This window comes from Glandiceps talaboti, chromosome 10 (genome assembly GCF_964340395.1).
Source record: "Glandiceps talaboti chromosome 10, keGlaTala1.1, whole genome shotgun sequence".
Classification (NCBI taxonomy): domain Eukaryota; kingdom Metazoa; phylum Hemichordata; class Enteropneusta; family Spengelidae; genus Glandiceps; species Glandiceps talaboti.
Window position 1 is genome coordinate 14,794,190 of NC_135558.1, and position 72,089 is coordinate 14,866,278.

At 36.9% G+C, this 72,089-nt stretch overlaps 5 protein-coding genes across 5 annotated transcripts in view; 3 read left to right on the forward strand and 2 right to left on the reverse strand.

The window, feature by feature from the left end:
- The first annotated feature begins 12,402 nt into the window (after positions 1 to 12,402).
- On the forward strand, positions 12,403 to 12,996 carry LOC144440630 (uncharacterized). The gene has a single exon (XM_078130016.1). The coding sequence runs from the start codon at positions 12,403 to 12,405 to the stop codon at positions 12,994 to 12,996; it is 594 nt and encodes a 197-aa protein (XP_077986142.1).
- A 3,007-nt stretch (positions 12,997 to 16,003) lies between these two features.
- LOC144440631 (uncharacterized) lies at positions 16,004 to 23,286 on the reverse strand. Its single transcript, XM_078130017.1, has 7 exons — positions 23,077 to 23,286; positions 22,457 to 22,519; positions 21,580 to 21,780; positions 19,627 to 19,818; positions 18,922 to 19,101; positions 18,534 to 18,713; positions 16,004 to 17,612 (listed from the first exon to the last, which is right to left on the reverse strand). The coding sequence occupies exons 1-7, from the start codon at positions 23,284 to 23,286 to the stop codon at positions 16,182 to 16,184; spliced, it is 2,457 nt and encodes an 818-aa protein (XP_077986143.1). The 3' UTR covers positions 16,004 to 16,181.
- A 4,261-nt stretch (positions 23,287 to 27,547) lies between these two features.
- On the reverse strand, positions 27,548 to 49,719 carry LOC144440632 (uncharacterized). The gene is made up of 24 exons (XM_078130018.1): positions 49,577 to 49,719; positions 47,777 to 47,981; positions 46,918 to 47,114; positions 45,633 to 45,793; positions 44,512 to 44,723; positions 43,578 to 43,675; positions 42,961 to 43,051; positions 41,953 to 42,088; positions 40,911 to 41,103; positions 39,874 to 40,044; positions 38,614 to 38,666; positions 37,708 to 37,811; positions 37,248 to 37,521; positions 35,941 to 36,166; positions 35,094 to 35,247; positions 34,353 to 34,714; positions 34,101 to 34,193; positions 32,411 to 32,971; positions 31,899 to 31,950; positions 31,347 to 31,461; positions 30,160 to 30,371; positions 29,322 to 29,566; positions 28,731 to 28,908; positions 27,548 to 27,848 (listed from the first exon to the last, which is right to left on the reverse strand). Exons 1-24 carry the CDS (start codon positions 49,717 to 49,719, stop codon positions 27,552 to 27,554), a joined length of 4,533 nt encoding a protein of 1,510 aa, XP_077986144.1. The 3' UTR covers positions 27,548 to 27,551.
- Positions 49,720 to 55,969: 6,250 nt separating this feature from the next.
- Positions 55,970 to 60,222, forward strand: LOC144440633 (NXPE family member 1-like). Its single transcript, XM_078130019.1, has 5 exons — positions 55,970 to 56,002; positions 56,654 to 56,955; positions 57,406 to 57,954; positions 59,197 to 59,246; positions 59,492 to 60,222. Exons 1-5 carry the CDS (start codon positions 55,970 to 55,972, stop codon positions 60,220 to 60,222), a joined length of 1,665 nt encoding a protein of 554 aa, XP_077986145.1.
- Positions 60,223 to 66,134: 5,912 nt separating this feature from the next.
- The window catches only part of LOC144440634 (NXPE family member 4-like), a 12,025-nt gene continuing 6,070 nt past the window's right edge, over positions 66,135 to 72,089 (forward strand). Inside the window, exons 1-3 of the mRNA XM_078130020.1 lie at positions 66,135 to 66,230; positions 70,776 to 71,077; positions 71,517 to 72,065. Of these exons, the coding sequence (XP_077986146.1) occupies positions 66,135 to 66,230; positions 70,776 to 71,077; positions 71,517 to 72,065 (947 nt within the window). The remainder of the gene's footprint in view (positions 66,231 to 70,775; positions 71,078 to 71,516; positions 72,066 to 72,089) is intronic.

The window sequence follows — 72,089 nt, forward strand, 5'->3', positions numbered from 1 at the left end:
TTCAGGTCCAAGTCGGGAATTAGTCACAACTGAGAAGATATTTCGGCTTGCCAGAATCACCTACCCGAGTGCTCGTCTCTCGTGAGCTCCTCTCCTGATTCTGAATGTTTTATTCTCATCTAAAGTATACTTCGAATACAATGGAATTTACACAACGACTATACGAATAGCAAGTCACACCCTAAGATCATGCCATCATAAAAGTTATTATATACTTTTCTCTAACCAATCATGTGAATTACAGTTACATCATGTTTGCCCAGCTTCGTCATCGCCAGTCTATTTCTGACCTATGGCCTATAATGCCGAAAAGTAGAATTTATTCCCATAATTCCGAAATACGATATTTTGGATCGTAACACCACCCCCCGTTTTCCTAAAGGAGCGACCCGCGACTTGAGAACTGGAGAAACATGACGAGTGGCATAGCCAAAACTTTCTTGTAAATTTGTTTTTGTGTTTTTTTTTTATAACAACTAAGTAACACCGTTGCACAGATACAATATGTAATCGGTAATCAGGTAAAATTGTCTCAAGGAATGTTAAATACAGAGTATATAAATATATATGAGATAAATACATGTATACATAGAATAAATTACAATGTAAACCAATTATAAAATCAAATAGGCGATTAAAATAGCATAGTAACCTTGATATATATCTGGAATAAACATGAAAGTAAACATAGCACTTGATGTAATCTAATATAAATATTGATTATGGAATACAGTAATTGATAGTAATCGACAGTAGTGATCAGTCCTGTAAATATATGAAAAAAATATCAAGAGAATAAAATGTCACGAACAAAAAAATCCGAAAAGACGACAGCATAAGTCGTAAAACATGATAAAACTCCAAATGTTCGTCTCAAAACATGCATTCAATACCCGTAAAATAAAAGTAAATACACAATCAAATGAAAATAATTGTAAATCATATATGCAACGGATTGTTCTACAAAAGTACAGTAAAATATAGCATCCTGCAATTAGAATGCAAGTCAAGTCCGTAGTCAAAAATCGTAGTCAATATCCAAAAAGAAATCCAAAATTCAATGTTAGCGAAGCAAGACCTAAAATAATGACCATGAGGGAGTATCGTCTTCAGGGGAGGCCGCAACACTAGCAACACTAGCAGGGCGAATAAGGGGCGTGTCGGGGATGTCTGAATGAACATCGGCTACCACCACGCTGCTACTTGTATTCATAGCAAGCAAACTATCTTCGCAGAGCGGCTCTATAATAATTTCGCGCATATCTAAACAATCGCTATCAGCCTGTGTACCAAAGTCAGTTTGACACCCCTTAGAATTAGTCAAGAACAAAAGTTTTGCGTCTATAGGTACTTTAACTGGACAAAAACATTTCTTCCAAAATCTAAAACATTTAAAGCTACACTTATAACACAATACGACAATAAGTCCCAGTCCAACTACCGCAATAGCATTAAGTAGGATATCGCTGGTTCCGCCGCTAACAACAGTGCCGGCTTCTGTCGCCAACACGGAGCCAACTGAATCCCACGGTATATTTTGTGCACGTATAGGACTGGCACTCAGAATCGCAAGAGTTATAGAAAGCTGTCTAACCCTAAAAAATAAGTATATCACAGCTGAAATGGTTATAACGTTGAAGATGACACTAACATATCCTGGAATATCGAACCAATCAAACCAAGAATCACTTTTAACTAAGGTACTATCCACATAATTACTAAATTCATCCATGGGAGTTAAGTATATATCGGAATGGTTTCTCAATATCTGTGAAACCCTATTCAATTCCAATTTTAATCTATTATCCCTGAACAAAGACTTATTCCAACTTTCCGTGAACAACTTAATCTGAGGTAGTTGCATAGTTAGTGTGTCATTGAAAGTATAGTCAAACAGTGCCGTGTCAAATTCCTTGTTATACAACGTAGATAAAACAGGAATATTCAAAATATGTTCATAAGTAATCGTCTTATTAGGCTGGCAATTAGCATCTAGCGACTCAAAATAATAATAAGTGGACATTAAAATGTGCGAGCGACTGTTATAGGGCTTGGTGAAAACAAATATAAATCCCTTAAACTAACTAAGTGAACCCGTTCTGAAGCCGCGCGAACTATTAAGTAGAGCGTCGTTTGCCTGTAATTACAACCGGATTATCGCGTAAAGATTTAATCGCTTCATCGTTCAGATAAGATTCCGGTATCCATGAATTGTCAGAACTTGGATACCCCTCCCATTTCACTAAGTATTCCAAAATACCGTTTTTGTGCCGTCCGCGTAAAATCTTATCGATGCGATAATATGTATCGTCCCCAGCAGGCTCGTTTTCTCCTGCTAAACTATCACTGTCATAATCAATAGGTACTCGTGAAGACGGCTTATTTCGCCTACGTCGATATCTATATCGATTATCGTTCGAGTTCCGAATCGAAGCGCTTACAGAAGCCGACTCGCTACTTTGACTTTCTGCGCTCACAGAAGACGAGTCGCTATTTCGACTTTCTGTGCTCTCGGTTTCTGTTGATGGTGACGTGGGCGCCTGCGAACGGCGAGGGGGAACGAAACCACCCGAATTTTGTGGTGATTCCGTGTCCGTGTCTGTGTCTGTGTCACCGAGATCGACATCCGGGGTACTACCTTCTAAGGACGTAGGTCGGAGCGAACCCTTCTTTAGTCTGTTATGGTGTACTAATTTAGGATATAACTTTCCTGAATGAACGTAACGCAATCGATAATTGAGTGGCGGTATGAAATCAGCAATTCGATATGGACCCCTATAATATTTGTGAAACTTTCTAGCTCTCCCTGGTTTCACTGCTGGGTTATATAAATAAACTATATCCCCTATTGTGAATTCGTGTTGTACAGCTCTCTTGTCATAGTGCTCTTTCATTTTTTTCTGTGCGACTTTAATGTTGTCCATTGCCATCTTTATTGCAATATTTCGTTTTGATGCTAATTCTTTCAGATGAAAATTGATACTTGCCGATTTGCTAACCGCGGGAAGCAAGGTAACGTCTAGCGGTAGGCGTGGCTCCATTCCAAACAGAACCGAAAATGGCGAAACACCTGTAGAATGATGTGGCGCTACCCTATACGCGAACAAAACTGCCGCTAAGTATGAGTCCCAGTCATCTCCCCGGTCGGCAACAAACATGGAAAGCATTCCAAGTAACGTCGAATTAAACTTTTCGACGATACCCTGGGTTTGAGGCCTATATGCCGTTCCAAAACGCTTGGAAACGTCGAAAAAACGACAAAATTCGCGCATTATTTGCGAATTGAAACAGGGCCCCTGGTCTGATAAGATAACATTCGGAAAACCGTAATTCGTGAATATGTGCTCGAATAAGATGTTAGCAACTGTAACTGCTGTCATATTCTTAGTAGGAAACGCCCATGCAAATTTCGATAAGTATTCCGTAATAACAAGAACATAGCTATTCCCTGATTTAGTAACATGAAAAGGCCCACAGAAATCAATAGCTATCCTATCAAATAATCCTGTAACTGGAATCGGCAATAAAGGAGCGCGTATTCTATGCCCCGGCTTACGCATTTGGCAATGTACACAACTATTAACGTATTTATGAACGTCTTTAATAAGTGTATCCCAAAAGTAACGTTGTCTGATGACACCCAGCGTTTTTAGAACGCCTAGATGTCCACCAGTAACATCATCATGCAATCTCCGCAAAATCAAAAGTCGTAAATCCTTAGGTACAACAAGCTGGCGCCGTATGTCTTTATCAGATTTATTGCTATTAGGCGTCCAGAAATGATACAGAACTCTGTCAATAATCATGTAATTGGCACTTATGCTTGCTATGCGTTTAGCATGCCTATCATCAGTCGGTAAGTCACCCGATTCAAGAAAGTCAATCAGCGGTCTTAGATGATTGTCGTTTCTTTGCCTATCAGCTATTACACCTGTCCTTCTGACATCATTCATGTCATTAACACCTATTAGTTCGTCATCGGAATCTAAAGTCAAACAAGTCATGTCGTCAACGCTATTTTCATTGCTAATAGTAAACAAGGTTGGTATGTCAACTACAGGGTCATTGTCAACACTTTGCGTATTAACAACGTCACCTTTATTACTACTGGATTCCTGCACTATCTTATCAGTAGAAGGTACCTGGACACATTGTGTATTTGAGGCCGCTGGAGCCGTTTCAACAGAAGTTACATCAGAATTATGAATTCCGTCATCATAAACCCTACGTGATAATGAATCTGCATGGGGAATTTTGCAGCCCGATCTGTGCACGATGTCAAAATCGAAACCTTGAATTCTGAGTACCCATCGCGCTAAACGCCCCGAAGGTTCCGTAGTCTTAATCAAATAGGGAAGGTTAGCATGATCTGTAATAACCGTAAAATGAACAGAATGCAAATATTGCTCACACTGCGAAAGAGCGTGAATCAAAGCTAGAAATTCCCTTTCCGTAACTGTATAATTCTGTTGTGGTTTCGACAGCGCCCTGCCACCATAGCATATAGGTTTTTCCACACCCTCCTGAATTTGAGCTAACACATAACCTACACTAAAACTACTCGCGTCCGTATATAGAATAAATTCCTCATTAAACCGTGGATGCGCTAGTACAGGAGGTGAGATTAACGCCGTCTTTAGTGTATCAAATGCTATTTCACAATCACGTGACCAAACAAAGTCGACGCCTTTCCTTAATAGACCATGCAATGGATGCGCAATCTTGGCAAAATCCTTAATAAACTTTCTATAGAAATTAGCCAAACCCAGAAATGACTTTAATTCTGTAACCGATTTTGGTGTGGGGAAATTCTTGACAGCTTCCAATTTAGAAGGATCTGCCATGACCCCGTGTTCGTTGACCCGGTGACCTAGAAATTTGACCTCGCGCCTACCAAAAACGCACTTCCGTGGTCCTAACTTTAAATTGGCTTCGCGTAAACGTGTAAGAACTTCATCAATATGAATTAAATGATCTTCAAATGTTGCTGAGAATGCTAAAATATCGTCCATGTAGGCGCAGCATGAGTCGTTTAGCAAATTTATTAGAACGAACTGTATTGTGTTTTGAAAACTTGCCGAACTATTCATCATTCCCATAGGTAACACCTTGAAAGCAAACTTACCGTAATGAGAGACAAAGGAAGTCTTATGTACATCGTCAGGATTTATAGCTATTTGCCAAAATCCCGAACTAAGGTCTAGGGTCGAAAAATACTTTGGACATTTACTCCCAATTATATCTAAAGTATCTTTTATCCCAGGAAGAGGGAAAGCAATGGGTTCTGTAATAGAATTTATCATCCTATAATCTATAACCATACGAAATTCACCATTTGGTTTACGTACTAGTAAAACCGGAGAACTGTAAGGAGAAGTAGAGGGAACTACCAAACCCTGGTCTAACAACTTATCAATTTGTCGTTTAATTTCCTCACGCTTATCTGGAGAAGCTTTATATGGAGGGCGAGATACGGTCTTACTACCTGGTTTTAAATTGATTCTATGCTTAATTATATCACAATATCCCAAGGTGTTTGTGTCATCAACGAACGCATCCTTATTTTTCCATAATACCTGTTGTAACTGCAATACCTGATCTGAGGTTAAAGTAGAATCTTCAAAATCAAATGCCTTTAAAAACTCCTGTTTACTTAACCTATTTGGACGTACAACTGGCCCGTTGCGACTAACATTAGTATCAAAAGTATGGATATCAGTACCATCTGGCAAAATTCTGAAATTACCTAAACGGGTACCCCTCCTCAATTTTACAGGCGTATCCCTACAATTCACTAGTCTAACCGGAACGCGCCCATTCTGCACAGCACCTAAAACTCTCGCAGTAGCAATACCAATGTGAGCAAGCGACATTGTGTTTGTAGTATGACCTACTATACCGTTAGGGTAATTCCCACGAACACGCGCCGATATAACACACTCTGAACGAGCAGGTATAGAATATGTCTTAGACGCGCGTATAAGGGACGATGGACGTAAAGTAACTTTGCGCTTCATAAAATCAATAATAGCTCCATTTCTACGTAAGAAATCATGGCCTATAATTAAATCCTGCTTCAATTCTTTGAGGACATAGACTTGCATAGTAATCGCACGATTAGTAAAGAAAACAGGAATTCTAAGACATCCTAAAATAGGCAAAGTACGCCCATCTGGCAAAGTAACTATCTTATAACTTGATTTGAAAAGCTTACACTTTCTTAACTTACGAATATTATTTAACAAAGACTCTGAAATTATTGATACATCGGAACCTGTATCTATAAGTGCTGAAACTTTACGATCAAAAATACGCACATTAATTAAATTATCATTTACAATCATCGACTCTGGCAAATTAACACAATTGAGATTTAAAGATACTCCGTTGCGAGATTTCTCATCTGACTGCTTATACAATTTTCGTCTCGCAACGTTTACCCGTTTTTTGGAAAAGCATATCGTGCACCATTTCTATCACAAAATCTGGCCACATGGCCTATCTCCCCGCAATTGTAACACCCACGATCAGGATTTGCATAACAATTAGGACTTGAATGCCCTGGCTTATTACAAAATTTACAAATCTGCTTAGCCGTATTAACTTGTCGACCGCCATAACGTGGAGTTACTACTGGCGGTCTATTTACGTTAGAATAATTATAGCTCTGGCCTACCCGTGACCGTGGTCCAGCGTTTGCGTAGGGTTCTTGTCGTATTTGAACAGGCGCTGCTGGTACAGGGAGGGGCGTCACCGCCGCTGCTGATAGCTTCTCATGTAGAACTTCATTCTGTTTTAGCAAAGAGTCGAAGGCTTGTTGTAAAACCTCTGTAGACGTGTCGGAAGTACGACCAGTTTTCAGTACTTTGACATCATCGTCGAACCGTTCTACCACTTCTGCTGTTCGGGCGAAAGCCACGGCCTCCTGGAAATTGACCGGATCTCTGTTGACTACCGTACTACGTATAGACGGTATTAACCCCTGTAAAAATAAACTAAAAAGCTCGTTATCATTTCTGTTATAACGATAGCACATATCCCTTAAACGTGAGGCATATTTTTCGATTGTTTCTTTGTCCATTTGCTTAATTGTTCTTAGCTCTTGATCTATACGCCACTGTGGTGCTCTGTTCTGGAATCGTCCGATGAAAGCTGCACGCATGTTCTCCCAGTTGTTCGCCAGGTCGTCAGGCAAGGACGTGTACCATCTCTCTGCTTCACCAGACATAAGCAGACTAAAAATATTCAGACGTTGAATATTGTCAAACTGCTTAAGGACGACATATGCATCAAATTTACGCAACCATCTGGTTGGTATTTCATCTTCCTTCCCATAAAATTGAGGTGGTATGATATCGTTACCCACCGTCAAATTCTGCATTCTGTTGACAATGCGTTGTAGCTCTTGGTGAACCAGCCGTGCGTCTTGCCGCTGGCCTTGGTTGACCTCTGCTCCATTGTTTTCTGGCTGTGGAGCTTCTTGCTGGATATTCGGGTCTGCTTCTGCCATTACTGTAGGTGGCCGTTGACAAGGATGTAAATGTCGTTTTCTTCTCAGTCTTCTACCAGAACGTAATAACATTAAGTGGACCTGTTGGATTTTCCACCAGTGATGCGAGTCGTAGAGTTGAACGGTATAAGTATGGATAGTTCAGATGTTACACTCTAGCACTCACACTCTCATACTCTCGTACGGGATCGTTCAGGTCCAAGTCGGGAATTAGTCACAACTGAGAAGATATTTCGGCTTGCCAGAATCACCTACCCGAGTGCTCGTCTCTCGTGAGCTCCTCTCCTGATTCTGAATGTTTTATTCTCATCTAAAGTATACTTCGAATACAATGGAATTTACACAACGACTATATAAATAGCAAGTCACACCCTAAGATCATGCCATCATAAAAGTTATTATATACTTTTCTCTAACCAATCATGTGAATTACAGTTACATCATGTTTGCCCAGCTTCGTCATCGCCAGTCTATTTCTGACCTATGGCCTATAATGCCGAAAAGTAGAATTTATTCCCATAATTCCGAAATACGATATTTTGGATCGTAACATAAACATCATATATAAATTGCTGTCGAAAGTAGGTCAAGTAGGTGGTATGGGGCGTTATTAATAGTTCAATGTGGGATAAAAAAATTAAATACTTTACTTTGGGGATGGGCTTTTTTGAGTCATTTTTAGTTCTCATCCTAAAAAAACGATTTTACTTGTAATGGATCTGTTTTGTACCACTAAATACAAATATTTCTAAAAAAAAAATATCATCAAATTGAAAAATGGAAGAATCTCCGCTATAGTAGATGTATGTCACTAAAAAAAGTAAAGTGTCAACAAGACCTACACATTGTCTTTGTATTCATAACTCTACATACTGCCTTTGTATTCATAACACTACATACTACTACATATTGTCTTTGTATTCATAACACTACATACTGCTACATACCGCCTTTGTATTCATAGCAATACATACTAATGCATACTGCATTTGTATTCATAACATTACATACTACTACACACTGCCTTTGTATTCGTAACACTACATACTACTGCATACTGCATTTGTATTCATAACATTACATACTACTACATACTGCCTTTGTATTCATAACACTACATACTGCTACATACCGCCTTTGTATTCATAGCACTACATACTGCTGCATACTGCATTTGTATTCATAACACTACATACTACTACATATTGTCGTTGTATTCATAACACTACATACTGCTACATACTACATTTGTATTCATAACACTACAATGCATGCTACTGCATACTGCCTTTGTTTTCATAACGCTACATACTTACTACTATTATATTGATTTGAAATTGACTGTGCTGTCGATTTTTTTTTTCAATTTTGACAAATTTAGTTCAAAGGGGATGTGGGTGGGATCTGAGGCCTTACTAAAAGTTTTTTTTAGAGAGAGAGAGAGAGAGAGAGAGAGAGAGAGAGAGAGAGAGAGAGAGAGAGAGAGAGAGAGAGAGAGAGAGAGAGAGAGAGAGAGAGAGAGAGAGAGAGAGAGAGAGAGAGAGAGAGAGAGAGAGAGAGAGAGAGGGGGGGTTTTCAATGTTTGACGGAAGATAGAACTACTTGATTGTATGTGCCTACCCCGTGGATGTCAAAGTGGTATCAAATCATATCGTTAAGGTTAGCACTATAGCACTAGTCTACTATGTCTCAGATGACCTTGAGGCGTGGCTATGGATGGGGTCCCCAGTCTGTAAGTTACGCAGTGACGAGGCGCCCTCACACATCGGAGGAGGCCGGTGACGGCGGAACGCCACGGCATATCTTACAGTCTATGGGGGTCCGTGGCCGATTTGAAAACTGAGCCTGAATGCCACGGTCAAAAGTCAAAGTCTCAAAAGAAAGATTACATCTAATAATATATGGATATACACTTGAAAAGAGGTTCCATATACATGCATTAAAATTATTGAGCTATGCAATAAATTCAACAATAATATTGTTCACTACATATATCTAAATATTGATTTTTAACTACAGATACGGTCGCCATATATTTGTGTATCTCGCAAAACAAAGTCACGTGCATATGTATGAAATTGGATATTGCATCTCTGAGAAATAACGTATAACGGACGCATGGGTGGACGGACAGACAGACAGACAGACGGACAGACGGAAGGGGCCCATTGTAATAGTACGAAAATTTGGAGCCCCAGCATAGAAACTTGCAATGCTGTATACTCGGAACAAGTGAAAACATAACCATAATTATTGTTATTGTTGTTGTTGTTGTGGTTTTTTGTACACAACATTTGTGGATTTTCACATGAGATACTTCGAACCCAGACTCCGAACACATCCGGTTGTAAAAATAGTGGCTCCCTTAAGCTTATGATTATTAAATACCAATGTTCAGTGGGTGACCTTGTATGTACTTTTGACGTTGGAGAGATATCCATCCACGTCTATATTGGTACCATTGTCCATATATCTACTGTGTTTATACAGTCTGTTATACTATAGATGGCCAAGGAATCCGGACAGTGTGACATGGACAGTGGCGGTAAGTATTTTATCTGGGTATAGTAGGACATTTATGGAGTTGGTTTGTACATGGAGGTCCGGAATGGCGGTATATACATCAGGCGGCCTTCTCTCACATACCTCCATGGTTTCTGATATAGTAGTGATAATTAGATACGTGTAAAAAATATCCGTGGAGATACATGCCTTAGAGGTCGACGTGTCCTCCATTTTGGCGGAGCGCATACATTTCGCAGAGTACTAGTATATTTCCTTATTTGTCATGCAGGGGTTATGACTATATATGTGTTGAACTCGAAAAAGTAGTACAGTGGTTTGGGGCAGTTTTTCAGTACCCGCACTTTAAGAGTATTCTATAATATGGTACTTGTCAACAAATTACATAATTGTTATAAAAACTGAAAGTATATTTTTATATGTTTCTATCGCGATCAGGGTTAACGTTTATCCGTTTCTTCCGAGCGGTAGACATTCGTGACTGTATTATTCCAGCCGTACGAAATCACGTACAATGTACATTGGATTTAGGTGAAAGGTCACTGTAAGACAGTGCGCCATTTACGCTCACAACGAGAGTATGACCTTGGGAGGCTACTCCCCTTATTTGAATATGTCTAGGGGTGCGTTTTCTAGCCCTTTGGTCTAAAATGGGGTCATTTCTTTCGAGCTGAAAAGTCTAAAACGAGGTCCACTTTTTTGAATTTTTTTTTTCATTTTGCTTGGTGTCCATTGCCCTTTACCAATATTCATAACTGCCATTATTATGGTCCTAAAATGTTGCCTCTAAGGAAAGTGTATTTAGGTCTAAACTTTCATCTTTTAAAACACCTGTAAAGGTCTAAAATGGGGTAATGATTTTTGGTCAAAGTGGGTCTAAAATGGGGGCCTATATATGGTTTCCATCTCTGGCCACACACCTGGACCAGAGCTGGCCACAGGTTCCACCCCCACAACTTTGGCCTTCATGTTATCATATGTAATCTATGATAACATAGGAAAAAACAGACATATCACGTCAGGCAGATTCACAGCGATAATGTCGGGCCAGTAATGACCGCTGGAGACGTAGACTAAAATGAATCTTCTGTGACAGAAAATGTACATACTAAAACTTTGAACTTATATTGTTGTACTACAGTCACTACAAAAACAGACCTCGTATGATGTTGAATTATATTTTAATAGTTTTATTTCTGTCCCCTTATTGTATCCGAAATATAACTTACTATAATTGTTAAAAAGAATTGGTGACAACTAGAAACATTCTTTATCAGGCTTTAAAGGAGCTGAAAGTCCTTCTCCTTTAATAACATATCATAAATACACAGCACATGACTGGATGCACTCATCACCTTTAATGGAATAACAATCCTTCGTAGAAGACAAAGTCCCCCCACCCCCACACACACACGCTTTATTTCTGTGTAACTAGTAGAAACGAATGAATACATTTAATCAAGGGCTATAAGGTAAAAGCCAAAGTCAAATACTATAGGTAAAAGTCTTGGTCAAAATACTATAGGTAAAGGTCGAGGTCAAATACTATATAAACGTAGTAACAGGAGGATTATAGGTGATAATACAGGGACACTGTTTGAATTAGATAATAATAATAATAAATTCTTATCAGTGCATTACGCAACAGCCTCAATGCGCTTTACAATACTGGAAAATGTGTTTTGTTCCTGAGCTAGTGTACAAATGGACAATATATGGTCATCATTCAGTAAAACGTGATACACAGCAATATAGCACATTATGTACCACCACTGCACACGATTTGAAAAAAATACATATATCAAAGTGTCTACAGTACACATAGCACAAAATGCAAGAAATAGCTTTAATTTGGTAATTGGCCATGAAGGTGAATATTAAAGATAATAGGAAAGGTCAACGATTTACAAGAATAATACTATTAATACTGGAAGACACGTGAAATATCTGTGTGTATTCATATTTATTTAGTTATGCTGTAAAAAGTGATTTTCTACCATAAATATGGCTGCCATTTAGTGAGTTTTCATGAAGGACAAGGTCAAATGTGATATCAGTAGAAGGTCACATCTATGTGGTGTAAAATAAAATAAAATAAAATGTTCAAATTTTTAGAAGTTCAGAATCAACTTTCATTTTATTTGTTTTCTTTCATTTCAGCAAGTGAGTCCATTTCGGACAGCGGACCATTTCTGAGACTCCTATTGTGGTCAGCTCCACGGTGTATGTCTACAGCTTTCTTACGAGTCCTTGCTAATGACAAAAATACTTACATTCTAAGCGATGAATATGATGCCGCTTATTTTGTCGGTGAAGACAGAATAAGTAGGGAATTTTATACTCGCTCTGCAGTAAAGGGCCTTACGTTTATGTCTGTAAAGAAGCGACTAGAAGATGCGTGTACCTTAAAGAAACATGTCATAAGCAAAGACTTTGCCAGGAACGTGTTACCCCGACTTGATGCTATACCTAATGGTTACCAACATGCATTTCTGATTCGTCAACCATCAGTGTCATTAAGTTCCTATCATCGAGTTGTTTCAGCAAACAAAGAACCCAATTGGTCTTGCTTTGAATTTGGTGAAAGATGTTATGATAAAATATGGCAGTTACATGAACACATTGTGAAAAATCTACACCAAGTACCGGTTGTGATAGATTCTGATGACATACTCGAAAACCCACCGATAATGATGAAGAAGTTCTGTGATATGGTTGGCATTGCATTTGATGAAAGTATGCTGTCCTGGCAAGCAGGGACTCGCCCAGACTTCATTCCGCAATATTTTGAAGAAGATCTCTGGTACGGATCTCTCTTGTCCAGTAATGGCTTGAAAAAACGGACAGGTGAAAGACCGACAGTTGATGTCTCCTCTCTACCACATGAATTTCAGAGAGTGATCTCTAATTCCCAGCCCTACTATGACAAATTGTATGAAAAATGTATAAAACTTGACAGCTGACATGGTTGAAAATATGAGAAAGAAACCTGAAGGGAACGTGGATACTGTCTTATATGTTCGTCTTGTACAATAGTACACAGACACACACAAATTAGAAGACATGTTGATATTAACTACTGAATTTACATTGTTAAAGGTGACCGCCACTCCAGGAAATGAAAACATTTTCATAAAATATATTTCTGAAAGAGTCATTTCAAAACGTTAATTACCTAAAAATACTTGCAATTTCAGAGAAACGTCGAATTGATCTTGTACCTTTATATGGTATCTTTGCTGTGGGCTATTGCATCATGGGAATCAGCAGAAACAATGTATTCAAGTTGCACACTGAATATTTATGATTCTTGAATGCCCATTCCCTTCAGTGCAAAAAAAAATATTCTTTTTGAATTAACGTTTTCATGTTTATACATTGTATGCACACTTTTTACAAGTGGGTGCGAGATGACTTCTTCGAGAATAACAAATTTTGATCTCTTACTTCCGTTATTTACAATCTAATGTTAAACACAGTTCAACAAATCACAATATTGCACCTCTACTGTTGTTTGGACGATGTTCAGTCTCTGAACAACACCGAACGAATTTAAATCTGTACAAAACGAATTTCAATCAGCCGAGTTCAGAAGTGATTCTTTTTAAGAACTGTCCAATTGGAAATACGGGACATGTTTCAATACAGTACTCATACTGGAAATGATATGAACACAACATTGATGAATAGAAAATGGGACGATGGTATTACATGCTATATTGAATACATATAGAGCTATGTCTTTATAATAACTGAAATATTTATCCAAAACAAAACTCGCTAAAACGAGAGCACTGGGTCATTGGGTGAGGGCGCTAACACGATTAAATACAATTAAGTAAATAAAGCGCCAATGACACTGTAGCACAACTGTTGATGGTATACTTTAATTTTGAACATCGATTATGTGGTCTTGTTACTAGACATATTTGCATACATTTTTGGATATTTTTTTCCATTCTTACCCATCCATGGTGTTATATATGCAATATACATCTTTTCACTGTTGCAATAGGCGCAGTTTTGTTGCTAGGCATTTCTGCATACATTCTTGGAATGATCATTGCCTTCCTTCACTGGTGCTAAATTGCCAATATACGTTGTTTCCCTGTTGCTGTGGCGTGGCCTTGTTCGTAAGGACATTTGCATATTTAAAACATTTTTATTCAGTTATATTCCTACCCATCCGTTATATTTGCAATTAACCCTAGGTTGCTAGGTCCACTTATGTAAGTTTTGACACACTCATGATAATACCTTCCGAACCATCGCCAATTTCATCCCCATAATTTGAAAGGTAAAGTTTAATACCAAAATCACTAGTATTATCAACATGACAGACAGACAGCCAAACATTACCATGAACCATTGCTTCACTCATAGACAATCGACAATTGTCTATGCTTCACTGTGTGCTAGAACTTGGAGAATGTTTCCAAGAAACCTCAAGGAGGGATCAACCTCAAGGAGGGATCATTCTAGTGCCACTGATATGTACTTGTTACATTATGTTAAGTACATACCCCATTAATATTTAATGATTCGATCAATAAAACAATAACATTTCTGTACAACCCTATCTGGCTAAATAATCATGAAAGAAATCAGACCGAAGACAACACGATTTTTAGCCCTGATTTGTGTATCACTAATGGGATCATCATGTAATTAATATCCCTTGACCTGTACACCCAAGCTCATCTCGGTGTTCATCATATAGCCAAAGATATATTCACTAAAATTGATCACTTATAAAAGATATTGTATGTGTTAATTAGTAGTCAATATTATCTGTAGGTAGAGTGGTGGCAAATTTAAATCTTGTAAAAAAATGTACTACATGTAGTTGTAACTGTAGTGTTATTTTTTAATCAGAAGACTACAATATATTCACTGAAAATTGTTTAAAATAGCAACAATTATATACTGTACATGTTAATCAGTGGTCAATATTATCCATAAACAGTAGAGAATCATGTTGAAATCGTGGTCGCTGTACAGGGAACTGATTTTGGGGAGTGGACCCAAAAATCAGTTTCATTTGATTTATCGTGTATATACAGCTACAAACAAAATGTGTTTACCAACAGAGGATGCAATACATTTTGTACTGTTTGAGGTGTACAATAATAATTGCATCACTTTGTTTCATACGAGTCATGATACATGCAGTAACAGAAATATAGGTAGTGACAGTTTCACTGTTAAGCCAAAGAAAAAGAACTATTTCTGATCAGGACAGTTTATCTAAAATGGTGCAATGACGCAATTTTTTTTTTATTCTCAATTCACAAACCTATCACTCAATGTACTATTTATGGCAGTTACTTTTTATTTAGTACTTTAGAGCAAGTGTGTATGTGGGGCAGATATCATTTGCTTGTTCATGATCAACTCTGCACTGAAGTAGGGAGCGTTATTTTTGTGCTTCCTCGTGGATCTGTAGACTGCATGGGCTGGACAAACACAAACACACACACACACACACACACACACACACAAAAAGACCGACACGGGATGCGTGCATTGACAAGAAACAACTTTTTTTTGGCCTTACATTGCTATAACCACCAATTAGGCTATGGATTCGTGTCACTAGGAAGTTAACTTTTGACCTCCTGCAAGTTCCACTAGTATTCTCCAGTGACACTCAGTGATTCTGCATTCTATGCATTTTTTTTACCAGTTTGAACATATCTATACAGCACATGATCTACATTACAGAACTAAACAATCAACTGATTTTGATTTGCAAATCTCTGTTGCTTCAAAGTGAGTAGTCTAGATGCCACCTGTGGCTCCGAACCTCTTCTCGCAGCTATGAAGCCACACAGTCATTAACACAGTCTGTTTGTTAATTAGTCAATTAGTGACTAACTTATATTATTATTGAGAAGAATTCTATGATTGATTAACAAACAGACAGTGTTAATGACTGTGTGGATGACTTTGTGTTTATTGGAGGCAACTTACATAATGTCCAAATATGGTATATTTGTCAGCTCAGGAGGCTACCACTATTAACTTATACACTGTTTACATCATTCTAACAGCTGGGAGTTTACTCATTTGCATGAACAAGAGAAATCTTGAGATTCAAAACCTTGTATAGTCTATAGACTACCAAGTCTGAGCAAAGCGTCAAAGTTCAAATGTCATGACCATACCACAGTAATGTTGATTCATCCTCCGTGGTTATTGCATTGTCACTGTTGAACTTGAAAGAGGATGTTTCATGTGTGACCACATCGTTGTCAATTGTTTCCATTTCGCAGGGTTCAGTTTTAATTTTTACGATATGCTGTGATTCTTTCATAAGGTCTATATTCCTATCTCCAGATTCCTTGAACAGGTCCTCTTTAGAATCCATAATTGGTAAGTAATTACTTGGTCTGTCAATCACAATGTTACTGTCAGACCTAAACGACGATTCACTTCTGTTTCCAACAGGAGATACAGATGAATAAAGAGTGGCCATGACATTGTCATCACTTGTTTCCATTTCACAGGGTTCAATTTTGATTTTTACCTGTTCTGATTCTTTGCTAAGATCTTTATTCGTATTTTCAGATTCCTTGAACAGGTCTTCTTCAGACCCTGTAATTGATACACCATGTACTGACGAGTCTATCACAGCATCATTGTTGAACTTGAAAGACGACACATTTCTGTCTACATGGGTAGATGCAGAATTATCAAATGTGGCCATAAATTCGCCATCACTTTGTTCAAACTCACAGGGTTCTGTTTTGATTTTTACTTTGAGTTGCGATTCTTTGTTATGGTCTTCATTCTTATCGCCAAATTCCTTAAATGTGTCCTCGCTAGAATTCCAGGTTGATGTGTCATGTATTGATGTGTTTGTCTGCACATAACTGTCGTACTGAAAAGAGGCCACCCGACTGTCTATAAGTCCTACAGGCATATCAGGAGTGGTCATGAGATTGCTGTCACTTGCTTCGACTTCAGATGGTCGAGTTTTGAATTTTTTCCTTGGTTGTGAGTTTATGTTTTGGTCTTCACTCCTTTCTTGTGATTCTTGAAGTTGATCCTCACTAGAATTCATAGTTGGGAAGTCATGTACTGATTTCTCTAACGGAATGCCACTGCTAACCTTGGAAGAGGACTCGGTTTTGCCTACAGCATTATCTGCAGACATCTCAACTGTGCCAGTGTCGATTAGATCATCACTGCTTGTCCCAATTTCACATAGTTCAGTCTTCATTGTCTCTTCAGGTTGTGAGGCAATGTTTTGGTCGTCATTCTTATCTCCAGCCTCCTCTAACTGGTCTACACTAGAATCTATAATTGGTACCTCATGTATTGATGTGTCTACCAAAACATCACCTTCCTTAAACTCTTTTGGACAGACAAAGAGATTCGGTAGTTCCGTAAAATATCTTGGGTTAATTGTTCTTTTCTTGTGCCAGGCTTCTGAGATGATGTATGCGTGGTCATGTGCATGCCAATTTATGGGATGCTGGATACCTCGCTCAACCATAACGCGATGACATGTACATTTGCATGTACATTGGTTTGTTTGTGTGCCAGTCTCAGTGAACATCCTTGTTGGTTTTACCTGTGAAAATTATGCAAACATTGATAATATTATTAAATGTCTAAACTTTGGCAATTTGAAAAGACTGGGGCATTTTCAAACTACATACAATCTAACATCCTACTGAAGCAATTTCAGTGTTCGCAACGGTAGCATTCAAATCAATTTGTCTCAAATAACACAGGTCACAGCTGTAATTTTTTGATAAGCCTAGTATGCGGCAATAAAGTTATAATTTACAAGGATTGTAAAATCTATATTTTGAAAGGAAAATTAGAAATGATTGCATCATTTTGTTCCAACTACTATAGACCTTGATCACCCAAAGATTTACAAAGGATTTCCTAGTAGCTTGCAGTAGTCATCTGATGAGATATCTAGTTAAGTGAGACAGACTACAAGATTTTGTGTTAAGATAAACACACTACAGAGAATACAGATTGACCTCTCACTGTGAATGTACTGATCTGTGTGGATACATTTGGTCCCTGTTTATTGTCTGATCAAGGTCTGCAGTAAACAGATTGTAAATAATTATCCATTCCAAAGTAAGTATATTTTACTATCTTCTTGATTCTTGGAACCATACAATGTCGTGTAAATAATATATTTACATGTTATTCCCCAATATTTTTCTTCGTTCACCCAAGGAAAATAGGAGTGATCTAAGTGGCCATTGTCACTATGAGTCGCTAGACGAGTAGTGACAACCCTTCTTAGGCCCTGACTATTCTCCAAGTGAATGAAGAAAAATATTGGTGAATACAACCACCAAAAAACAACTGATTTATACAGTAAATGATAACATTACTGTGAGTATACTTTAACAACCCTCATAACTCCAAGATATCTATACTTTCACTTCACAATCACTTATTTTGCATTTACGTATTAGTTACACTTTTTCCAATGATAACAGGGAAATTTGTAAACTCTACAAACCTGGTGAGAACTTTTAACTTTATTACTTGGTTGTCGCAGGAGTAGAATTTTATATGGTTGTTGATTTGTACTAGTTTGGCTCGTTGAGCTACCAAGACTTGGTGACTGGATACTTGTGACCGGTACTTTTGATTGGACGTTACCAATACCCATTGAGACAGGCTGTGCATTTCCTATAGACTGAAAAAACAATAATAACGGACTTAGACTTATCACTCTAGCTATTGACTGGCTTTTACAAACCTCATAGCTCTATGATATCTATACATGTACTTGCACTTCACAATCACTTACTTTGCATTTATATATAGGTTACACTATTTCAGTGACAACAGGGAAATTTGTCCCAAAGACACATTAAATTTATCTCCGTGTAAAATCTACAAACCTGTTGAGAACTTTTAACTTCATTACTTGGTTGTCGCAGGAGTAGAATTTTATATGGTTGTTGATTTGGTCTAGTTTGGCTCGTTGAGGTACCAAGAATCGGTGACTGGATACTTGTGAACGGCACTTTTGATTGGACGTTACCAATACCCATTGAGACAGACTGTGCATTTCCTATAGACTGAAAAAAATAATAATTGACTTAGACTTTTTATTGTAGACACGAACTAAAACTATTATTGCTGTGACATGTTGATATACCGTAGACTATTGAATGGTTGGTTTTATTGTTCTCTAGTTTAAGGAATATGCTAAAATATAATATAATGTATAATTTAAGTTGAAAACATACAACAAAGTTTGAGTTGCATACAATAATTGTTTTTAGAAGATTTGTTAATCTGTCCAAGTAGTGTAGTATAAGTTCTATATTTGTTTCTTATTCAGTTTTGTCTTTGGGTTAACTTGTCCAGAAAAATCTCTACAACTTTGTTAAGAGATTGGCAGACATTAGCAATTTATTGATGTATTGGTATGTACCGAGATTCTCTCCAGTGCAGGTATTGGAGAGATATTCTCTGTTGATTTTGTGTCATTTTTTTTTTTATGGTTGTTTTTATGGGCCTCGAGCCTGATTCACACAATAAATAAAATAAACAATCAATATCTGAATACAGACTACATCATATAGTTGGAAGTAACATACCTGTTGTATTTGTAGTTTGCTATCTTCTTGTTTGGGTAGCTGATTAGTACTAATAGTAGTAGCATGTTGACTGATTTGACCAACATCTGTTAGATGGGTAGTGTTTAGTGGTAAATTACTCTGACAGGTCGGCTCTATACCACATTCACTGCCCTCAGACAATACAGAAGGTTGTTCTGTTGTATTGGACAGCTACATACAAAGAAAGTAAAATCTTTTTGGTAATACCTGAATGTATGTTAAATGTAGCACAATTTTTTCTTGGGTCACCCCAGAGGGGATTATGTTGTCAGTAAAATAGCCCATGTCTTTACCAAGTCTTTAAACACCCAACTAAAGTAATTTCCCTGCTTGCCACTGTCATTTAAATCATCTATATCAAGTGTAAAAGTATAATGTAAATATTTGTATGTTGTGGCGGTCAATGTAATTAATAATCTGTAAATAATGTTGGGCTTAACAAAAACAATTGAGTGGTTCCGATTACGCTCAATTTTAGTAGGTATATTTTTTATTTCATTTTAATTTTTTTCATGTGTGAGCGTCTAGTTCAGGTGGATATGATTTCCATTGTTTTCCATGGTCTCTGTATTATTGTGTTTTTCCATCAGATGTACAGCCATCAGATTTAGTCAAACCCATTACAGATTGGAAGAATAGTACTTATATTGTCTTTTTAAGATGATGTCAGTATCCACATCCAGTAATTCTGGCGAGACTTGACAATTTTCGCGATTCTACTACTTTCTCTTGAATATATGTAAACAACGGTTTATGGTCGGCAGTGAAAAACTAGGTGGGGTCGGGTAACTGGAACCAAATAAGTTTTCTTGTTTAGGCCTTACCATTACAAAGCACAAGTTAGTCATAAACAACTGGAGAGTAAACACAAATGTCATAAGATCTGATGCCAACACCACACTTAGAGCTATAATCACAGTTGTGACCCACATTACACTGTAATCAGTTTGCTTGTGTTACCCGACAAAATTGTTTTGAAATTTATTACAGTTGGAAAGGTCAAAGGTTACATGTAGTCCTAAAATTAAACCAGTGTTATTTCATATTTGATATGGATACTATAAATGATAAATGGCAAGCAAGGAAAATGCTAAACAGTCGTCATGACTTTTTTTGTAATTTATCATTAATACTACTGTGGCTGAAATTAATAGAATTAAACATAACATTGTGTGTGCAGGACGTTACATGAAGTCAAGATGATGCTCGATTATATTTCATGTGTTCGAATCCTCAGTGAGTAGTGTGCCTTCTGTATGTGCATTGTACATGCTGACTATTAGATTGTATGTTATAGGTTATGCATTTGCACACAACTAGTATTTAAATATAACACATTTCAGAAGGTTTTTTAGGAATACGACAAAATATAATCTGCGTCAGAATACAGACTAGGAAAATGCTTTAGTTGAGTGTTATGCCCTCAATGTTTCATAAATTTGAATGGTTTAGGTTTCTTGAGCAGGGATGTAGAACAATTTAGTGACACACAACGGTATATCAGTACCATTTCTATTACAACGAGTAACACTGAAGTAAAGCACTTTCTCTACATGTATGTACATGTACACTCATTTATAGCATTCATATCAAGTGTAAAAGTATACTGTTTCAATTGGTTTATTTACAAGCCTTGTGTGTGGCCTTTGTAATGTGGTCAATTAGCAAATGAAACAGTACACTTTTACACTTGATATGAATGCTATAAACGATTGGGGTATATACAGAAAATGCTTTACTTTGGTGTTATGGGTTGTACTTGATATGGATGCTATAAATGATTGTGTGGTACATACAGGAAATGCTTTACTTGGGTGTTATGGGTTGTACTTGATATGGATACTATATAAACGATTGTGGTACATACAGAAAATGCTTTACTTTGGTGTAATGGGTTGTAATTACATTATATTTATGTTCAATTCTACACACCTGATGAGAAACATTGATTTTTCCATCTGACGGTCCTGAAGTTGTATGTGTTGCTTGATATTGGTGTTGTTTGGTAGCTGTCTCATTATCACTCATACTACTCAGAAGTGAAGATGGGATGCTAGAGACTGGAACTTGGTACAGAACATTGGGTTGCACCTTACCCATAGCCAATTTGACTGGCCATATCGTTTCTGGAAACTAATGATATTAGACACCATTATACGGATCAAGACAAACCAAGTTGAGCCAAAAAATAAGGAATTTATAACCCGTTTGTTCTACATCAATTCAAGACAATGCGCATCTATGTCATAACGAGGCATCTCTATGTCACTGGTTCTGCTGTGTTTGAAATATGAGTCAAAACATTCAAAATTGTCATTACTTTCACCAATTTTTCTTTGATATTACTGGCATTGGTATAATTATGTTATTCTCCAACATTATTCTTCATTCAGCCTGAAAATACTGATGACCTGAGGGTTTTGTCACTACACTGTACTTGTCTTACAACTCGTAGTGACAAAACCCCTTAGGTCACTCATATTTCCCTTGGCTGAATGAAGAAAAAGTTTGGAGAATAATATTTAATTAGAAAAGTGCACTCATTTGGTGGCATTGATATCAATAAAATTATTAACTTTGCCATTGTGGTGTACACAATGCTGTGACTACTATAGCTAAATCTATGTCAATACATCAGATCAGGACAGGTTCAGTAATATATCAATATACTAAAGTACTTCAAGGTTCATTCTTTGATTGGAAGCACTGTAACAATTTATGCAATCATAATGTGTGCAGCATTGGTGAATATGCGGCCTGCCAGGGATGCAGAGTTATCAGTGAAATAAAAGAAAATTAATTTGCTCACCTCTTTAGTTTTGTTAACCAGAACAATTGTAGGCACAGCATTCTTTTTAAGTCTTCTTGTTCCCTTTCATAGACAATAAAAATACACAGAAAAATAAATGTATACATTTGGGTCTAATAGGAAATTCATAAACATAACAGTGTCTTTATATATTATCCCGCCAGGAATATGAGCAATTTAATTTGCCTATCAGGCTATGGAATAATTCCCATATAATCCTCTCTTGATAGGTCCTGCAATGTGTGTGGGTTAATATTCCACACTGACCACAGGGGGCTCAGGGTGAATTAGTGTTGTTTACTAACATAAACAAACAGACAAACAAAAAACATACAAAGAAACAATAAGATATGCAAAATAGTCACAGTAGCACATACTGTGTTGCTGTGACTAGTTTGCGTTTGTTTGTGGTTTTCTTGTTTTGTTTGTGCTTGTACACAATTCTAACTCGGCCTGAGCAGTGAGCCCCCACTGCACTGACCATGCAGTCTACAATATCATATTCTCAAGTTCCGTCGTATTAAAGTTACTCGACAGGAGAGATCCATTGTAGGAACAACATGCAACATTATGCAGCGCTGACAAAATCGTCACAACTACTTCATCATGACAACCCTTACCTCCTGTGTATCGTTCTCAAAACATTCTTCTTTGAAATGCTTTGAGCATACTCTGACATTCGGCTTGTTCATGTGCCAGTCTTGTATTCCCATGTTTGTGAGCCAAACCTTTCGACTTGCCTCGTCCATGGGAACTCTATGGTAGCTGATAGATGTACCTTTAGTTTTCCTGGAGACGTGAGTGCACTTAGGCACATGACAATGCACCATTGTGGATCACTTTCACCGGGGGCAAGTGTCTAACTCTAAGTCTAAGCCCCGTCTGTACTAGCATGGAAGTATAACCGTGGGTTATACTTCCATGGTACTAGTGTATCTGCTATAGACCTCAGATGTTCTTCCGATACAATTTACGACCGGGGCAAGTGAAGCCCCCGTCTGTACGATAGAAGGTTGCTCCCGTATGTATGGGGTACGCAGAGGTGCAATATAGAATCTAAGACCCCCAGGTTTGTGATGAAACACAAGTAACTGAGGTGCACACGACTGAGAACAAAATACAAACACGATGCATGCAAAGAGCGCAATGGGGTCAAGAGGTTAAACTCCCAGAAAGCACCACGCACAATCATAAATATGGCCGTCATCGTATACGGTATAGTACGTTGTCTGAGTACATGTACACAGCTAAATTTGTACTACAGTAATGACCGGAAGAACGCCTTATGGAGACACTTTCTCCAAATACAGCTTGTGTCTCCCCTTCAATGTAGTTCACACAAAACGAATCTTCGACTGCCGATAAAAATCTACACCCGTATTTCTATTTTAATAGTTTAAAGAAGCAACCCTGGCAAGGCATGACCCAACTCGAACTATGAAAGCGTACCCACAAGTTGCACCCCCCCCCCCAACCATTTCAGAGAAAAACATACACAAACGAAGCAACACGAAAGCTAGCCTGTCTAGTGTGCTAGTAGTGATACATCCCCCGTAGTATACGTATCTCGGGCCTCCTAGAATAAATGCGGAGACGATGTAGCGACAGCGCACTGGCAACAAGCTACAACATAGCAGGATGAAAATGACACATTTTCCCATACCTGAAAATTGTTCTCGTAACATTCTTCTTTGAAATGCTTTGAGCACACCTTTGGATTCTTCGAAGCTGTAGGAACTTTACCTCTAAAGATGTTTGACAACCATAGTGTCCGAATTTGCTCGTCATGGGGCAATTGATGGAAACCTGTCTCCGTTTTACAGTAACGACTGTCACTTTTACAACCTGGCACACAACAGTTCACCATGATATACGTTTTTTCAATTAGTTTAAGGAGGGCTTGAACTTCATAAGTGAAGGGGTTATTGTATATATTGCCAAACGAAAGGAAATATTTGTGGAAATTATGCAAATGTATTAGGCAACACAACGCAAGGCAACTCGTGAATGTGTATCTCATGAATATGCATTGTTCAGCTATTCCATATTCATGAGCCTAGCCCCATGAGACGTCCAGCACTCGACTGCCAAAAGAGACAAACACCGAACAATGGATGCCAATAAGGGAAGGAGCAGAATTTACGGCAGGGGAGGGGGCTGAGGAGCAAAATGGGGTCCATGAAAAAACGGGATGTGAAGGGGGGGGGGGAGACACAAACATTTTGTTGATGGTTTCTCTTTTCTATATTGGTCTGAGACGATTTTAACCAAATTAAACTTCTAAGTGGTGGTTTACCAAGTACATTGTAGAATAGCAAAATTTCTAGCAACTTCACAATGATAATTCTTTAACCGCACATTTAATTATTAGGAAAATGACTGCCATGAGAACCTGTTTGTGTATGCATAACAAAATTTGTTTCTCTGTTGAAGTTAATTTTTGCTTGACACTTCTATTGTATTTGCGTTTGCACCTGTCTTTGCCTGTATTGTACTGTACTGTAGTTGTACCATAGGCAGGTGGCCAGAGTGCTTTTGTATCTTCAGGTTTCACCTTGCAAAGCCCACTTCTATTTGTAAAGTCTTTTATGTATGGATGCTGAAGTTGATTGCCAGTTATTTTAATGTAGTGTACCATACAATTTTACATCTCAGGAACACGAGGAAGGGATACCATATAATTGCACATATGTTCAAATCTTTGCCACTGTCCAGGACCGAAACATGGAAATAAAAGATTTTAAATTCAACCTCATTGAGAGCAAGTTCTTGTCATTTCATATCAAACCCATATGTATCTCCTCAAGTTCTAGTCTCCCCACATATTCTCTGTAGTTGGACCGATCTTCGTTTATTCAACAAACTCTGATATGGAAATCTTTCTAGTGACATTGAATATATGTATAATATACAGAGTTAGTTTTTTGGCCAAAAATGATTTTGACCGATCGACCCAAATCACTCACCTATGATCAGATGTGATCATTTTCCAACTAGATACCAAAATTAATGTCCACACCAAACATCAATACAGTCTGACCAGTAGTTTTGGACAATAGGTTGCTTACACACACACACACACACACACACACACACAGACAGACAGACAAACACTTGCCATGCCCATAGCACTACTGAACCTCAGTTCAGTTATGCTATAAAATGATTCACACTTTCCATCTATTCCAGGTTTAAGAACACAGACAAAACTACACAATAAAACAATGTGATTTTAATATAACTGCTATCAATTTCCTACTTTAGTTTTCAATACAAAATATAGACTTCATGTTTAGAATACAGATTGAGAGGGACAGAAAGGTACACATGAAAATCAATTGCTACTATTCACTACGGATGTACAAAAAATAAATGTTAGTATTGATAGTGATATTACTAACATGAAATAATTACAAATACATAAATACGAAGACTAAAGAGAAAGGCAGTGTTTTTTTGGATTTTCATTGAAAATTGAATGAATGAATATTGCTCTCAAGACAAAGGTATGATTCTTAATCCCTTTTCTCCCAACTTTTACTTAGTTGTGTACAAATTTAAGGGAGAAAGAGGATTAAAATCTTTAGCCATGTGGAAAGTTACAGGATTCAAATGTAAGAACTTCAGTGATTCAATGTTCAATTAAAACATAAATGACATAATAAACATAATCTGACGATACAGTCACATTGGACAGTCAACATCAAACAAGTTACCACAAAAAACAAAAGGATCTGGCAGTGAAGTGATTCCTGAAAAGTCATATATGGTATAAAAAAATACAATGCTAGGAAAAATTAAACAAGCTATTGCAACAAATTGTATATAAATGCTGCCTTCCATTTCATAGTCTTGTTTCATTTGTGCTTTGAGGGTTGCTGAATAAAGCTGAAAGGTGACGCAAACCTCTGTCTGGGTGCGGCCCAGGTCTTGTTAAAATCAACTCTGCATTCAAGAGTAAAAATAGCACCCAATCTTATAAGCCCATTGACTTGCATAGCAAACACGGAACAAAGGGGATTCATTCCTGCTAGTGCTCTCAGTTGGAGTTTGAAATATTATACATTGACTTTCATTTGGCAGTGACCAAGTAGTTTCTCCCTGAGTGAGACAGGTATACAGAAGCCTAAAAATCACAAATGTTACATACATGTACTAACAATTCTAACTATTGCAAACATACTGTGTCTGTCAAAAAAATAAATGCCTACAATGTACATTTCCTAACAATTACGACCCCAAAACAAATGGGACAAAATTATGTTACAATGACTGTAATGCATGGAGGTAAAGGTAGGTGAAAACCATGTGTTGTCGGGAAACAGAATATTCATCAAAATTTATTACAGCTGGCACATTAAACTAGTTACTATCAGACAATAAAAAATTGTCATTTATGAGCTGAATAAAACTCAATGAAAACTTGAAATGTTCAACAAATTAAGCATTAAACCTGATGGGGTGGGTGCCACACAATAGAGAACTTGCAATCCTGACTGAGCATGCTCAGACACAAAGGAGTATGAGATTATCTGTGCTTATTGTACTACCTAATCTGGAGCTACCGATAAAATAACCTCCCACAAAGGTCAGGGTGACTGTGAATTGATTATAATGTATCAACATTGTTTACAATACTAATTGATTATTATTTACTATCACATTTCCCATGATGCAACATTCAACATGGCAGGTTTGTAAGTTTCCTATTGATTGACACTGAAAATAGTGTGCAACTAGTTCTCTAAGAACTAGGCAAATTTGTTCAAGGTAATCTAATAATGGTCTTATGTGATAGTTTTTGTTTCTGGTGTATGTGGCTCTTTTAGAAATTAGAGGCCCACTTTGCAATAGGATCAATGCCTAAGTGTGAAATATGGCATACAATAAAAATTTTGCCCACAACACAATATTTTGTTGCCGAAGCACAGCCATAGTGAAATGACAAAATATGAATAGATTCTATCATTCAGAATTGGATTTGCTGATAAATTATAAGTACACTTAGTCACATGACCATTGGGCACAGTCATGTGACTGAGCACCCGCCAATGATATTGCTTGGATTCTTGCATTTTTTCACTTTGGGATGACTTCATTTACTCGTGGCATCAAACTGCATAATTTCTTGTTTCTTTTTCACTTTTTGAAATTCAGAGTTCCCTATACTCTGCAGGACTGATTCCATTTTCATCCTCAGATCAGAGAGGGAGGGCATTTCACGACAGTTGGGAATATTGAGTAGAGTGGTGAAGAATTCGTCCCACAGTTTGGCATTGTACCAGCGGGCAACCTTTCTCTGTATACCCCATTTGTCTCCATTCTGTTTTGTCTTCATGTAATCTCCAAAGATGAGGCAGTAAATGGATGCTGCAATGCCATAGTAGTCAGTCTGTGAGACAACAAAAGATACAATTATCAGCATTCATATATTATCGCTAGACTGAGCAATAATTTACATCAATACATGCTCATAATTATGTAATGGTATTTGCACTGCAGTACTACATGTCTACCATAAAAACCCCACATTATTGTATACCAGTACGCAACTAAGCATGTGGTCAATCTTTGTAACAGAAATCACAAGGTGAAGTATTTTGCAAAATTTGCTGTGTTGGATAAACATACATGTACCGGTATGTTTTAATTCCATCTAATTCAATAAACTTTATTTAAAGAGAGTAGCCCAGTTGGCCAAAGCTAATCTTCCCCAGGGCCCTCTGTAAAACCAAACCCCACAACACAAACTGAAATAAGTGCCAGTGTGGGTATACTTGTGCTTGTGGCGTTTTCTGTTGGACTTTCACTCCCTTTGGTTGTGGGAAGTTTTGAGTATAGCTGCAGGGAAGACAACAAGCACTCATGCAAAAACCCAGAGTATGACATGCTTGCACTCGCATGCCAAGGGGTTCTGTCATATAACAAACCAGTAAACTGAATGTGCAACTTTGATTTTGTTATTTAGGGTACACAATCACACAACCTACCCTGTGTGTGAATTACTATGACTGAATAGTCTGTAGTATTGAATACAGAATGTCTTGAATTACAGACAAGTTTCCCACTAAAGTACATTGTAGGCTTTTTGGGGGGAAACTATACATTTGACGAGAACACTGAATTCATTAATTCTATGGGCATGCCACTACCTGTCCAGATTTGCCCTAATTGTAGGTGTATATATATATATTTGACACTGACTGGACAAACACATTCATCAGTCATAACAACATTCACCATGTATGAACCTTAGAGTTAGACATTTGCTTACCTGGAATGTCCATGGTTTTCCTTGTTGCATTTCATGGCACATGAAACCTGATGTATTGCTGGATGCTGTGAAAGTTGTACCTTCTGGAAATAACTTCATATCGATGGCCTGGCCAAAATCAATCAGTAGCAGGCCTTCCACTTCAGACATGGGTTTAGTGATATCAATGTCTTTATCTCTGTTGACAACAATGAAAATCAAATAAGTTATTCGATTATACTGGTAGATACATGTACTTTATTGTACACCACAGCCATCAGAAGGTGGTTGTTGAGCTTGTACTTTATATTACTCTGGTGATTGAGCCTTCAGTTTTCTAAGATAGACACAAACTTAAACTATTGTCACAACATGTTGATACAACGGTGATAAGCTATTGAATGGATGTTGGTTTAATTATATCTTCAGTGGGGTTCCACAAACTTGCAGTGCTGTTTTGGGACTTCCAATGTTCACACTATCTTGATCACAGGGTGATTAGAATCACACAACAGAGGAACCACTATCACCCACTTGTGTAATCTAACACATTTAAGAACAATAGATTGAGTTTGCATCTAAGGCTTGATTACCAGTGTCGCGTATACTTACAGGTGTTTGACAATGACGTTGTCTGGTTTGATATCGGCATGGATGATACCACAGCGGTGTACTTTTTCCACAATGTGCAGGATTTCAACGGCGTAGTAGAGGGCAATCGCTTGTGGCATGCTTGCGTTTTTACTCTTGTACAGGTTGATGATATCAAGTAAGGTAACACTGCTGTGAAGTTTACTTGTTAGCACACTACCATTCTCATATATATAGCCCTTGTCAATCTTAATGACAGCAGAACTCTAAATCAAAAAGGGGAAAAAAAGTAAATAAAATTTAGTGTCATTGACTTTGCAGCTTGAAAAGGGGAGTATTTGCCAGAAGACTGTATAACACACAAATTTTACGATCTTAGTTGATCATTTGTCAATAAGAGGTTCTTAGTTGATCATTTGACAATAAGAGGTTGTTGTTATACTTGGTCGATGATAACACTCTAAATTACATCTGGCATTGAAAGTTTTGGAAAATCTTATCACATATATTATATTCTTTTATACATTTAACCACAACACACAGCAGGATGCAATCTCTAAGAAAAATGTAAAGTACACAAGCCATCTATATCACAATACAGATTTGTGTGTTCAGAATGTGTGTGACTCTCTCTGAGAAACTATATGTGAGTTTGATAATGTGATAAGAAGAGGACTTGCTGGTACTTTCAAGGTCAATTGTTATTGCTCACTACTTATTAACTGATACTCTGATCACAGGCACCAGTGAGAATGTAAGTATTACAGATCTGGAAGCCACTGTAAGGACCCCTCTTTTGGAAATGCTCAGGGGGGGGGGGGGGGGGGGGCCTTAGAACAATAAAAAAAAAGAGACATACCACATCAACTGGATCATTTAGTTCTCGCAATCGCTGGTGTAGTTGACTGGTGATGTAGAACTCCCATGGCCAGGCAGGTTGCTGTACTTTCATAATGATCTTTTCACTGCACTCAAATGCTGTGATGTCATTAGCATCTAACTGCTCTGCACGGTATATCTTTGCATATGCCCCTTTACCAATCAATTTATCAACTTTCACTACATCCGAATCTGGAAAATTAAGAAACATTATTTTCGGAAACTTCAGTTAAATTTCAAGAGATTGGTAAGTACATGCTGTACAGCCTAATGTCTGGCAACTCCTAAATGAATAATCCTTGGTATCCTCATATTGTAAATTGTGAATAATTAAAAGGCCCAAGATTCAGTCTAAACCCAAATAATACTATGCGCTATCTTATGATTCAAGCTATAGTATATAATCTAAAAGGTCCAGCAGTTGGTCCACTTATGCATTGACCACTCACTACTCTGTGAGGGAACACATAATATAGGACAGCCTGGATCTTTCAGGCTACCAGCTACAGAAAGGAACATGTGTGTGTGTGTGTGTGTGTGTGTGTGTGATCAAATTTTTCTATACATTTGCAGGTCTAAGAGCTGTTTTTTATCTGTATTTTAAAGTAGCAATGTGGATGAGAATTAGTATTCATTTTGGATTTTTTATTTATAAATAAATTTTATCATGGCTTCCTACTTGAAAAATAAACATAAAACAAAATATGCCAAGTCCTTATTTGTAACTCAATAAATGGCAAAAGACTGATGTGATAAGAGTGTAAAAGGTTACTTTACATATAATAAACTTTTTTTACACATTTTTCTAGCTTTTTGCAATTTGATTTGAGTTACAAACACAGACTTGGTCTGTATTGTTCCGCATTGATTTGTCAAGTAGGAAGCCATGATAAAATTGTTTATAAATTAAAAATCCAAAATAAATACCCATCCTCATCCATATGGCTACTTTTTTTAAAGGAATCAGATACAGCCTGGGGCTTTTAAGATCTAGTGGTAATCTTGTGTGTGTAGCTATAACACATATACATGTGCATGTAACATACTTATGATTGAATATACTAACTCTATGGTCTGCAAGCAAAATTAGAAGACCTTCAAAGTTGGCAGTGTATGCCAAACCATATAAATGATAGTTAACATGAAAATAAACACAAAAGATATTACCTAGGTCAATGTGAAGGTGTGTCTGAATTTTTGGCAATGGTGAATCCATTTTAATATATCCAGGATATAACTCCAAAGGCTCAGTAGTCCTTGAAAGAAGTTGTTGTGAGATTGACTAGGCAAGTGGTAACAGAAACTGAGAATACTTCTTTTATTGGCGTTTGTCTTGATAGCAACTTGACGTGGAGGCGACATACCACTGAAGTTAAGAAGAAAATTTGCAAATATGTTGGTATTTTATATAAGTTAAGAGAAACCGTGTCAATTTCAGTTCTTGTTATGTTATACAACACTTTCATATTACCACATATAACGTATGGACTTGAAATCTGGGGCAGTACGTACAAAACATATTTACGTGATATTTTACTGATACAAAAGAAAATTGTGCGTATCATAACACGTATGAAGTATGATGCACACACTGCTCCACTTTTCCGCACACTAGGCATTCTTGACATTTTTAAACAGTATGAATTTCAAGTCGGCATATTTGTTCACGATGCCCTGTATAATATGCTCCCAGCACACTTTGATAACTATTTTTCTTACATTAGCCATAACCATGAAACAAGACAAAAACTGAACAAAGATCTCCACACACCTAAGTATAGAAGTGGTTTTGGACAATCATCAATTAAGTTTGCAGGCGCCAAAATCTGGAATAGTTTACCACACGATATTCGTAGTATTTCTTCCAAAAGTCTTTTTAAAAAGAAGTTTAAACAATTTCTTCTTGACGAGTCCTGTGTATTGTAATTTATACGAGTTTTCCTTTGCACCATTCCTTGTTGTTGTAGTTGTTTTTTCCTCCGAAGTCATGAGAACAGCAAATATGTGTAAATAGTAATCCTCAGATTAAGTATATTTCGAGTAGCTAGACTCGATTAGTCTATGCATGACTATTTCTAGCTACATTTCCTACAATTGTCGTCACACGTCCAATTGAAGTGGACGAAATTGTCACTGTCGTTGCTGTTGTTATTTTGTTTTGTTTGTTTTTCGTAGGAAATAAAGTTATTATTATTATTATTATTATAAATGTCTTATCAAATGGATCCAGCCTTTGTCTGGTCGGTGATGAATCTTCAAGATGTTGTAGTGATTTGTTCCATGGTGTCATGTCGACAGTCATAGATTCATCGTGCAAACGTCTGGGCGTCAATGGATCTTGGTAGAATGATGACTCGGAAATCAAGTTTTGGTTTTCAAGATTACTTTGCTGTGGGGCGGTGGTATCCATTCGCTGTGGGGACTGCATGGCGACATCCTCATCTTGAAAGACTGAGAGCAGCGATTTGTTATTCGCGTGTACATCGGATGTAAATTGCTCTGCTGGTTTTGTTTCAGCACTTTGATAGTCTAGCATTGGTTGGGATGTGTCAGTCTCGTGGAAGACCTGGGTTGTTGACTGGTTGTGTGATTGGTTGATTTGATGGTTGTCGTTTGACATCATTGGCTTGGGTTGCTGTGGCGATGCCATGGCAACATCCTCAATGTTATGCAATGACGAGGGAGCTGATATGTTAGACTGTTGATGAACAGATAGATGTGAAGCGATTCCACTGCTACCTGCACTGGACTTTGTTGACTGGGCATCTTCATTACTTATTTCCAGAATTGGACTGTGAGGGGCAAAATATTAAAAAGTAAACCAGTGTGGCAATAATCATGATAGATTTCACAAGTGGGTGATAGCTGCTCCTCTGTTATGTGATTCTAATCACCCTGTGATCAAGATAGTGTAACCGAAACAGCACTACAAGTTTTATAAAGCTCTAAATAAACTTAGTGTTCAGAGACACCTCAGTCACCTCTCAACTGAGACCAACATCCATTCAATAGCTTATCATTGCAACATTAGGTAAGTTTAAAGGGAAGAGCAGAAGGAAGACTTAGAGTGAGAGTGACGAAGACTGTTCCAAATTGAAGGAGCAGTGTCAGAAAAGGAACACTTGCCAAGATGGGGAGCATAAAGATGAAGATGAGAAAGAGCTGGGTTCATAAATTAGCAATTGCAGGGGTGAACAAATCCACTGGGCCTGGGTCCGGGACTAGTGATTTTTTCGGGACGGACAACACAAATTTTACCTTGTTTGGTCCGTTAGACCAGTACCTTACTGTTAATAACTATGTTAAAAAATCGTCTGAATATACAGATTCATACGTAAGATTTAATATTTTATATTAGTGTGACCTTGGACCACTAATTCTTTCAGCAGGACCACTGGGTTTTTTAAGGCACAGGTCCGGGGACCACCAGTTCACAAAATGATTTGTTCACCCCCGAATGGTCATGCATCAAAAAGACCAGACTGGATTTCTGTCTTAAGACCATCAAATTCAATTTTCTGTTGTCCATTTGGTCCTCTCATTAATTTTGAAATGTAATCAAATAAAGCATTGCTCAAAAAAAATATGTGCATCAATGTCAGACGAATGACAAATTATATCCATTGCCGCGGAAATTTTTTACTTCAATCAGAAATTTAGGAAGGTTTTTATGACGTAAACATTACAAGAAAGCAAGAAACAAGGAAAATCTAGAGAGATTATAAAATGAATTTAATGAATAATGAATGACTCACAAGTATGAACCACCAACATTTAACTTTGGACTTCCCAACATAAACTTTATAAAGAGCTGGTGGTCCAGATGGACCGCTGACTGAAAAAGTAAATTTCATACTCTGGTTCAAGCTTTGAGTCTTCCTATGAAAAATGTATAAGATGGACAGTTATTATATGACTTACCTGAGTGGAGTTGGAGGTGGCCCCCCAATCACTGTCTCTTCAAAACTTTCAACTCTAGTAGAGTCTTTAAAAACGCGCTGGGCTTGACTCCCAGTATTTTCCATTTCATCAAACACAGTAAAGTTTTGATGCTGACCCATGGACACGGCATTTCCCTTGTCCCCGAAAATGGTGAACTTTTGTTGTTGGCCAAGTGGCTTTGCATTTTCCCCTTCGTCAAACACTGTAAACTTCTGTTGCTGGCCCATTGATTCTGTATTTTCACCTTCTTCAAATACTGTAAACTTATGTTGCCCGCCTATCCTAATTTCATCAGTTTCCATCTTCTCCACATCCCTGGCATTGCCGTCATCTACGGAGATGTCTTGTATGGTTGTTGCCATGGGGATATGTAAACTTTCCCCGAGATTGACCCTTCTGTTGTTAGTTTTATCCACCTGCCTGATGGTGCTGAACGGCGGTGAGGGAGGACGGGCAGATGGGTTGAATGGTGTGGAGGCCATACGAGCTGCTCTCTGGAAATCTTTGTTTTCACTGTGACTCATCTCGGATGATGCAATTGCTGTTTTGTCATGGAGATTCAGAATCTCTATACCTTCAATCATATCATTTTCCTATAAGGCAAGAAAAAAGAAGAAAAATAGCACCATTAGCATTGTAGTGCAACTGGAGACTTTGGGCAATTGTGGATGTCATTTTCAGAGGTTGGATTCTTGGTTGTAGCTGTGATCTTAGTTGCTAGACATGTATGTGTCAATTTTTTAATGTTTATCCATATGCCTATCTATCTTCAACATTAGTTCACTGTTGCTATGGGCAACCCTTAGTTGCTGGGTGAATATATATATATATCTTTTTTAATTGTTTAATCAACTGGCCAACAAAGTAGTTTACAGAACAGACTTGTAAGAAAGAAACACCAAATGGTAGAAATTATTGTTATTTATGATATCACTATAAACAGAAACATTGATTCCAAATACTGGACTTTACCTGTACATGGTTGTATTCAGCAACATTGTCTTCTTGTACAGTAGGTTCAGTTTGTTTCTTGCAAGGCATCGCTGCCACATCTTTGGAGTCTTGCAGTGCACCTCCGAGAGGTCGACGTTCTCCAAATCTTGTTGGCCTAAAACTGGTGGGAGCTCTGTAAAAATACAGTTATGTAATTTACGGTAAGCTGAATGAGATGAGCGTGTTGTATAATACTATAGTACCATTTTTACGAAAACATGAGCATGTACACACATCCTGACATCAGTGCTTATTTTAAGAAATGTCATCAATTGATTTCTTAGCATGATTATCTATACAATTTTCTGCCTTTCCGACTCTCAGCTTCAGAAGACTCAGAGACAATCATAGTAACACCTTTAGTACTTGCCAGTTTGAGACCTAGAAGGGAAAAATCTTTGTTTGGGTGATAGTTTTAATGTCATCTGTACATTAGAAAGATGTGGTTTACAATATGAATTTTATTACATCAAAAGGTTTGTTCGTCTCATTGTTTGTATATCGAGACAGGAAGAAGACAAGGTATTGATAGAGCTGACCGTATTTGTGTACTTTGTGATTCAAATTAAATTGAGGACGAATACCATTTCCTATTGAAATGTGAATTTTTTGTAAACCTTAGGTCAAAATACATCCCGTATTTTGGGCCTATGGCCTTTGACTACAATAAAGTGACTATAAATTTGCATAAGATTTTCACTGAGAAATTACAAGCTAAGACCATGTTACTTTGTACAGGGTCCTGCGGGAAAATACAGAAAACTGCATTACGTGTATTGTATAACCGAGCTACATTTTTGTATAGTATTCATCATTCTATTTTTACCTATTTTCCTGGATCCCTGTATTGTTTTCATCATATACCACAATTTCATTTTCTTTCTTATCGGCAGCCGTTTCATCGTAGATTTCAAAGGCACCTTGACCAAATGGATTAACAGGGGCAGCACCACCAATGGCCCCTTGGCCAAAAGGCTTGCTTGCAGCAATTCCAATTCCACCAATGGGTGCAAATGCAGAACTTGTTGACTGATGAAATGAACTGCTACGACCTGTAACAATGTAATAGAAATACATGTGTACTATGCAGTATCACAATATAGGTAATATGTCGAAGTGGTTGAGACATTAGTGGAGAGAGGATAAAGCCAATGTGATTGTGAAGGGTCAAACAGATTGCAAAGCACCCTTACTACATGTACACCACTACACCATTTCATTTCAATCATTAACACAAGATGTCATTATTTCATTGTTTCCTAACCTTTAAAAGGGCTTCATAGTATCTCAGACCACCAGATTGTTTCTGAGATAAGCAGCGAAAATGAAAGTATCGGCTAACCACAATAGACGCAACATGTTTGGATATTACCCTCAGGTAGTTGAGCCTTTGGTTTTCTAAGATAGACACAAACTAAAAGTATTGTCGCAACATATTGATACAACAGTGACATGCTATTGAATGGACGTTGGTTTAATTATAGACTCAGTAGGGAGGTGTTTCTGAAAGCTACTTTTGAGTTCCATGAACTGTAATACAGTGCTGTTTTGGGACTTCCAATGTTTACACTTTAGCGATTACAATCTCACAACAGAGGAACTGCTACTACACACTTGTGTAATCTACCACATTGAAGAACAATAGATTTATGCTGCGTCTATCTTTATTGCAAACTGAAGGCTGAATTACCATTGTTGTATATACTATTGAGCGGATGGTGGTTTCATTGTACTCTTAGTAGGGTGGTATTTCTGATAGCTAGTTTTTCTCAAGTGGCCAAACACACAACACGTCCTCACAATAGAGGCACTGCTATCACCCGGGTGTACAATCTACCATATCGAACAACAATAGTTGAGTTTGTGTCTATCTTAGTAAGTAGAAACCTTGACTGATGCTGTAGTAACTTTTGATGAGGGTAAAAATGTTTTGTTTCTGAAAATCTTGGAATTTTTTAATGCTCACTGCCTAGATTCGGTCTTTAACTGAGAACTCTATAGACCAAATCTACCGAAAGTGTTTCTTCATTTACCAAAAAAAAACACTGAGGGTGCTATATCAAAGTACATTTGTAGGTGCAATGATTGAATGTAGGTGTGGCTTTGAAAATGAAACAAATATTTGATCAATACCTGCTGCAAAAAATGTTTCTAGATTATCATCTTTATGTGCTGTTTCCGCTCCCTTATTGACAATATTTTCCAAGTCTGTATGAAATGAATCGTTAAACATTGCCTCAATTACTCCGAGGGCCTCCTTGGTGTGCACCGTTGGTGAAGGTGCCGTCAGAGTATGACCAGGGGTACCCAAAGATGTGGGTTGTCCACTGGATACCTCATGTGGGTTTTCAACTGGTGTTTTCTTGAGAGACGTGTTGGCATCTCCAAACATGCCTGTTGGTGTTTTCTCTGCTTGTTGTTGTGGAGCTGCGATCTGAGAAGCTACAGATGGTGTCGAGGAGTGATAACGTGATGACTGTAATAGGACGTTGGCTGCTGTTTGTGTTGCAGTCAACGTTGATGCTGCCATTGGATATCCCGATCCACGTGTTGCCATGACTCCTACGCCCACAGCTGATCCAGATGCATATACTGGTTGCGGAGCCATTGTATTCACTGATGTCTGTGTTGAACTCAAAGTTGATGCTGAAGTTGAATATGCTAATGAAGCTTGTGGTACTTTGTTTGTCAAATTTCCTGGAGAGAAAGAGTGAATATAAAGTTAGTCTGTTTTTTAGCCCAATCCAAACTTAAATACAACATGTTGCAGATTATTTTTAATTTATTCGCTGTTTAACCACACAAAAAACCTGGAAGGTGAAATTTGCATATATGCTGAAAAAATAATAACCGAGCGTGAGCAAAATGTGCAAATTGTTGATTTGTCTTCAAAAAGATTTTGGTTGAAAAAATATGTCAATATGTAGACATTTTCCTTTCTTACAATTTCTGGTTCATCCATTTATTAAAGATATCTGATCATGCAGATAAACTTTACAACCTGTATATCCATGCGTGGAAAGTAGCGCGTTGTTTTGTGCATGTGCTGTAGTTATCTATTCATGTTCAGGGCTATGGAATGTCACCTGATCATGCATAGTCTGCAATGAGTTTGCAAACACAATAATGCATCTTACATCAATTATGCATTATGGTTCCCACAAATGCTAAGTAATTAGAGAAAAATCTTTCGGATTGGACAACAGGTTGATTGTTCAAACTAAAAATGGCATATAAATATTGAACTAACTCTCTTTAATGAGTAAAATTATGAATCAATATCACAGAGCATGGTACACTGATGCATATTACAGGGCCAGAGCGAGGGGATATGTTGCAAGATATATCACAGTAAGCATATTATAATTTAATCTGTAATACATTTCACTAGTAACAGCATATGTTGGTATACTTTTATTCCTACAAACTACAAGCATTCCATGCTGTTAATTCACTGTCATACATCTTTCAAATCTTAACATATTACAAGCCTGCTTACCTGTTGTGTTTGTAGTGTCTTCAAATGTCAATCTCCCAGTAACTGTGAAATCCCTGAAAAACATGAATCATTCATTGTGTATTAATATGTTTTGCTGGCTTGATGACGCCCAGTGAACAAATACAGGGCATAGATTTTGTTCAAGGGTCAGCCCGTCTGAATGGTTAGTAGCTGGTCTGGATGGGAAGTAGGTACTAACATATCTGACTTCCTCAGGTATCTTACTGGGGTTTGCCAACAAAATATACCTTTGCAAATCTCACTGTATGCACTTTATGGCGCTGTTGAAATACATCGTTAGGTGGTCATACCTCCTAGCTCTAGTCTTCTCAGCTTTTCTTGATTACGTTGTAAAAACTGATAATAATTTGAAAATTTCCGCCAAATAGCCTTGTTGATGACCATGACAACTCCACAGATTATCATCATTTACGAGTAAATTATGCAAATATACATGATTTACCAAGTGAAGGCAAAGCATCGTCAAGCAAATGTAGAAGACGTGATAATTTACATGTTATTTACATAATCATTATGGATATTAAACATACATGTTTTTTATAATGAGTTTTGGGGGTGCGGCTACATTTGAAAACGTAGTCAAGACAAGCATAGATTATGAAAGCTAATGATGTACCTTGAGAGTGCCGTAAACAGGCTATGTATGCATATGAAGCTAATAGAAATAATGTTAGCCAGTATCACACTTTTACTACACTTAGGTTAATGTTATTTCTATGGACTGTATGTTCGTACAGTGAGATTTGCAATAGATAATATTATGATGCAAGGGATGGAAATATATGCAAGTTTTACCAGATTTTCCAAGCCTGTTGCTAGGATATTTGATGAGTCGCTGGGATGTGACAGTGTTAGTAAGATTTCTGTCCAGCCAGAGGACATTTGGTTTCAGGTTTCACGATTTTAACTGTATATGGGCTCGACCATGACCTTGAACATACTGTAAACCTAGATATTTTCACTACCCTATACAATTTAGTGATTTTAGTCTTCAGCTCGTTCTCAAATATAATTTTTTACTAATCACCAGACTGGTACATTGTCATTATGTACAAGAAGGCATTTTAGTCACTACTTATTTTTTTTAAATTTTGTTTCTAGCCAAATAAGCTAAAATAAGTCTTTAGCGAAAATGTCCATGTTTACTGAGTATGACATTGTGGAGATTATGGTTTTTCTTAGGTAAGTCTTCCTACAACAGGACATGTTTCTGAATGATCAGATAGACTGCCAACTTACTGTTCTTTATCAGATGACTTGTCCAATAGTGGTAATGATATTCTATTGACTTGAGCAGTGACAGGTTTTGGTTGTTGTTTGTCTTGGTGAGTAGTATCACTGTCTGTGGCTAGTTTCCTTCTTACCGACTCTTGTGGTACCATGGCATGGTTTGTTGGCTGTAGTGGTTGGCTGCAATTGTCAAGGATATCGGTTATACATGAAATTAAAGTTACCAATGGACTGAAGTAAAGAGGAACAATTCTAACATGGTGAAGTTATGATTATGGCATAATACTATAGTAAACATATCACTGCAGGGATGAACAAATCCACTGGTCCTGGGTCCGGGACTAGCGATTTTTTTGGGCGGAGCCGGGACCACACAAATTTTACCTTGTCTGGTCCGTCGGACCAGTACCTTACTGTTAATAACTATGTTAAAACGTCGTCTGAACATACAGATTCATAGGTAAGATTTAATGTTTCACATAAGTGGGACCTTGGACCACTAATTCTTTCAGCAGGACCACAGGATTTTTTAAGGCACTGGTCTGGGGACCACCAGTTCACAAAATGATTTGTTCACCCCTGCACTGGCATTGCTTGGAAAATTTGTTAAATGAGTTGTTGACTTTTTGTAACAATACATGCAGTCAACAATATGATTAGTTCTGCAGCCCGTTTCAAGTTAGAGTTTACCAGTTCTGTTTGATACAGCAATGCAGAAAAAACTAATAAACTGCATATTCTACACTAAGATAGCCAGATTGAATGAATAGTAATTAGTTTTGTGTGACATTTTGTCAAAATGCAATGACTTAACCTGCCACCATGCAGACATCAAATGCAGATGTCAAAACATTGCATCCGTATGGCTGTGTTTAATTACAGAACATTCATAATTGAAGTGTTTATTTCATTTAGACAAAATGTAGCAAGAAAGTGCGATATTGCTATCTTAGTGCAGAATATGCAGTTTCTTTTATTGTTGTCTATGTGGTTATATCAAACAGAGCCAGTTAACGGTAACGTGTAAAGGGTTGTACTTTTAATACCTGGTTGTTTTATTTTCTGCTGTGATCATTTTTTGCTGTTCTTCAAGTAATCTCAGTCTGTCTGCTTCAATTTGTTGCCTCTGTTGCTCGAAGAACTTTCTATTCTCTTCCAGCAGTCGCCTCTGCTCTTCTTGAAACTGTTGTTGCTGTTGGAGCAGCTGTTCTTGTTGCTGTCTTAGCATTTCTTGTTGGGCTAAAATATAGGGGGGTAGAGACAGTAGGTAGAATGCTCCTAGTTAACAATAAGGATGCTACAAGACATTCCTGCTTACTTACCACCCAAAGTAAAACTACTGAAAAATTGGCTAATCTTTATAAATCTTAAAGGTGCATTAGCTGCAACAAGAGCATTTAAAAAAACAGTTCTGTTACATGTAATGACCCAACCAAAGTTTGGTGTTGCACACCCTGAAGTTTATAGACCTGTTGCCAGTTCCAAGATGCATTGTGCATCTCTCAATACAATGCCATGTATTGTGTATGCACTGAGGGGATTACACATGCTACTCAGGGGGATGATTGTCACCTGACTGTGCCCTGGGTTCACCCCGTAAAATCCATCTGTCATTGATGGTGTTTAGTCTTTGTTCTATAAAATTATGCATTATCAAAGAGGTCAACATGTCTTTCCATAATTTGGTGATGAAAATGTTATTTCAAATGCAATAATGACAAAACAAGACTAAATGTAACAACATACTAGTAACATGATTTGCTCTCACTCAATGCACCTTGGAACTGGAAAATCAACTATTGAATCAATTAAAGGTAAGCCTGTGTGTAGCTAAACACAAAAGATGAGCTATCACCCACTTGCGTAATCTACCCACTTGTGTAATCTACCACACCGAAGACTGAAAATTAGCTTGTTACTATCATATTCATAATAAACTGAACCTCTGATTACCAGAGTTGTATCATGGATAATAATGACAAAAGATGTATATTGATATTTCTCTAACGAAGCCAAGTGACCATGAGAGAGGTTTCAAATCATAACCAGTACCTTGTTTTTGACATGTACTGTATCTCACAAATTTACCTTTCATTGCTCTTTGTGTGGCCTTCTCTTTGTGCCTAACAGCTCTGAGTTCCTCAAAGGACATTTCCCTGACGCCAGCATAAACCATATCTTTGCAATACATGGGTTGAAATACCTTATCGCTTTCTTCACGTTTCTACATTGAAAGAGGAAATAATTACAACATTTTTCAACTCAAGTGAAATTACAGTTAGACTTATCATGTTGTGGACATTAAGATGAGATTCATTAGTGGTCTACAAAACGAAACATGTCTGTTGGCTGTAGCAATAACATACCGGTAGCTGCTAGGAGAACCTATTGCTCCATAGATAAAACTGAAGCTACAAAATACATTAACATCAAAATAAAAGGCACACAAGAAGTTTTTAAATGTACTGTTATACCGGCAACCGTTAGGACACACTGACATGAACAATACTGTTTTTCCAGTTGGAGTACATGTACTGCATCATGTCAAAGTGATCACGATTTTATTTGAAATTGGTTCGAGCAAGAATATCTGCATGTGTTATTTCTAACCACACCCAAACTTGGAGAATCATTTCTCCATATCTTTGGAGTTCCTTGATTGGATCACTGAATGACTGCTTCCTTCAGTAAATTCCCAGCTCTAGTAACAAAAGAATCTTTTTTTTGCAAGAACAATGAATGTTAGAAAACTCCTACATGCATCATTGTAAACCACAGCCTCTTTTACGGCACCATCCCAGATGCACCACCGTTATTTCGCAGTGTCGCGGAAGAAAAAAAACAGCTCTAGTGTGCGAGAATGTATGAATTATATGCTTCACCTACACTTAAGTTCTATGGGAAAAAAAAGTGATATTTATCGTACTAGCTTTACTAGTAAAATCTGATCAAGGAAACAAGTAGTCACCAAATGGATAACAAAAGAACAAGCAGAGTAGATGTGAAATACAGTAAAGAAAGCATTTTGAGTCTTCTCCATGAATAGATAAGTGAATGGTACAAGTATAACATTATTTTTCCTAAAGTTATACTTACCATTGTCAGATGAGATAAGGGATTGATGGGCTTGTCAGGTTTTCTGGCACTTAGTGCCTGGTGGCCCATTTCAGGTTCTTTACGTGGAGTCCTACAAGTTGGAAAAAAATGACAAAAGCAACTATTAATGTTAGCACACTTAGTTGTTGAGCTTGAATTGTAAATTTGGAGGAGTTCAGGTTTAAACAAGAACGTCCGTCACCACTGAGACTTCAAGAAGTCCTTCTGTGTACACATCTTCAAAACTGTAGTAGAACCATGATTACTAGGACTTGGGTGTTCGTTCAAAATCAAATGATGGAATCCACTACTCTATAAAGGCCTGGAGAGATCCCTGATTATTAGGTGAAATCATAGGATGGAAGCCACTACTATATTGGCCCAGAGAGAACCATGATTAGGTGAAATTATGGGATGGAAGCCACTACTCTATTAAGGACTGGAAAAAACCTTGATTACTAGGTGAAATCATAGGATGGAACGCACTACAGTCTTTGTATAAGACCTGGAAAGAACTCTGATTATTAGATGAAATCATAGGATGGAACCAACTACTCTGTAAGATCCGAGGAAAACCCTAATTATTATCAGACTAGTCACTACTCAAGATTACTTACACATACTGATCAGCATTGTCATCTTCATGAATTGTAAACTGTGGTTGGACATGTTCAGCAACTTCATGTATACCAATAGTGCCTCCACGTTGCTGGACCTACAATAAAAACAGGAGAGTTGCTTGCATGATACATGTATGTATGTACATGTACCAGGCAATACTCACATTGGCATACACGTATATATACTGGTGGTATTATCACTGACTCTGCAATACTGAAATTATTATTGTATACCTATTGTATATGCAAATGATTGCATAATTGCTCCTTGTACACGAAAGCACATGACCACACAGTGTTTTCCGCTACACTTTCACTCGCTACCCTCATGACAGTAAAGCTGCAGATAACACTGCAAGTACTCATGCAAATATCCTTCAGTATGCCACATCTGCACTCACACATCAAGGGATTCTGCCATGTTACCTTTTCCCTATAATTTGTATTTTCTCAGGTATTTTAACCAATCACTACTTTGTACATTGTAAGTTATGTATGTACACAAGACAAGGTTTGTCAGTAGATTTGCATTTTGTAGTACTGCAACTGCTAGTAATGTATTGTCATTTTATGACAGATTTTACAGCTTTTCTTAGAATGATCAAGTCTGGATGCCAAAATGATCTCTAAAGAAATCACCTCTGGTCAAAGTCTCTCAATCAGCACAAAAAGTTGTTCATCCAATCAGTGAACCCCCACTGTTATAGTGAAGTAAACAGTGTATAAATAGCATCTTTGGCTGACAAATATACCATATTTGGACATTACATAACTGCATTATTGGTTAGAATTTTGTGATTGATGATTGATGATTGCTGAACAGGAAATTATGATGTGTGCTATCTTAATGAGTAGAATGCACAGTTTCTTATTGATTTCAGCATGATCAAACATATCCAGTGAACGCTAACATGAAATGAGCAGTACTTACCCTCTGTGTGTTCCATTTGCCAGGATTCAGAGTGTTTTCTTTGACTGCTTCATTTCTAGGTGCTAGTTGGTTCCACTCCCCTGTAGCAGTTGGTAGCATAGATGCAGCACAAGCGCCACCCTGTGTTGCTGCGGTTTCATCAAACACAGCAATGGGGGCATTGCTTTGTTCTGTATTTAGCACAGTGACACCTCCAAGTCCACGAGGTTGTACTGTTAATATAAAAAAATAATAATCAAAAATTAAAATTCATGAATGAAACATTTTCAATAACACCGAATGTACTCGAGTACTCAACCACATGTGAAAAATATGGAACACAAAAATCCATGTCTGCCTTCCCTAGTTTGGAAAGTCGCATTTATGGAATGAGTGCATAATGATCTCTTTTGTTTAATCACTAGTAATACTTCAAAAGTTATTATAAAGTCTAAGAATAGATGTCTGTCAAAACAGCCAAATTCACTTCAATTTTTAACGAAACATGTGATCCTCAAAATTTCAAATGCAAACAAAACTTTTCTTGGTTTTTAAAACATCCTTTTTCTTTATGAAAGCCATTCCCATTCCCATTCCAGCTACACTTCCATGAAGTACAAATGTAATAACCGAAAGACTGTGTAACATCCACATTTTATGTTCCCCACCCAAGAACAATTTTAGATACATAAGAAACAGACTTCAAATATTCAAATAGACTACTTTTCACAAATATAGAGAACACCACATTCCTGCCGACACACAGGTGTTGTAAAGGCACACACATGTAACCACAGGCAACCATGCAAGTAGACTTAACTTCTTAATTCTTGCTAATCTCAATTTTAAGAGATCAGACCACTTCAACCCATCATGGAATAGACATGTATGCATGCTTATTACACCATATATGTCATTGTACAATTTCAAAGTGTAAATCATTGTGGGCAACCAGAAAGTGATGAAATATGACCCGGCACCCCCCCCCCCCCCCCCCCCCAAAAAAAGAAAGAAATTTGTTTGACATAAATTCTGGTCTTTTTACGAGTACCAACTCTATCAATCCAAGACTTTAGTGGTCCTAGTTGACTAATTACTAGAGAATAATTGATGCTATAGATAACCAGGGAGAATTTTCTCACCTTGAACATTTGATCCAACCCTCACATTTGGTGCTTTCATCACCTTCTTACCACGACCTTTCAATCCTCCAAGAACAGTTCTCTGACCCTGTGATGTGTCCTCATGAGAGGGTTCCTGAGATTCAGTGGCAGCATTACGTGCTACTCTACATTGAAACTCCCTGAAATAACATACAATTTACAAATGATATGCAACAAATAAGGGAACTTGCAATCCAGACTGAGCATGCTCAGATGCAAAGGACTATGGGATTATCTGTGGTTATTATAATACTTAATCTGGAGCTACTGATGAAATTAACCACCAACAACGGTCAGGGTAACTATGAATTGATTATTTGTGGTTACAAACAATGTATCAACATTGTTTACAGTACTAATTGATTAGTATTTATTATCACATTTCCCATGATGCAACATTCAACAGGGCGGATTTGCAAGTTCCCTATTACCTACAATGTATAAAGTACGTATCTGGGGTTTTTTAGTTTCATCCACGACAATAGGTTAAAGTGGCCATATGGATGAGGATTGGGTATTTATTTTGGATTTTTTAATTTATAACACAATTTTACCATGGCTTTCCTACTTGAAAAATCAATGTGAAACAGCATTGACAAAGTCTGTGTTTGTCACTTTATACATATGCAAAAAGCTAAAAAAAAATGTATGAAAATTTTGTTGTTGTACGTACAATAACAACCATTTTACACATTTATTAATCTTTTACAATTTATTGAGTTACAAACCAGGACTTTGCATATGTTGTTTCACATTGATTTTTCAAGTAGAAAGCCAAGATAAAATTTATAAATTAAAAATCCAAAATAAATACCCAATCCTCATCGATACGGTCACTTTGATACAGTTTTTTTGAAAAGTACATGTATGTTCACCAAAGTAAAAGTACTTGTAAAATAAACTCAGCTTGTGTCACTTTTAGTACATGCACATGTTTTTTTTCCCATTATTATACAAATGTATAGTACAACATCACTCAAAATTAACTTTTTTCCTTGGTAGTCCCAGTGGTGACCAATAGTCACATATTCCTGAACTGAAAACAATTCCTCTATTTTAAATACAGGTATGTGTGTGTTACTAAAATCAATGTTTATTATAAATCTTCCATCCTTGAAACCATGCATAATCAGAGGTAGTCTGAGTGGGCTACCAGTACCAGCTGTAAATTATGGTAGCCCCCAAAGACAAGAATTGTCTTTGGACACTGGACTACTTTTAATTTTGAGCTCTGTACTTGTACACACATTTCAAAATGACTCACCTATGTAATCGCAGCAGTTTTTCCTTAGGTTCAGCATTTTTGTGAATACCTTCTAAATACACTGCATCAGCCTTCTTGGTATTACCAAGATTTTCTAATTCGGTGGCATACGCCTCATAAAAACTGGCACACTTCCAACCAATACCTTGGTCATGCATAAAGTTAAAGATTGAAATACCATCTGTACAGAAGTTGATCTGCGGTAAGGAATAGACAGAAATGTTAAACAATGTTCACCCATTGCAAACGATACAAGTGATGAAGTCCTGCTTCCCCATACAAATGCATATACATGAAGTAACTTCCTCTGTCAGCATACTGTAACGTAAGAACCGGATAAAAAATGAAGTGTCAGCCGACTGGCTTTAAATATTGTATGTTGCACCTTGCACAGAATATGTGCAGACATTCGTATTGGGATCGTTCGTGTCTTTAAAATCTCTACCTCTCACATACAGGGGGAATTGATCAATGGTAATTTTCCATGTTGGTCCGTCAACACATTCTTCCCGGAACGCTTGTGATATTTCAAATTTTGGGATATGAATACACATCTTCGATTTTTGGAAGCAGAAATCGACCAAGTCTTACCATGGTGAGTATCACTCAAACTTATCACCATGTTCAATACATAATGGACACTCGGAAAATCAGGACTTCCGTGTTCATAGCTATGTACAAATGTAGATTTTATCTGCAACTAACCTCCTTGTACGTGGAACCATCTAGAATTTACTCGCAACTTCTATTTTTGTACCCGTTACTTTATCGATCAGGCTCTTTAACGAATAATTTTGTTACCTACCCCCCACTGTATTATATATACATTATTATAAGATTGTCACCGTTCTATACTTACAAATTTTAACCAGGTGTCTATATACCGATGATCATTCAAGTATCTCTTGTCATCTTTGAATGTGATCACACATCTCTCCAATAGATTGGGTAGGTTACTGTCTTTGCCACCCTTTGGAAAGTTTTGTTCTGTCCACTTGGCATAGTGATACCATACACTGAATGGATCATCTCCACTGTATGTTCTGATTTCAGTTTCAAATAGTCTGATAGAGAAAAGAGATAAATGAGATAGTGAAATAATAATCTATTTTAACTACAATCAAAACAACTGTTAGTTTAAAACACAAGAACAGTAATATATCTGTTTTATTCATGTACAAATGGACTACTTTACGTAAACAGAGTGCCCCTCAGCCAATTTGACATGCCTCTGACGCACACAATTTCTAGTGACGTACCAATATTTGGTGTTCCCCTATCTACTATGTCTCTGCTTGCACAATTTTTATTTGGGAAAAATATGTGAATATACTTGGAACCGAGACATTGATAGCCCCAAGTTCAGCCACGGTATGTTCGTTGGTTGATACGTTTTGCCAATAATGTACATGGTGTCAGTAAAAGCCGGGAGTAAAAGCTAAGTTTATGTATGTAATACATGTATGTTGTCATTTTTAAAAATTTGAATTTAAAATTTAAAAATTGTGCAAGCAGAGACATTCCATCTTCCATCAAAAGGTTGTGAAACAGAACCTTTCCCTGTAGTCTCAACGGTATTATTTCAGTTTTGTTTGAGTCCGTCGGGTGTCTTCGGATCTGAGGCTATCTGACACTGAATCTGATGCTCAATATGACGCTAGCTGAATCTGAATCTGACGCCAACTTTATACTCGCCAGTTTTTATCATTTTGACTAACAACAACAAAATTTGGCTATCATTAGAGGGCACACTGTTACGTAAGACACCCGCTTCACTAGTCTGGGTAACTGTATAGTGGTTCCACTCTGACCAGTCCTCTGCTAGAACCGCCAGGTGTGTTTGGTTTTTTTTGTTTTTTTTTTGTTTGTTTGTTTTTTTTGGGGGGTTGCAAACCCCGTAAGCAAATACAATATAAAATGAAAAATGTTTAGTAACACAAAATAAAATATAAAAAAAGAGTAAAAAAGTATTGTAAATAAAGCAAAGCTACAATTATTGCAGATGTTCTTTGGGTAGATACAAACATGAATGTATATGGGGAGACTAATCCTTGTTCTCACTACAGCATGTACAATCTCTTTTTAGTGGTCTGAGGTACAATGTAGTAAATTACTAAATAGCTTCCTCGGTTCCTGTCCAAACGTAAACAAGACTCCCAGAGTCCCTTGTCACATGGAAGTACATTTATGGTACTAGTACTTCCATGCTTGTCAATTATTACGACAGTCAAGGAAACTCTCACTGTTTACAGACAGTAAAACTGCTTCTATCTATAATCTACTACAACAATAGCTGAGGCAATAAAACGTTGCCAGTCACTCGAATCACTCTGTATGACTTTTATGCCTGTGTAAAAAAAATTACCGAGCTTAATTTTACAGATGTGCCAGATAAACTAAAGATCAATAAAGGGAACACCACATTTGTGTACAAAAACGATTACTCATTTGAATCAGAATGGGGTAGGTGGCTTTGGCGGAAACAGTGTTTGATAAATAAATCAGACTTTGGGAGTACGTTTGTAAAGTTTAACATTCTGGTATTAAACAAGACACGACGATTATCGTGCGTGAACTCTGGGATCCATCTTTGGGAAGCAAACATGGAACTAAGCTAGATTAAGAATACATGCATGTAGTATTGTTTATCTCGACTCACTGAATTTGTTGTACAACGTTGACCTGTGTTTCTCCATGTCCGCTCGGTTGTAATGCCGCTGTCAAATTAGTTACTTTCCGCCCTTGTCTAATCGGTTGGACGTTCTCTTTACTCAGTTCCCATTCTTCACTACCCGGCTCCATTCTCCTTTTCTGTTAAAATACCGTAATTGCGTGCAAGTTACGACGAAATCATAGGTGCAAAACACTACACGTAACATGTAAGTGAAAAGAAATTCAAATTTAAAATTCCCGCTCTGCGCATGCTCGACTGTGATATCCCACAATGCATTGCTCAAGCGGCACTCGACTCGAGTGTTGACTTCGTCGTTGCACGACTCTTGTGTGAATGCTATGCTGTGGACGATATACATACGTGTTTTTCGTCTACAATGTTTGTAAACGATAAAGTTACTGCAAGTCGTATACTACTATCTGGGACAGTTACAACAATAGGAAACACAAGCATACAAATTCGGTGTGTGCACACACATTACATTATTGCCCACCCGAGACTGAGATGACATCAGCACATAGTTTACCAATCGAAAGACTGTACGATACCAAGGACCCCCCCCCCCCCGCGGATGAAAGACTGTGTCATTTATGTAATATTAAAGCTGTTGGTGATGAAATCCATTGATTGTAGTAATCCATCTGTAACTGGGGCTAGAAACCAATTTCAAAAGAACTATTGAATTTATCATCAAATTTTATGAAAATTATCTAAAAGAGAATACTTTTTTTTTTTAAATGAGCTCAAATAATGGTTGTATCACTAATTGCTTTAATATTGGAAATGTCTCTAATTCATTATTATCTTTGTATTCAATACTGTAGTTTAGTTTTTTATTTATATTTATAATTATCTAATCTTTGTTCTTGTTGTTTTTGTATGTTTTTGACTATAGATAATACATTTCTTACATTATTTCATGTTAAATAAAATATACTTACATATTACTAGTTTCCGTGGAAATTCACATGAGCAGGTCATATTTACTAATGCCTTCCGGAAGGACATGCAGTCTCTATGTTTGTGTTATGTTTGAAGTATGTATAGAATTTTATTGGATTTTAGTGTGCATTTTGAAGTAGCCTAATTACTGAAAATCATCAATTATGCAAATGACTTATTAAAACTAACAATTACATTAATAAGTTTTACGTGCGCCCTGGTGTCATGAACGTATGTACCAAATTATATAGAACTTGAAGCTTGGAATCTTCACATATAGCCTAATCACTGAAAATCATTAATTATGCAAATGACTCATTCAAACTAAAAATCGACATCAAACAAGCTTTTCAGGGTGTGTGCTTTGTTATTTTTTAAGTATACATCAAATTCTATAGAACTAAAGCTTGTATTCTTCATATATAGCCTAATTACTGAAAATCATTAATTATGCAAATTACTCATTAAAACTAAAATCTAGGGCTTTGCTATTTTTGAAATATGTACCAAGTTGTATTGAATTTGAAGAGTGTCCTTAAGGTACAGCCTAATTACTGAAAAACATTAGATATGCAAATGACGCATTACACTAGAATCTGTACTATTAAAATTCATCTGGCACATGGATATTGTATGTCTAAAATTATATTGAATTTGAAGAATGCATTCTTAAGGTATAGCCAAATTACTGAAAATCATTAATTATGCAAATGACTCATTAAACTAAAACATACATCTATCAGCCATACATTTTTATACCACCATTTGACTGTTGCTATTATCTATTGGCTCAAACAAATAATTTTGCAAATGTCAAATTTTTAATACTCAAATGCTTACAAAAATTTTAAACTTACGACAGCCTGGGGCAGATTTGTAACAGGTGCCATTAGAATTAAATAGCAGTTTTTTAATTATTTTTCTGTAGATACAGAACATGGAACACAAGTCGCAAAACATAGAACTCAGGACGCTGGACATTCAATGTAGAATGCAGAATGCTGAATGCGGTTTTAGCTTGTCCCGGCAATAATCAATTTATTTATGCCTATGCCCATGACTTCAAACGGAATACACGTACAGAAAAAGAGCCCAGCCTGTTCACTCGATATATTTACTTCATATGAATATGAGTGTCTCGCTGGAGAGAACAGTGCTCGATGCAAATATTAGTAGCAGAGCATTATAGACTTAATTCAAAAGAATATTCTTTTGAATTAAGTCTATATATATATATATATATATATATATATATATATATATATATATATATATATATAATAATAATAATAATAATAATAATAATAATAATAACTTAATAAAACATTTTTCCCAGAGACATAGTTGACCACGTTTGGTATATTTATTATATGATAGCTCTCCAAGGCAATCGAGCACTCTACTTGGAGAAAGAAGAATGAAACTATCTCTCTCTCTCTCTCTCTCTCTCTCTCTCTCTCTCTCTCTCTCTCTCTCTCTCTCTCTCTCTCTCTCTCTCTCTCTCTCAATAATCTCATCATCACCATGCGCTCTCTGCTCCCTGTGATTATCCCTGTCACACGCCAGCACGTATTAAATATTTTCAACAATTCAATTTTCGTCTTACGTAGTTTTACCTAATGTCATAAAAGTTATCTTAACATTTTTTTTTGCGATGAAAGTTTGTTCTGCCATCGTATACATTCGCAAAAGTCGGACAAAGAATCAATGAATTTCATGCAATAGTCATGTGTGTGTGTGTGTGTGTGTGTGTGTGTGTGTTCATTATTATTTGTTTAATGTTGGGTTACCGGTTGCTATTGCTCAAATGTTAGGCTACCTTTTGATCTCTGTGAGTCATGCCAATAATTATACTGGAATTACTGTACACAACACCGTACCGTACCACCCAGGCTTGCTTTATAATGCACAGAAATTATGTGATTTGTTAGTGTCAGCTGGAGATAATTATCGTAAAAAGAGAATTTACAAGAACAAAGGTTCACAACGTAGTATAATATGTTCAGGTATATTTTATCCATGCAGAATTCGACATACACATTTTTCTCATTGGATATTGTTGAGATATATCCAGAGCAGAAATCCACATACCTAGTATTCCTATAAGTTCTAGTGTGCCAAAAACAATATTTATCGCTGCCTTGTGATTTGGTCACTACATGATGTCGTTGTTACAGAAGTGGACAGTTTCAAAGGGGAAATATATTTTTTGCATCATACTCACCGTGTTTGCCTTCTTCGTTACAGTGGAATACACGGTAAGTGCGCAAACATTTGTTTGCAGCAATGTTCAAACAATAGAGACTCACTTCCTAAGTCTGAGCTTACATGTAACTTTAAACAGAACGACATCTGACTCACAACGAAATCTTGCTAACATTACTTCATTTCATTTTATCGTCGTTCTTGAATTTTATAACGTTACTAAATTTATCACATGGCTCAACAATCATACAAACAGTGCGCTACAGTTATCGCCTGGCTAGATTAGATCATACACTAGTATAATACTACAGGCGCTATCAATTACTAACGGTAGCGCTTAGCGTAGACTCTTCAATCCAGTGCGACAATCGGTACAAAACGTGGGTACAGGCCATGCCAGGTCAGGTATCGACTGAATATTTGTTTTTGATTCACTGTTCACATTCAGATCCAAAGATGTGAATCTGTCATTATATTTGGTGCATACTTTTGATCACTTGTCAGGTTATTTTTTCTCAGCAATATCCCATCAGTTATCTTTGTTTTCAAATCAATCATGCAATTTTTCATATAACTTTTATACTGGTTCTTGTACGTACTGGGTGCATTCAAGAGTAAAAATGTACATTGCCAACTGCAGGCACTTTTAGAGTGATACACAGCAAAGTAGTCAAAGAAAGCTAGACAGTTGCCAATTCAGCCTCCAGCCTGGATTGTCTCAAAAACAAACTGAAGACGTATTTGTTCACCAAAACCTATAGTGTGCTTTAGACATTCCGCTCTATAGAAGACTGATTTTTACATGCCTACTACACACTCTACAACACATCTAAATGTGCATGTTCCATGTGAGTAGTAATTAAAAGTGTGGTAAGTAATGGCGACATATCGTTTGAGTGGTTCAGAGTATTAATAGACGTTTTCAACAGAATGTGAACATATTCAAGTACTTACATTATTGAATTAGCATTTATAGAAGAGGTGAAATTTGCCATGTGAATGTGAATCCAAAAAAGAAACATTATCAAACGTTACCAGACTGGGCTTGGTCTGGCCTGCCCTGACCCGGCATTGTCTGTCCCTGGCCTGTACCTGTGTTTTGTACCGACAATAAGTGTGATCATATTTTTGTTTATTGTTTAAATTTCTCATTACCCGACCGACCCAAAATTTCAGCTCCGACATCAAAATAAAAAATGAAAATATTCATTTTCGTGAGACCTTTCTACTTTATTTTCGGAACAGCGCTGTCTGAGGCAAGAATAAGCATGTGTCAGGACTGTCGACATCATCTACAGTCATGGTGGCGGCGACGACGACGACAACTACGATGACACTTGTTCACGAATAGAACATTTCTTTCATGATGGAAGTACTAAAAGTAGAGAACATTCCAATTGTGTAGCGAATAGGAGAGACAGAGAAGGCGATTTTTAGTGTTAGTTGCCACTAAAAATTAATGAAGAACATGAAACTAAAAAAATATAGGGTCTATCTAACAGGGCATCGTGTTTTTTTTTTCAAACACGTGATAAAGGTGTCTAAAATGTCCTTTAAAGGTGTTTGGTTGATTATCTGCATGTTGGTATATGTAGTTTATTTCACATAGACAGAATTTAGCAAGAAACTGTACTCATTCAATCTTGCTAACTCAAAAAAGTGTAGCATGTCTAGTTTGGTTTCTGCGTGGTGTATCAAACAGAAAGGGATGAACGGTATGTAAATTGTGAAATTCACTTCAGGCTTATTTGTGATTTTTGTTTTGAAAACGTCCTACAGACAAGGAAACGATGATTTTGTACACAGAATACAACAATCATTTTTATCTGTTGTCAAACCGAAACTATACAATTACAGTACAGCCACGCAAAGAGACACGGTCATTGTTTTGAAATGTACTGACAAAGTAAAGATAAATCTAGATGAGTACTTGAATCCTGTTGGACAGTGAAGAAATTAGATTTCATTCACAGATACTATATAGCTATATATGCAAACCAAACTTTATTCAAAGTCGACGTCTCCAATTTTCCAAGGCAATCAGCCGTGGGTGATATATTGTATAATATATTATACCAGTATATTGATGGTGGAAATCGAGGGATCTGATTGGTCTAGACATCGAACTAGCGCGTCTAAAACGAGTGATAATGCACTGCTGGTACGATAATGCACTGCTGGCACGCGTCCAAATTTTGTTCGTCTATGAGCGTTGAGTTGTAGTCCGCCGTGATACTGATAGTGAACTCTTCGAATTGTCAGAGGAGGATTTTCTCTCAATGAGACAATATTTTATGAGAAATTATGAAGGAAATTTCGAAAGCAACCCAGTCATCGCGTATTTGTTCAAATCATCGCCTACTACATGTACTAAGGTCAAGGCGCTAGGCATGCACGAGATCGCCGGGTCCCAGCCTCGGCGCGGCTGGAGTGGAAACATTGGTGAGCTGTCCTGTCCTGTCATAAAAATGAAGCAAGTGAAAGAGGTTACACTGGCCGACTTACCATTAATCTAAATAGAAATTTGCCTGGGATCCTGTCCTAGAGTATCAGTCATCAATCCGAGAGGGAAATCCTCAAACCCAAAAATCTACTGAGGTAACTTCCAGTAATATAAATACATTGTAAATATCAACCTGTCTATCACTTCACCGAGTCACGAATTCGGCCGGGAGCGATCGAAGCACGCTGTATTCAATAAACCACTTCAAGTTTATACCTTGAGTCAAACAGGTTGTTTATTCATCACTGTGCACTTTTAATGAGCCGATCAATGTACAGATTATCCCTAGAAACGACGAGCAGATAAAATAAATCCAGTCGCTGCACGACGTTCACATTGAGGCCAAGATCAGCTGTCTTGAAAAGCAGCGTTATTTTTATGCAAATTAGACACAGAGGCGCATATGAAACGAGAAAACGTTAGTTCTTATCTTGTTTCCGATATTTTCAATATACTGGTATAATATAATAGCGATAAACCACCCCCTGGGGAAGGTATACCACTCGGTTTTGACCAGTGAACTCAATATATGCACTCGCTATCGCTCGTGCATATATTTCGTTCACTGGTCAAAACCTCTTGGTATACCATCCCCAGGGGGTGGTTTATTGCTTAAATAATGGCACACTCCAAGTTGTCGTAAGCCAGTAGTATAAACTCAAACATCTTCATGATCAGAAAATGTCCAGAATCTTCGAGATGTGCCTATCTCCACCAAATGTCGAGAGATGCCTATAATAACCATCAACAGCAGACTAGCTGTAAGCCAGAAAGCTTGTCGCAACGAAAACAATTCGCGGATCGCGCAACACAGTACTTCTGATAGCAATTCACTGATAACAATGTACAAGCTATGGCCTCATCAAAAACATCCTTTTTAATTGACTTGGTGACAGTATTTTTTTTTCTGTCTGCCTGGTAGACGTTGCGGAAATTCATGAACGACAAATAATAAAATATTTTATTGACTTAGCCTTATCAAGTCTTTCGACCAAATTCTTACTAAAACTGTTACCTTTTATCATGCTCGACAAAAAATCACTGTGTTATTGTAACGCCTTGTGTCTAGCTTGACAAAATCATAGTAACCTTGCGACATTTATTATGTTGGTTGCATCATGGGAATCAGCAGAAATAATAAATTCATGGTTATGCAATGAATATTCATGATATGTTTTACACCGTCGGGGTAGGCTCTTATTAGAAGCTATGAATATTCTGTGTGCTACCATGAATGTATTATTTCTGCTGACTTCGATGATGCAGTGGCCCATTGCAAACAAATTCAATAAAGGGATTAGATAGATCGACTTGATGTTTCTCTGAAATCACAACTAATTGTAGATGGTGTAAAATCATGAAATGATACAAAAGTTACAATATTCTTACAATGTTAATATCGTTCTTTTCAGGCATTTACAAGGAGTGTAGTGTCTTATACACAAGTTATGAAAGCACCAGTTCCGAAATTTGAAGACGTGTCTTCGCAAATGAAACAAGACTTACTGGATGTTAAGGAGAAAGCGTCAATCTCCCTCAGTGATCATTTTCCGTACATAAATTATACTCACTTTGGGATGGACTGGATTGGCATCATTGAGGAATTTGAGTGGTCTTACAGTCATTCGAATCGAGGTGATATCGTTAAACAGGATTTAAATCCATTTGAAGCAACAATCACTTCCTTTGGAGTAACGTCCATCTCCAAATCAAAGTAAGGGAAATTATGAAATGTTATCTTTTTACTTTCCTCCATGTCGCAATTTTATTGATAAATCTGAAATCAAAGTTCTATGTGTTGTGTCTGTGCTATCACGAATTATGGGATTCAGTAAATTCTATTTCTACGGTCTGTTTGTCTGTCTATGTCTAAAAAATTTATCTATTTATTTATTGTGTATCCATTATGCATGTATGTATGTATATATGTATGTATGTATGTATGTATGTATGTATGTGTGTATGTCTCTGCTCACCCATCCATCAATCTGTCTGTCCATCTCTCTCTCTCTCTCTCTCTCTCTCTCTCTCTCTCTCTCTCTCTCTCTCTCTCTCTCTCTCTCTCTCTCTCTCTCTCTCTCTCTCTCATAGCTCTCTCTCTATCTTCTTGCTGTCCAGCTGTTCACAGATCCTATCTTGAAATGTCACCACTTGTGCATTTCAGGTTATCACTAGTACGGGACAAGGCCTTCAGGAAGGGTGATTACATTCAAGTCATTATGGAAGCCTATGATGAGTATGGTAATGGACGCTTACGTGGAGGAGACTTTCTACAAGGCTTGATGACAAATGCAAATCTCGGTACAAGAACTGCAGGGAGGGTATTCGATTATGGCAACGGCACCTATATTATTTATTTCTATGCTGCGTGGAAAGGGGATGCAAGCATAACCATTCACTTAGTACGCCATCGAGAGACAATCCTGTACCAAAAGTTCTTAAATAGCTTTGAAAACAAACATCTCGGGTTCTCGGCAAGCTTCACTGATGGTATAGTAGAAGAAATAACGAATTGCACTCTGACAAATGAACTCGGATTATGGCAAGATAAATGTGGTTTTGTCAGTCCCTTGTCTTTAGGGAAAACAGCCTTTATTTGTGAAAAGCCGGATACATTGTCTTGTGAGGACTTATACAGCACATCTCATAACCTTGGTGACATGAACTTGAAAACAGCACAGGATATGCGGGGATTGTCGTATCTTTTCGACACGTAAGTAGAGATGTAGTGAACAGAACCTGTGACATTTTTGCCTATAAAAGCATAGTCTGCATGCATAGTGTATGTGTTTGTCTACTTCTGAATATCATAATTGCCATCAATTACTGCTTTCACACTTCGACAACTGCTACAGAAGTATTGTGAGCAATGCGTATCTTGTTATTAGGTCGAAGTAATAAAATAAATGTAAAACAAAATCTTCATCTACCAATTCTCTGGTCATGTTATCGGAAACAGACCTTTTTTCTTTTTCTTTTTAATTTTTGGATTAAGAACAATGAACGCATTGGCCAGTTACAACTGATAATGTATCGACTTAATATTGCAGTAAGATGTATTGTATAAAGGCCAGAAAAAATCTGTGCAATGGGGCAACCTATAGCCCATCAAGGTGATGTTTAATATCTTTTCAACTGAATATTATATAAAATGTTTACTGCTAATAAATGTATCAAAATCTACCAGTAAATCAGACGTAAACAGAATAACAACAGACGTAAACTGAATGCCATCGGTAAGGAAAAACCTTTAGATTGTTGTTCCTTGTTCACGCCTGGTCAAACATGACATTAATCTTCATCAGAGGCACTCTATTATACTGTTAACTGACGTTCTGATCAGCAGTATTTCTTGTGAGTTAAATAGTTCTAAGTGCTTATACACTTCTAAGTGCTGATTACCTTCGTTTGTTTTAGGACGAGCTTTCCTTTTTAGAACTTGCTAATGATATATAGAACCGGAATATTGGTATAAGCTTCACCAAATTCACTCTTTTGGCGACACATTTCTTCCATTATTATTTTCATACATTTTCAACTCGTAAATGAAAATTCGCCTGCGTTAAATTACTAACATTGAAGCTTTTCGATTCACCCAAACACAAACACAAACTTGAAATTGTTACCTGAAACATCCGACTGCATACTGATTTATCAATTATTCAGAACATGTGACGTCACAGACACATGAGGTTAATGAGGGGTCATAGGAGCCTCACGTGTTTTGAATAGTGGACCAATCTTTTGGCAAAGATTGAAGGAGGCAGTCGAAAATTTCTGGTAACAATGTTAAAGATTGTGTGAGAAGCACTTGTGTGTTATTTTACATTATTTGTTTGAATGTGTCAATTTAACAAAAAAGGGAGAAAATATTGAAAGCAGCCATGCCTCGTCAAACTTAATAAGCAATTCAAACATGTATTTCATCAAGTTTCATGGAATTTCTTTTGCATAGAGAAAACCAAAACTCTACTGTTGGAAAACCAATAACAATCACAATTCAAGGTAAGCATATCGATCGTTCCTTACAAAGTATTAGAAAATGGCGGATTCTTAAAGAATGTTCAAAATGGCGGATAAGAATATCTAAAATGGCAGAACAAAGCTTCAAAATGGCGGATAAGAATTTTAAAAAAAGGTGGATAAGAATTTTAACAATGGCGAATAAGCATATTAAAAACGACAAATACACTATGACTTTAATGAATACTGGTAGGTTTTGACCATATTTCTTTGATATTTCATCACAGATTCTAATGTGACACCAAAACTTCCATTATGTGGACCTGACCTACCGGTTACACTGTCCAGTGGTTATTGGAAAGACAATCTGACCTTTGTACCTTTAATGTGTCGCAGTCAACAATGGCAGAAAAAAGACATAGAAACATGTCTTGCTGGAAAGGAGTTATATATGTACGGAGATTCAACTTTAGACCAAATTATTAAAGGAGTGAAAGTTTTTAAGGTCATATCGCCTAAGTTAATACACTATCAATACATTTTACTCAGGGGTGGTTCTCCTGTCCAGTATGTTAACAATTCGTTATTTGAAGCTGATTTCCTGGATATAATACGAAATTGCACCTCTGAGACTCCTGTGATCATGATGAATTTTTGTTTCCATTTTGGTTCTTGGACAACAAGAGCTTATTTGGATAGAATCTTTGGAGCAAAATATGCTGTTCTCAGACTATTGAAACGATGCCCAGAAGCGGTTGTCATCATTAAATTAGCTCATCCACGAGATAACGTCGACGTTGTACAAAGAGTGCATAGCTCCAACTACAGATTCCATGACATGAACAGAATGATTCGTCGGGTCTTTGGTGGCATTGGTGTCAGATTCTTGGATCTCTGGGATCTTGTCTCGTCTCATATATCCGACAACCAGGTTCACATGCCTGCCCCCGTAATAACGCAAGAAGTTTATCTTATGTTATCGTACGTTTGTCCAGAAATGGTGCAGAAATCATACTAAAAGACGATTGTCTAGAACCTATACGTGTTATCATCAACTTTACCCAACCATGTACTAACTATATCATATTGGTACGATGCATGATTCTCACTATGTAAATTTTATGATTCGTTAATTGAAGACAACTAAACTTAATTGATACCACCATCCACTGTTTCTTTCGGTCTACTTCGGACTCAAAATTGCTAGAATTAACTTCAGTGAACATATATTTCTAACCTTTCTTCTTTGAGGGTGAACACTAGTTTGTTTGCGTAACTGCAGTACATTGGTTGAAATGCAACTTCAGATCCATTCTTTCAGAAACTTATATAATCTTAAATATTTATCAACAACACAATTTGCAATTAATGTTTATTAATCAATGAGTACTTTGGCCACTGGCCCAATGTACAGTCTCGAAAAAAGATAAATCAAGATAACGTCTGAGGTCAAACGTACAGCTAGTATATAATACAAAACGTAATGTGGGTGATTCAAAGAATATAACACGAAAATTGAGAACATTTTTTGTTCTTATTCAACGTCTTGTAAATATAGTGTTCTTTTTTCAAAAACATAAAAATATCTTGCACAGTTTCTTATAACAGTAGGATTTCGATTGTTCATAAACCTAAAAAATTTATAATCAGATAATGGTTTGTCTATATAGATTGCGGGAATATACTTTTCTCTGAGTTCTTCATAAAGAGGACAGACAAATATAAAGTGTTTCTCATCTCCAATGGTTTCCAGGCACACTTGACATAACCTATCTTTGTGTTGGATCCCCAAATGTCTGCCCTTTTCAATCATAAGACTGTGAGCAGAAACTCTGAACTTTAATAAAGTTAAACGAAAGATAGGTTTCATCTCAATCGTAAGATACGACTCTAGGGTTAAATCTGTTTTAAATACTTTATAGCTACGCAACCTATCAAAAGAACCAACAATGTCACACCAGTTCTGAAAATCAATATCCAGACAGCGTTGACGGAAATTGATTTCAAACAAGTTTTCATCTCCAACCCCTTGATTGTACCATGTTTCAGCAAAACCGTACATAAATAGAATTGATTTAAGATTTTTCACCCAACATTCTTTGTTGGCATTTGCTAATGTACACTGTAAACGATAGCAATATGTAAGACATAACGGCTTTGACTCATGTTTAGAATTCTGAACCAATATTTAACTATTTTAACCAATCGTAATGCTCTTAAAGTTGGACGGCCTAACTCTCCACGTACTGCTACATGGATATACGATTTCTGTGATGAAAGTAAAAATTTACAAAACTTTATATGAACATTTTCAATGGCTTGCCCTTTCATGATATCCACAAGTCTCACTTCCGTAGTGCAAAATCGGCAGAATTTTAGTGTCCAAAATTTTTTAACACAGTGGAATTGGCACTTGGCCCAATTTTCTGAGGTTGATCATTAGAGCATGCATAGCTTTAGATGCTTGCTCAGCCAATTTTTCTTGAGCTTTTGTCCAGATGCCACGACAGTTTCAAGCCTAAATACACGTAGTATGAAACCGTTTCAATTGTTTGTTGTCCATAAGACCATTTTTCATAATTCCTTCATACCCCACCATTTCTAAACACTATAACCTTGGTTTTACTAAGATTTACTTTCAATTTGTACTTATCACAGTAATGTTTAAGTTTAGAAAGCAGTCTTTGAATTCCAATTGATCATTAGAGCATGCATAGCTTTAGATGCTTGCTCAGCCAATTTTTCTTGAGCTTTTGTCCAGATGCCACGACAGTTTCAAGCCTAAATACACGTAGTATGAAACCGTTTCAATTGTTTGTTGTCCATAAGACCATTTTTCATAATTCCTTAATACCCCACCATTTCTAAACACTATAACCTTGGTTTTACTAAGATTTACTTTCAATTTGTACTTATCACAGTAATGTTTAAGTTTAGAAAGCAGTCTTTGAATTCCAATTGCATTATATGACATGAAAACTAGGTCGTCGGCAAAAAGAAGATAAAACAGTTTGAGCAAACCATTTGAACACCCAACATCATTACCAAGGATATGATCAGAGCTAAGCTCTTCATGCAAATCATTAATTTGCAATTAGCAGCTTTCGTCCACGATGTGTTACATTTGAGGCTAGCCGAAGTGTGTCACAAATACTACACACCTGTTAGTTACTTATATTCAACATGTAAGAACATATATTCAACCAGACAAAATGAAAAAAGAAATGAAGGGTAAAGCACAGGTCAGGACAATTCATGGTGAAATACCCAGGTGCAAAACTATGGAATGATATTCAAATGATAATTAGGAATAAACACAGCTGGTGTGAATTTGGACAAGATTACAAGCAATACATACAGTTAAAAATACTTGTGTGTGTGGGGGGGGGGGGTTAGAGTTGGGAAGAGATAGTGTTATGTCTTTGTTTTCTTTGTTTGGGAGACAAAATCTTTATGGATGCACATTTTTTTTTCTTACTTTTCTTTATTTGTAGATGTTTTGAAAATGTAACAAATGCTAAGAAACGGTGAAAATGCCCATCATAACATTTGTATTCTGGTTATTGTAACATGTATTGGCAGGGTTGGACTAGATTGGTTGGCAGATAATTATTTTTCGATCCCTTTCCTATTTATTTACGTAATCATAATATCGTTATGGATTTGGTTTATTTTGTTTCTGGGATTAAAGAATAAAGTCATCTATATATTCGAGACTAATATATATACATATATATATATAGTGTGTGTGTGTGTGTGTGTGTCTCACTGGAGAGAACAGTGCTATTAGTAGCAGAGCATTATAGACTTAAATCAAAAGAATAAGGATGTTAAAAGTTGTTACTCAGAGTTTCACGCTCCCTGAGCGATCATCAGGCGACTGATAAAATTGGGATTGTCAAGGTTGATATATACACACTTAAAAGTTTTTGTATATATTGAGTAACAAGATGGTCGGTCTAAACTATTCCTTATGGAGGTTTACTTCTATAGTTGGCGAGGGAAAATTTACCTTCATGGCGACATTTCGAGGCTAATTCAGATTTGTTGTTCAGTAGTATGCTTTTTTCGGCATTAATTATACATAGTTTCTCATCAGTTAACAGAGATTACAACATTTTATCTCATTTGTGTAAGCAGCCGCTTGGGTGATGATATCCCTCTGAATATTATATGATTGGTTCATTTCCTTCAAATTCCAAACTTCTTTGGATATCTCTGAGCTGTACTGTAGCCTCTTATGAGTAAATATGTGTGCTTTCATAAGGGCTGCATTGACAAAATGAAAGTACATACTATATCTTGCAGATGTAGAGATCGCAAACTGTGTCCATTCAACAGCAATCGCCCATCAACCAACGTAGTATACAGGTCACAAGTCACATCAAATAACATTAACACAAAACTGTAGTTTGAGCTGACAGAGAACACATTTAATCAGTTATACTTAAACCTCAAACACACATTTACCCATAAGAGGCTGTCCATCATAAGCTCTCTGCTCCGTGTGATATACCTGTCACACGCCAATTCATTTACATAATGCCCTATCCGTACCTAGCTGCCTATTACATATTTTCAACCATACAATTTTCATCTTACGTATTTTACATAATGTTACAACAATTCATATATCTTTCTTTTTTTAAATATACACATACATAACTATTACATGAAATTCTTTGTCAGAGTTCGGTATGATGGCTGAACAAACGTTCAGCACATTTTTGTTTTCTTTAATGTTGGGATACCGTTCGCGATTACTCAAATACTGGGTGGCCTTTTGATCTCTGTCAGTCATACCAATAATTATACTGGAATTACTGGCATTACACAGCACCATCCTGGCTTGCTTTATAATGCACAAGCATTACCTGATTTGGTGGTGTCAGTTGGAGATAATTATCGTGAAAAGAAAATTTTAAAAGAATATATGCTTACGAATTACTATAAAATGTTCAGGTTTATGTTATCCAGGCTGAATTCGACATACGTCTATCGCATTGATACTGTTAAGGTATATCCAGATCAGAAATCCACATATCTAGTATACTTAATTTCTTGTGTGCCAAACCAAAAACAATATTTATCGTTGCTTTGTGATCTGACCACTTCGTGATGTCGTCTTCACAGAAGAGGATAGTTTCAAAGGGGAAATATATTCTTTACATAATACTCATCGTGTTTGCCTTCTATGTTATAGTGGAATACGCGGTAAGTGCGCAAACATTTGTTCAGCCATGCCATCTTGTACTTGCAGCAGCAAAGTTCAACGACAGAGTCTCACTTATATGTAATTAACTTCAAAGAGAACGCAATCTGGCTCAACAAAATCTTATTCACCACGCAATAGGTGTCTTCTATTCTAGAAATCACGTTTTTCACATCGATTTCATACTGATTCTTGTACGTACTGGGGAATCCAAGAGTAAAAACGTTTGCCAACTACAGGCACTTCTAGAATGTTGCACAGAAAAGTAGTCAAAGACAGATATTTGCCAAGCCTCCAGCCAGGATTGCCTCAAACCAAAACTAAGTACTTATTATTTGTTCACCAAAGCCTATGTTGTGCTTTAGTTACTCAGCACTACTGAACAGAACATTGCTCTGTAAATCAGTGCTATAAAAATTTGATTGTTTGATTGATTGATTGATTGATTGATTGATTGATTGATTGAAATGGTCCTTGATTTTAATTTGCCCACTACACACTCTACAACACATAGTGCCGTGAAAAAGTAAATGAGAAATAAAACAAAATAGGGTCAACCCTTACCGGGCATCACGTATTTAGGGATACTAGTAGTACTATTGCCAGGTTTACATGCAGTCTGCGTACGTTTCGTGCAACACTGTATCATGTTATTGACCAACATCAGTCTGGCTGACAACGAACTCGCGTCTGCTATCAGAACATCCTGAAAGGGGTCTGACCACATCAATTCTTACCTAAATGTGAATAGTATAATTGAAAATTCCTATTCTGATATGGAACTGCACATATTTATTTCATTTAAAGTGTTCAAATATGAACAGTACAAAAACAAACTGTACAATTGGTAGTTCCTTTTTTGTAACTTTTATTTACAAAGTGGAAATATTTATTGGAGGTTTACTGAACATCCTATATCATAACTGCTGGTTCTCGAAAGTTGAAAGTTTAATATTTCTAGCACCACACACTCCGTTGTTAGGCCTGATAGCATTGGTTGGAGGGCCAAAAATGATGTACCTTCACAGGTTCACACTAACAGTATATTTCCCTTTAAGTTGTCCAACATCAAGCCACATAGTATATTACAGTGAATTTCATCTTTTCCGTTAATATACCACGCCGAAACCAACAAGAAACTGCATATGCCACACACTTAAATAGCAAGATTCCATATTTTCAACCATACAATTTTCATCTTACGTATTTTACATAATGTTACAACAATTCATATATCTTTTTTTTTAAAATATACACATACATAACTATTACATGAAATTCTTTGTCAGAGTTCGGTATGATGGCTGAACAAACGTTCAGCACATTTTTGTTTTCTTTAATGTTGGGATACCGCTCGCGATTACTCAAATACTGGGTGGCCTTTTGATCTCTGTCAGTCATACCAATAATTATACTGGAATTACTGGCATTACACAGCACCATCCTGGCTTGCTTTATAATGCACAAGCATTACCTGATTTGGTGGTGTCAGTTGGAGATAATTATCGTGAAAAGAAAATTTTAAAAGAATATATGCTTACGAATTACTATAAAATGTTCAGGTTTATGTTATCCAGGCTGAATTCGACATACGTCTATCGCATTGATACTGTTAAGGTATATCCAGATCAGAAATCCACATATCTAGTATACTTAATTTCTTGTGTGCCAAACCAAAAACAATATTTATCGTTGCTTTGTGATCTGACCACTTCGTGATGTCGTCTTCACAGAAGAGGATAGTTTCAAAGGGGAAATATATTCTTTACATAATACTCATCGTGTTTGCCTTCTATGTTATAGTGGAATACGCGGTAAGTGCGCAAACATTTGTTCAGCCATGCCATCTTGTACTTGCAGCAGCAAAGTTCAACGACAGAGTCTCACTTATATGTAATTAACTTCAAAGAGAACGCAATCTGGCTCAACAAAATCTTATTCACCACGCAATAGGTGTCTTCTATTCTAGAAATCACGTTTTTCACATCGATTTCATACTGATTCTTGTACGTACTGGGGAATCCAAGAGTAAAAACGTTTGCCAACTACAGGCACTTCTAGAATGTTGCACAGAAAAGTAGTCAAAGACAGATATTTGCCAAGCCTCCAGCCAGGATTGCCTCAAACCAAAACTAAGTACTTATTATTTGTTCACCAAAGCCTATGTTGTGCTTTAGTTACTCAGCACTACTGAACAGAACATTGCTCTGTAAATCAGTGCTATAAAAATTTGATTGTTTGATTGATTGATTGATTGATTGATTGAAATGGTCCTTGATTTTAATTTGCCCACTACACACTCTACAACACATAGTGCCGTGAAAAAGTAAATGAGAAATAAAACAAAATAGGGTCAACCCTTACCGGGCATCACGTATTTAGGGATACTAGTAGTACTATTGCCAGGTTTACATGCAGTCTGCGTACGTTTCGTGCAACACTGTATCATGTTATTGACCAACATCAGTCTGGCTGACAACGAACTCGCGTCTGCTATCAGAACATCCTGAAAGGGGTCTGACCACATCAATTCTTACCTAAATGTGAATAGTATAATTGAAAATTCCTATTCTGATATGGAACTGCACATATTTATTTCATTTAAAGTGTTCAAATATGAACAGTACAAAAACAAACTGTACAATTGGTAGTTCCTTTTTTGTAACTTTTATTTACAAAGTGGAAATATTTATTGGAGGTTTACTGAACATCCTATATCATAACTGCTGGTTCTCGAAAGTTGAAAGTTTAATATTTCTAGCACCACACACTCCGTTGTTAGGCCTGATAGCATTGGTTGGAGGGCCAAAAATGATGTACCTTCACAGGTTCACACTAACAGTATATTTCCCTTTAAGTTGTCCAACATCAAGCCACATAGTATATTACAGTGAATTTCATCTTTTCCGTTAATATACCACGCCGAAACCAACAAGAAACTGCATATGCCACACACTTAAATAGCAAGATTCCATTTTGTTACATTTAATCTAAATGAAATAAATCATTTAAATGTATTTCAAGTCCATGCAGTCCAGACTTTCTGGCACCAATGTTTTTATATATATATATATTATCAAACACCTGATGAAGGGCGCCTAAAATGTCCTTCGCGGTGTATATTTGATTGTCTACATAGTGGTATGCAGCGTGCGAAATTAACGCCGGTCCTTCGGCCCGAGACCAACAGATTTCCGTTCGGACCGACAGTTTTTCAGAATTACAACAACGTATCGGTCCTTATGACCGACTGAAATTTGGAGTAAATAATAACATTTATTCAAAGATATATCCAATTTCACCTACATGAATCTGATCTTGTGTTACCTATTATACTCTCGACATCATCTCGTCCAAGTCAAGCGACACAGAGCTAGCTCGCTACGTGTTGTTGTCAATGTTGATATCATGTCTACATATGACGTAGCATACAGCATTTACTTTATGAAATTATGTTAGCAAACACATGATTGACCGAATTTCTCCAATTATTTGTGTCTTGACTAATCAGAACGTCTTAGACATTCAGACCCATTTTACGCATTCAGCGCATGCGTCTTTTCCCACCATGATATAAAGTTTACTGTTCTAAGTGTATGAAACTTTTAACGTGTTTGAGACAGTTCCACCTTGTATTTATAAAGTATGTGGCGATATTTAGAAGGCAGCAATGAGCTTCCGAAGAAGAAGACGAATTTAAACAGACACTGTGTTTAAAGGCTGGTATTAAAGCCGGTAAATGTTAGCGGGTTTCCCGATCAATTTACCGGAGTTCCCCATGTGTGTGGCCACGATCAAAACAAACTGACGGAAAACATATAAACTACTCTGAAAATGGCGTTTTAACTAATAAAGAATGCAGGTACACTTCGTAAAATATCTTCAGTACGATATTTTTTTTTGTAAAACAGTAAAAAAAATGCGTAGTCTGATTGCTTTCAATTTGATTCATATGATAATGTATGTCCTGTCATGTTGTAATCAACGTATAAACTTAGAAATGTTGCATTTTTGTTGCCATTGTTTTATCTGGAAAATTACTGCATCATGCCAAACACGGGTACATATAGTGGATGACGCATTATAGTACAGTTAACATATCACGCTCTCACGTCAAAAAAACTTGCATTGTAAGACATGTTTAGCCATAGTTCTCTTCATCACGGTCAGATTTCTTACACAAACAGTCGAGTCAGAGACGATACTCAATACACCACTGTATGGTATACGGGTAGGGCTTTATGGGGGGGGGGGGGCTTCAGTACACATTTGAAGGAAGACGAAACCGCTCCGTGTCACTTTTGTGGACGGAAATTGAAATAAAGTGAATACACAGTTTTCAAGAGGGATAGTTACGCGACAAAACTTTCTGCCATGATAAAGTTGTGGGTCTACGTTCGCTAAGAGTTGGAAAGCTACATCAGCTGTTGCGACAGACGATGAATCTGACTTTGGATATGTGATTCAGAATTTAGTGAATCGTACAGAGAGGAAGGAGAGGACTGTGATCTCTTAGAGATTGCAGATAATGCATATTTAATGATTCATTCACCCATATTATCTACAATCTATGGATATGTATTTCTATGGTGTAATGAATACATTCAGTCTCAGACCACTATAGTCTATAGGAATAGATTATGCGAAAATGAATATTCATAGTCTCTGGGTTCATAGTTACAAATGAAAATCTCTACTCATAGAGTCAAATATTACTTGGTAGTGAATCAAAATTTACTTCCAAGTTATTTGTTGACTCTGTGAGTGGAAATTTTATGAAATAATAGTGGATAGTGAACAATTCGTTGTACTTTCTTTTACTTTAGTATATCTAAAGATATGTTGTATCATATTAAATTTCAAAATCATTTAATCTGTAAATGGAGGGTATATAAATATAGGTCGTGAACGTGAACTGCATTGAGTATGGACCAGCAGTTTTCCTTAAGGACCAGCAGTATTTGCTACATGTCGGTCCTTGTGACCAGTAGTCATTTTCCCTTAAGTTCACACACTGGTGGTATGTGCAGTTCATTTCACTTAGACAAAATGTAGGAAGAAACTGTACTCATGTAATATTGCTATCTTAAAGTGTAGCATGTCCACTTTCCCATTGGTTTCTGTGTGGTTGTATCAAACAGAAGAGATGAACAGAATACAAAATAAATTCTCTTTTGTCAAACTGAAATTATACAATTACAGTACAGGCACGCAAAGAGATACGGGCATTGTTTTGAAATGTACCAACAAAGTAAAATAAATCTAGCTGAGTACTTGCATCCTGTTGGACATTGAACAAATCAGATTTAATTCACAGACACTGTATATCTATGCAAAATAAACTTCATTCAAAATTCGACGTAGCCAATTTTCCAAGGCAATCAGCCGTAGGTGATATATTGTATTATAATAATGGCACACTCCAAGTTGTCGTAAGCCAGTAGTATAAACTCAAACATCTTTATGGCCAGAAATGTCACGAATCTTCGAGATGTGCATATCTCTACAAAATGTCGTGAACTGCCTATAACCATCAACAACAGACCAGTTGAAAGCCAGAAAGCTTATCACAGCGCGCTACAACAGCACGGACATCGCTGTGATTATGATAGCAAGTAAGAAGGAACGGTCATGGCAGCAATATGTTTTTTTTTCTGTCTGCCTGGTAGATTGTGTGGAAATTCATCAATGACAAACAAAGTATTTTATTGACTGAGCCTTATCATGTCTTTCAACCAATTATTATTGAAGTTGTTACCTTTTACCATCTGGCTCGACAAAATCACTCAATGTTATGGTAACGTCTTCTGTCCTGCTTGACAAATCATAGTAACCTTGCTACATGTATTATGTTGGTTCATCATCATGTTAGTCAGCAGAAATAATATATATTCACGGTTATACAATGAATATTCATGATATATGTTTTACACCGTCGGGATAGGCTCTTAGGAGTTATGAATATTCATTGTGCTATCACGAATATATTATTTCTGCTGACTTCGATGATGGCCCATAGCAAATACATTTTATAAAGGCATTAGATCAACTTGATGTTTTTTCTGAAATCACAACTAATTGTAGGTGATGTAAAATCATGAAATGACTCTCCAAATCCTGCATGACAATTAAAATGCCATTTTTTTCCCTTGGGTGTTGTTCTCCTTTCAGTAACAAAAACAGACTTCATATAGGTTGTAGTTTCAATCTTTTTCAAGAGTATTATTATATTAAGTGAAATATTAAGTGAAAGCAAATTAAAGTTGTTTATTACTCAAATTGGAAACATAAGTAAAGATCTGTCATCCATATTGTAAATTTAAAACTAATTCTTACAATGTTAATATCGTTCTTTCCAGAAAATTACAAGGAATGTAGTGTCTTATACACAAGTTATTAAAGCACCAGTCCAGAAACTTGCAGACCTGGCTTCGCAAATGAAACCAAACTTAGTAGACGTCAAGGAGAAAGAGTCAATCTCCCGCAATGATCATTTTCCGTACATAAATTATAGTCACTTTGGGATGGACTGGATTGGCATCATTAAGGAATTTGAGTGGTCTTACGGTAATTTGAATCGAGGTGACACCGTTCAAAAGGATTTAACTCCGTTTGAAGCAGAAATTAATTCCTTTGGATTAACGTCTATCTCCGAATCAAAGTAAGAAAATTATGAAATGTTATCTCTTTACTTTCTTTCATGTCGCAATTTTATTATAGACCTGAAATCAAAATTATATGTCTAAATGTTGTGTCTGTGCTATCATGAATGGTGGGATTCAGAAAAATGTATTTCTGCTTTTGTATGTATGTATGTATGTATGTATGTATGTATGTATGTATGTATGTATGTATATGTCTCTGCACACTTAATCGCTCCACCAATCCCTCTGTAAATCTGTCAGTCTGTCTGTCTGTCTATCTATCTATCTGTCCATCTCTCTCTCTCTCTCTCTCTCTCTCTCTCTCTCTCTCTCTCTCTCTCTCTCTCTGACACACACACACACACACACACACACAGCTCTCTCTCTCTATCTTTTTTCTTTCTGTTTATAGGTTACTAGATCCTTTCTTGAAATGCCATCACTTGTGTATTTCAGATTATCACTAGTAGGGGACAAGGCCTTCAGGAAGGGTGATTACATTCAAGTCATTATGGAAGCCTATGATGAGTATGGTAATAGACGCTTACGTGGAGGAGACTTTCTACAAGGCTTGATGACAAATGAAAATCTCGGTACAAGAACTACAGGGAGGGTATTCGATTACGGCAACGGCACCTACAGCATATATTTCTATGCTGCTTGGAGAGGGGATGCAAGCATAACCATTCACTTAGTACGCCATCGAGAGGCCATCTTGTACCAAAAGTTTTTAAATAGCTTTGAAAACAAACGTCTTGGGTTCACGGCAAATTTCACCGATGGTAAACTAAAAGAAATAACAAACTGCTCTCTGACAAATGGCCTTGGAATGTGGCAGGATAAATGTGGTTTTGTTAGCCCTTCGTCTTTAGGGAAAACAGCCTTTATTTGTGAAAAGCCGGAGACATTATCTTGTGAAGACCTCAACAGCACATCTCATAACCTTGGTGACATGAATATTAATACAGCACAGGATATGCAGGGAATGTCGTATCTTTTCGAAACGTAAGTACAGATGTAGTGAACAGA

What these genes read in the sequence shown, in the direction of transcription:
- LOC144440630 (XM_078130016.1), top strand. Translation starts at nt 12,403, where the DNA reads ATGTCTGTAAAGAAGCGACTAGAAGATGCGTGTACCTTAAAGAAACAT.
- LOC144440631 (XM_078130017.1), bottom strand. Translation starts at nt 23,286, where the DNA reads ATGGTGCATTGTCATGTGCCTAAGTGCACTCACGTCTCCAGGAAAACT. An exon ending in GCAAACTACAAATACAACAG is followed by an intron (nt 19,102 to 19,626) that starts GTATGTTACTTC and finishes TATTTTTTTCAG; the next exon opens with TCTATAGGAAATGCACAGTC. An exon ending in AAGTTAAAAGTTCTCAACAG is followed by an intron (nt 18,714 to 18,921) that starts GTTTGTAGATTT and finishes TTGTTTTTTCAG; the next exon opens with TCTATAGGAAATGCACAGCC.
- LOC144440632 (XM_078130018.1), bottom strand. Translation starts at nt 49,719, where the DNA reads ATGGAGCCGGGTAGTGAAGAATGGGAACTGAGTAAAGAGAACGTCCAA. An exon ending in CACACAAAGAGCAATGAAAG is followed by an intron (nt 41,104 to 41,952) that starts GTAAATTTGTGA and finishes CCTATATTTTAG; the next exon opens with CCCAACAAGAAATGCTAAGA. An exon ending in CCACCTCCAACTCCACTCAG is followed by an intron (nt 32,972 to 34,100) that starts GTAAGTCATATA and finishes TGCCCCTCACAG; the next exon opens with TCCAATTCTGGAAATAAGTA.
- LOC144440633 (XM_078130019.1), top strand. Translation starts at nt 55,970, where the DNA reads ATGCCTATAATAACCATCAACAGCAGACTAGCT. An exon ending in TTGTCGTATCTTTTCGACAC is followed by an intron (nt 57,955 to 59,196) that starts GTAAGTAGAGAT and finishes TCTTTTGCATAG; the next exon opens with AGAAAACCAAAACTCTACTG. An exon ending in AATAACAATCACAATTCAAG is followed by an intron (nt 59,247 to 59,491) that starts GTAAGCATATCG and finishes ATTTCATCACAG; the next exon opens with ATTCTAATGTGACACCAAAA.